This window comes from Hypomesus nipponensis, chromosome 2 (genome assembly GCF_054491055.1).
Source record: "Hypomesus nipponensis isolate SF chromosome 2, ASM5449105v1, whole genome shotgun sequence".
Classification (NCBI taxonomy): domain Eukaryota; kingdom Metazoa; phylum Chordata; class Actinopteri; order Osmeriformes; family Osmeridae; genus Hypomesus; species Hypomesus nipponensis.
In genome coordinates this window covers 15,664,152-15,735,272 of record NC_140362.1, presented here as the reverse complement: position 1 = coordinate 15,735,272, position 71,121 = coordinate 15,664,152, and the positions used below count along the sequence as shown (strand labels likewise).

General features: G+C 45.2%; 4 protein-coding genes across 5 annotated transcripts; 1 reads left to right on the top strand and 3 right to left on the bottom strand.

The window, feature by feature from the left end:
- Window positions 1–16,628: 16,628 nt before the first annotated feature.
- nrsn1 (neurensin 1) lies at window positions 16,629–17,366 on the top strand. Its single transcript, XM_084670207.1, has 2 exons — window positions 16,629–16,826; window positions 16,940–17,366. Exons 1-2 carry the CDS (start codon window positions 16,629–16,631, stop codon window positions 17,336–17,338), a joined length of 597 nt encoding a protein of 198 aa, XP_084526333.1. The 3' UTR covers window positions 17,339–17,366.
- A 2,850-nt stretch (window positions 17,367–20,216) lies between these two features.
- Window positions 20,217–33,406, bottom strand: LOC146300983 (doublecortin domain-containing protein 2-like). Its single transcript, XM_084708547.1, has 10 exons — window positions 33,086–33,406; window positions 32,543–32,597; window positions 30,887–30,963; window positions 30,504–30,638; window positions 30,250–30,399; window positions 30,074–30,128; window positions 29,720–29,885; window positions 22,064–22,140; window positions 21,403–21,717; window positions 20,217–21,225 (listed from the first exon to the last, which is right to left on the bottom strand). Exons 1-10 carry the CDS (start codon window positions 33,370–33,372, stop codon window positions 20,968–20,970), a joined length of 1,575 nt encoding a protein of 524 aa, XP_084564673.1. The 5' UTR covers window positions 33,373–33,406; the 3' UTR covers window positions 20,217–20,967.
- A 5,623-nt stretch (window positions 33,407–39,029) lies between these two features.
- slc6a3 (solute carrier family 6 member 3) lies at window positions 39,030–48,069 on the bottom strand. The gene is made up of 14 exons (XM_084708546.1): window positions 47,781–48,069; window positions 47,007–47,138; window positions 45,143–45,362; window positions 44,201–44,339; window positions 43,749–43,883; window positions 42,827–42,930; window positions 42,205–42,329; window positions 41,350–41,462; window positions 41,096–41,224; window positions 40,812–40,911; window positions 39,637–39,737; window positions 39,384–39,551; window positions 39,177–39,248; window positions 39,030–39,053 (listed from the first exon to the last, which is right to left on the bottom strand). The coding sequence occupies exons 1-14, from the start codon at window positions 48,067–48,069 to the stop codon at window positions 39,030–39,032; spliced, it is 1,851 nt and encodes a 616-aa protein (XP_084564672.1).
- A 3,404-nt stretch (window positions 48,070–51,473) lies between these two features.
- Window positions 51,474–69,487, bottom strand: LOC146300981 (lysophosphatidylcholine acyltransferase 1). 2 transcript variants are annotated; one of them, XM_084708545.1, is made up of 15 exons: window positions 69,464–69,487; window positions 69,144–69,311; window positions 65,973–66,112; window positions 64,780–64,994; window positions 61,864–61,976; window positions 61,099–61,159; window positions 60,605–60,663; window positions 59,250–59,284; window positions 58,530–58,584; window positions 58,235–58,317; window positions 57,822–57,947; window positions 57,334–57,487; window positions 56,763–56,861; window positions 56,296–56,437; window positions 51,474–56,122 (listed from the first exon to the last, which is right to left on the bottom strand). In XM_084708545.1, the coding sequence occupies exons 2-15, from the start codon at window positions 69,261–69,263 to the stop codon at window positions 55,929–55,931; spliced, it is 1,596 nt and encodes a 531-aa protein (XP_084564671.1). In that variant the 5' UTR covers window positions 69,264–69,311; window positions 69,464–69,487; the 3' UTR covers window positions 51,474–55,928. The 2 variants fall into 2 exon arrangements, with proteins under 2 accessions (XP_084564671.1, XP_084564670.1); XM_084708544.1 differs by lacking the exon at window positions 69,464–69,487 and having other exon boundaries at window positions 69,144–69,454.
- Window positions 69,488–71,121: the final 1,634 nt, after the last annotated feature.

Sequence of the window (71,121 nt, the reverse complement as noted above, 5' to 3'; positions counted from 1 at the left end):
AGGTGGTCTGAACCTCTTATTGTCGCATTGAGACGGAGACCTGTGGACAAGCCTCAGGACCTCCATAATGTCCTCTTGGTCCACTGATATTTGATTTGACATTCAGACTACTTGGATTGGTGCTTGGGCTACTTGACATTTGGCCAACGTGGAGCCGTTTTGGTCACACACGACATTCAACAGCAATTTCAACAAAAAAACAGAACATTATATCTTTCCATATTTAATTATCGGAGCACATCTAGGTCCAGTCCCTTAAGGGATCAAACTAACATCACATACATTATTGCATAGGTTGATTTAATACCCGCATCTTGTCATTTATTCCCGCTGTAATTATCATGCAGTCAAGATAATCAACACGCCCCCTCCGAGTGAGACTCAGAAGGTCACCCTTGCAGCTCGAGCCCATGACAAACGACACTGCTGGATCAGGAGGGTACCGCCCAGTCAAGCCTACAGTCACCTGACGCTCCAGCCATCACCATCACCACAATCATCATCATCGTGATGCACAGGTGGAGGTAGCAGATGCCAGGGCACTCTGAATGTTGCACTGAGGCCCAATGGGAACCCCCCCACACAGCGGGGGGCGGGGCCAGATGGGCTGCCGGGTCATCTCCACTGGTGTAGTCGAACACAGGCCTTCAGATGTTCATCATGGTGGGGGGTCTTCTGGTCTGGAACGCTGCCCCACCTGCTGCACAAGAAGTACCAAAGCTATTTTCTAAACAAAAAAGGTGCCATGTCCACAAAAACCATTTGTAACAGCAGATTAATCCACTCTAAAACAGGCTCTGAACTGTTAGAGGTTGTCAATGTGGCAACTGAATGATAAGAAATGTGAGGTGCGTAGTGTGATGTTACAAAATCTGTCTGACCATTCATACATGCGAACCATTCATAAAACACTACAAGTCAGTCTTGATCTATGAGATGTTGTGTTATTTTTGGCAGGCCGAATTGTTTTATCCTTTGATAGATGGAAGGGTTCTCCCACTTCTGTGTGTGCAAATGGAACAGGTTCTGACAAGTTCTCTTCGTATATGATACAGGAACAGATTCAATTTAGCACGCCGAGTGCTCGGTGAGATCAATATAATGCATTGGCCACAGAATACTGCACGTTCGGTGCATTTTGAATGATGTATTTTGAAGCTGAAATACGTTCACCAAAAGTGTGGGTTATAAATCAGAGGGTTTTGAAATGAAAAGTCATTTTGACAGTTATTTTTTAAATGAGCTCTTTTGACATAATGATTGAATGGCTCAAATGCTATGGTGATGTAGCTTACAGATGTCAGCAAAGTCTCATAACTAAAATGTACACAAGCTAAATAAGTCTGGTGCTATTGTAGACATTAACCATGACAAAAAAACACCATTGCTGGTTAGCCAATCCCTCTCGACCCACAATGACCATGACGAGGTGGGAACAACTGGTCATTACAAATACTGACCACTGAGTTCCATCTCTCTGACTTGTTATATTAGGTCAGAGGTCAGTGATCGAGACAGGGTTCTTACCAACCTCCATAAATTACCCAAAGCCAAAGCCATTAAAGAAGGGGAATTTGAAGTTCAGTTTTTGAGGCTCCAGTGTTACAGATCATAATGAAATCTATGGCTTGGGCAGTAATCAACCTGATCCGGTCACCGCTGTGACCCTGGTGACCTTTGAATAAGCCTAACGTGTGAGTGGAGGCACTTCCTGATGTGGTTAGCGTTGCTCTGCTGCCATGCCGTGAAGGCGAGGTGCGCTATCGACTCGGTTTCATAACCTCGGCTATAGGAAAAAAGTAGCTGCACTAAAGCTGATTGGATTTATCAGTTGTAATACTCAAACAAAGCGCCCCAAATCAATCCATAATTGCGGCATTACTTTCAAATGCACTTCTGCGGTCGCAAATACAATTATTGATGTCAGAGCAGATTTCACTGCATGTCAGAGCGTTGATGGAGGAATGGTGTGTGATGAAACTGGGTGTCTCACTGGTAACTCCTCACCTCACTACCGCCTGACCCACCCAGGAAAGCTAGTAAGATGGTGTGAATCCAATTTCCAACACCTCATACAAACCATTGCTACCATGGCTGGTTTAAAAACCCTGCAGCGAACAGTGACCATGAATGAATTTAAGTAGTCATAGCATAACTCCTTCTCCATACAAAACCATTCAACACACACCAGATCACAGCTATTGTGTCTTAAAAAAAAAAAGATAATACGATAATTTTTTTCAGGCTTTTTTTCTTGAACTTGCTAATGGCATTGCTGGGGAAGCTCTTTGTTATGCCTGGATGGTGCAGACAGTTGAATCCCATAGTAATTAACTACAAATGGTTGTAAAAAGAGAAATGTCTCCACTGGATCCCTAAGCACAAAAACACAGCTAATTAACAGAGCAGACTTCACACATGAGATCAGCTCAAAGGGGAGTGAATTGCAGGCAATTACTCATATAGTGAAGTATTATTTCTACTGCGGCTTGGTGTATGACATTTTCTTTGTTATATAAAAACTAGGAGTCAACAAAGTGTGTTCATTGAGTTTTAGGCTTTGGTTCTTGTAAAGGAAGGCAAAAGTGTCCAAATAGAAGTATATTATTGGATATCTTCCGAACATTCTGTTATATATACAAATATTTCTTTGATCAGACTTTCCAGGTTTATAAATCTTCATTCAAGTTTGTGCACTGTTTAAGACTGAGCATATTTGAAGTATAGCTTTGCACCATTGAACACATCTGATCATGGTGCTTTATCTTGGATAGTGCTTTGTCACTAGGCTTCTCTTTCCCCGAAGGGAAGTCCATCTCCTTTTTTTCTCTCTTATTCCTTCTTTTTTTCTTTCTTTCTTCACAAAACGTCATGATGAACGGTCAGCACACCAGAGAGTGGAGTTTGTCAACTCAGACCTCTCTCTCCACAGAATAGAAAAAGCAACATTATTCCAGGAGAGGAACAGGTGAGGGTTAAAGGCGACAAAGACAGAGTCTTCGAGGAATTAGACGGAAACAGCTCTGGAAGCAGGATAAAGAGGAGGCCTGTTTAAAATTCTGACACCTTCTTGCTATAAAGTAGGATTTCTGAGCCACTTGGGGCTCTGGAAAGACTTAAGCAGATGCTCTCAGTAAATGTGGGCTTTGTAATTTCTGACAAGCCTGCAGAATGGAAATGTCATCAGCTCGCTGTAAATATTCAAATGGTCTCCGAGAGATATTTAATGTTGTTTTGTCTTTAGGCACATGCATGATAATCCAGCTCTTTCACCAAGCACACATCTCTCAGACGTATATCAATAATTCACTGTGATAAGAAAGTCCTGGGTTTTCTTCTAAATGCAGAATTATTCACATCTACAATGTATGCATTTCTGAAGTATACTTTTTTTTACTTTGAAACCTATAGTTCTTTGGAAATGTTCTACAGAATAGTACATGTGAAAAAGGATAGGTTTTGCTATCAGGTGTTTGATCATATGTTCTCGAAGAATGTTGCATTTTTATCATCTCTGAGATATGATTTACTGTATGTATGTACGGTGTATTAATTCATCCTCTTCCTTACACAAAATCCTTTGTACCTGATAACTTCAACTTGCCTTTCTTAATCTTCATATCAACAACCCACTGTCACACTGGCTTTTGTAATTGCATACAAATACAGGTATTTATCAAATAGGTATACAACATGTATAAGACTAGATTGTAAAGTTAGATAACTATACAGTTCTATGAGATATTTATCCAGTTGGTTGGAAAGCAGAGTGTAGAAAGGACAATAACAACCAGCAGACAAGTCGAACTACAAGCATCTTCAAGGACAAATGGAGCACCACTGTAAGGCACAGTGAGCCGCAGGGCCACAGCAAAACCACTCCGACTAACATATATTTGTCATTGTGCCCCCGGCGCCTCTGTCCCACGGGACATTTTTAATGCCTCATCAAATGATGCGATGTTCCCTTTCATTGGGCTTCTGTTGTGTACCTAAAAGCTCAGAGCCACATTCATCTTTGAAATAACCCAATCCGTTTCTTCCCTTGTGGGCATGTGGGTGATGTGTTCTATTTTTCCTGTGCGTTGAGGCCCACAGACCTCTCTCTCTGGACTGAATCCACTGGACTTAAGTGTCGGCCATGAGATTATTATGTTTTTCTTTAGAAATATTTGTGAGGCATTTGATCTTTGTGGTTCAACTATTGCTCTTTTTTTAAATATGACTTCATGAAACCCTTACATGACTTTGATTTCTTCAGATGTCAGAAAAAAAAATCTGACAAAATAACATATATGTGTATGGTAAGAACCTGTTGTAAGGGGCCCCTAGCACAGCACCTATGTAGGTTTAAATGGAACAGTCCAGGCTGAAGCAGTAATCCACCGGAGATTAAAACTTTTGTCCTATTAGCTTTTATGATGAACCTAAATGAAGACCTATGACAGTAACGCTGAACCCTAACGACAGACTGACCGTAAACTTGTAGAAAATGAGTGCCACATGTTTTATTTCGGTATCACTTTTCACGCTCCCATTTTGCGAGGTAGTAATATTGATCTACGGCAGCACTGATTGGACATTTGCGATAAATGATGTGAGATGGAGGTATTCTCCTGAGGTCCATTTCCTGACACGTCTGCAGATTACGTTCTCCTGTGCAGCTCCATCATTGCGCCCAGCTCTGGCCTGAAACTCATAAGAGGACCAAAAAGAGGAAAAAAATGGGTGATTTTTTTCTATTTTTTTTAAACCTACTTGAAAAACTCCTCAATTATTTTAGACTGCCAGGCAGTTGGGGTCATTGGGGACCATTTGGACTTAGTACATTAAAGAATTCATGATTTGAAACCGCCCTGGCCCAGACATCCCAATATGACTTTCTGTGCCTGAAGCCCTTCCTCTTTCCAGAAGACTAGCTTTCATTCCTTTCTGCTGACATTGATCTATCCTTGAGTCTTTAGCTGCAGGACCCAAGCCCAAACTTTGGTCTCTGAACATTAAAAGAACAGCCACCACAGTGTATGAATCTTGCTGTAATGATTTTCATGTCTGCTCACATGTTGGACTGTAAATTGGGGGTAGGTCCAGCCTCCAACATGGCAGGCTACTGAAGGTAGATGGAATGTCTTAGCGTTAGGTGTGAAATCGATCGGTATGAAAGACAGGATCCACAGGGCTAAATAGACGAGGTGGACATTGGTATTGGTGTCGTAGCACTGTTTATCGATCGTCTGTCTCTCACTTCCAGGTAAATAAGAGAACAGGTGTTACTGAGTCGAGACATGTTCTAATGACGTGAAACATGATTTAAAAGCCAAATATGTTGAACATATTTTATTCCTATTTCAGCTCGTTACACGTTCTGTTTTATTGATTTGTCTTTTCTTGGAACTTCAGGGTGAATAATTGCATACACTAATACCTCCATGTCTTAGAGTCAGACATCACAGAGTCTGACCATTCTGAGAGCTGGGGATGAACTGATTTCAGAGGTTAGTGTTCCTGCGGGCTCATTGCTGTTAGCATTCCAGACGTTTCTGCGGTCCAATCTGTCAATCTTCAACATTCTCATTAGCTTGTGTATTCCATAGCCTGTGAACCATCTGGTAGGAGGAGATCTTTAACCTTAACACCTTACTCTCAACACTCCACAGGTTGAACCTGTTTGCACTCACATCCAGAAGAGACTTCCGCTCACATTCCCCAGAGAAGAACACACGGCAGACCAGAGGAAATCCTGGTGACCTCGTAGACATAATGTTATGCAAAGATTTGATTTTGTAGTGTTGTAGATTTTGAAGTGTTGATTGAAATCGATGTCGGCGGTATTAAACCTCTGTCATTTAAAAAATTTACTTTAAAATGACGAGGAAATTGTTTCGTGAAGATTCATGAAATGTATGTCTTTGACGCATACGGTACACAACACAATGCACTGGTGATAGAATTATAGAAATAATAGCTATTTGCTTTTCAATCACTCATTCATACACAGTAGTCATTCAGGTCATTGTGGCAGCTGGGTGTTTTTGAGAGACAGTCTACCCAAGACTCTCTGCTTGAAGGCTGAGTACTGTGCAAAACAGTGCTGGTGAGCTGGACAGCGTGGCATGGGATAACACTGCCATCTTGTGTGCACCTCTATAAAGCTGCTTTCTAGGGAAGTTCCCCTTGGTCACAGTAGTTCATCCACTTCTGAAGCAGGTGGAGAATGGCTGTTTGGGCCCACTAATAAAGCCCTCTCTGGGTGATGACTCTGATGTTCTACCTGGTGGGAGTCGGAGTGGGAAAGGTGCTGAATGTCCTTGCATGTCTTTTTTCATCGCCAGACATTCTTTAGAAAGAAACTGTCTAGCTGTGCACCTCAGTGCCCTGCTACACTGTAGGATACTGCTGTTCTCTGTGTGTGTTCCCTGCTGATTGTAATAGAGGACAAGGCAATTTATTGCAGTGGTTGGGGGATAGGCTCAGGACTACAATTAAGGAGAAAAACACCCTTGCGCTTGTAAAGTCCGGTAATGTGACTGGTTGGATGATGGATTCTGGGTAAATGAGTCTTGCGGGCCCGCGAGCCTCCTCATTATCTCGAGCAGGTTGAGAATCTATCATGGAAGTAAATTAGAGCAGAGCTACAGTAGGGCTCGCTTCAGGGATGCTGTCAGATACACAGGGCTGTATTGTATTTAATGCTGGCCACCCACTGGTTCAGGCTTCTAGGTTATTTATTAATGATTGGCAGTGTCTCTGAGGTGTGCAGTGCATGTCAAGCATGGTCTCTAATAATGCAGTCCTACCTGGACGATTGTGACACTGAGTTCTGGTGACAATCTTTCAGTTAAGACTTTATTTCTCACAGGCACCAGTGTTCGTCTTAGCACTGTATCCCATGTAGGCGTGGTGTCCTTCACAGTCCATGCAGAGAAATGTCAATGTAACCACACTGCTCCTGCTTCCACGTACAGAGTGGTTGTAAAATGAGCTATGGTCAAGCTTCAAGCAAGCTCCGGCACTAGTTGTGTTTTGTGTAAACCCAATGAGCTCATGACTGTACACACAGATCACGTCTGCCTGCGTGTCTGTACACTGCACAGGCAGCGGCGCCAAAGGATGAGGTCATCTGTGATCAGCAGTGACTTTTCTTGTTGCCATGGAACTGTACGTGTGACAACCGGTTGTTGTGAAGCGATCCAACTGAATTACCTTAGCGACTGTGCTCAGTAATACCCAAGGGGCCGTGTTCTAGTTGCTTACAGTAGCAAACACATCTCCATTACTCAGATAAGTGCCAGGGAAAGTAAATAAATAAGCATTAGCCTTCAGGCCTAGTGTCCTTTCTCAACGGACATCATTTGACGTACATAAATTCATTCCACTGCCTGCAAAATGCCAAGCAGCTGAATAATGTGCATCATTGGAATGGAAGCAACTTACTTAGATATGGAAATAGGTGGTTATTCCAATACTATAGAATAAGAGATGTGATTACGCATTCCCCGTTCTTGCATCAATGATTTAATTGTGGACGATTTGGAAATTTGGAAATATTCTTATGCAAATATATAACATATTAAAACAGTGACATTTTGAGTGGAAATCATTTTAGATTTTGTTTATGAAACTATGTTGAGATTGATAAATGTATAAACCTAGGAAAAGGAAATATTATCTGTATTTATGCATAAGAAATTTACTTCAGGTTAAACCACAGTAAATTCTACAATAATCTATATCCACGGTAAGGTGGAAGGTAACATATTCTGGTAACATTGAAAATATCCCTAAAAAATATAGAGCTAATCCTATTTAAAAAAAAATAATCATACGCTCTGTCAAAGATGCCATGTCCCCTCTATCATTTTTCATTCTCTTGGATTTATCTAGGTAATCCAGGTTTTAACATTGGCATAAATGTTACTGGGTTGTAAACATCACATGCACAAACTCGCCATGACGTTTCTTGAGACAACTTTTTCTAATTCCCCATGGCAAGATGTCCTTGATTTACAGTGATTGAAGACACCGGGACCAGTGGCATGTTGAGAAACAGTTAATCCCAGTGAGTTTGGTTGCTGGAAGCAAATACGATAAGAACATCATTATCGTATTGCAACGTTTTTATTGACATCATCCGCCAGGAGGTTGGGGAGGAGAGCGTAACTGACTGCCAAGCAAGCCGAAGGAGATGGGGATTCACGCGTCCATGACCGCCGTCATCCTTCTCGTTATCGCTGCACAGATATGCTAATCCAATACCGACAGGGATGAGTTAAACTGCCAGTTTGCCCTTTTCATCAGAAGCCCGGGTAACCAGGTCTACCGGTGGAGACTGACAGAATTATAATCGCATTGCCATGTTAAATAAGAAGGAAATACCTTTGAGGCGCCGAAGGTGTAGCATTGGCGTTGAGACCCAGAAAGTCCTAACAGGTTACTATTAATTACATAAGGTTTGACAGGCAGTGAATACATGCAGTGTATGTGCGTATGGTGTGTGTATGTGTGTGTTCGGGACGTGGTAAATGTGGTATGTGTGTAAATTGTGCATATCCTACAGAATAAAATGTGCTATATGGTTAAAGGTTTAGTGTACAATTGGCCCATACATTAGCACAGGTACAAGTGTGCACACCAAGGCAGCCATGATTGTGAATATATTAGTTTAATAACATAAATACACATGCCAGTAACATACACTGCATGGCAAGAATGTCCCTTCGTGAAAAGAACATGTTATTCAAACCAGACGTGACTGATTAATACAAATCACAATTCAATTTTTTTTTATTGTAAGTAATCAGAAATCTGGGGGGACAGGGGGGAAGGGGGACATTTGATAAGGTGACCAAGGCCCCGCCAGGCCTCCTCGTGGCTACTCTACTGCCCCAACATACATTTACCAGTCAACCACAAGTCAAATAGTTTGAAGATTCTCTTAAAGCTGTAGGGGTCTTTCAAATAAATTGGAGAGAAGAAACTCTAGACTGCCTGTTTCCTCATCTCCTCTGCAGCATCCAGCAGACAGACAGACAGCTGGGGGGGGGGGGGGTGCTGGCTCATTTATCTGAGCCAGCAAGGCCTGAAATAGGGTTTTTACTAGCCATGATTCAGGCAACACAGTGTTTAGACAACACTCCTTATCTGGGCTCCGAAGACCTCCACGTGTAGTATTCCCCAGTTCCGATTTTACACAGACATGCTCACAGACACACACAGATATAAAAAAAATAGACAGCTCGAATAATACTGTAAATTATGCTCTCGGTTCTTGTGTTACCATAGTTGACTAGATGCGCCGCATTAATCCCATCCATTCACAGAATCCCTTCCTGTATGAGAAACAGGAGGTCCCGCCGGCCCTCCAGGCCTGTCCCTGTAAAGACAGAGACAGGTGCAGGATTACACACTGGAAGAAAAGAGCTCAGATCCTCGTCTGGAGCTTGGCTGCGGCTGAAGAAGGCAGGGAAGCAGGTGCTCAGCGCTGCACCCCTTTCTACCCCCTCCCCCAATCCCTCTCCCTAAAAATCGTTGGCTTTGTTGTGATGGTGGTGGTGGGGAGGCACATTTCCCATCTATTCAGAGAGCTGAGCCCGTTGGCAGCGTCTGGTGCTGTAATTGGAGCACTCGGGCCAAAAACCCAGAGTGGATGTGTGTCACCCGGCGCCCCGCTACCAAGGTAACGGAGCAATGCACGGCCCCTACCAGCTCCTCCCGGATGCTTTTGTTGTCAAGGACTGTCCCCCCCCCTTCCCTCCCCAGGCTTGCCCTCCCAAGAGACTCTGCCTATCACGATTGGACCCAGGCTCTAAACCTCTCCAATCTAAGGCCCGCTCAAATAAATGAGAAATTACAGCCAGAAAATGAATGTGGAAAAAGAAAGAGAGAGAGAGAGAATATGTGTGTGTGTGTGTGTGGATGAGTCTGTTTTGAAGGGATTGAAACCCAAGACCTGTCTTACCCATCTACCCCCAGCAGATCTGTGGACCGTACCAGCCTCTTTTTCATGTTGACCAGGGCCTGTTTGTTAGTGAGACCCCAGCAGGATCTGAACTCAACCCAGGCTCAGAGCCAGGAGAGCAGGTTCACATCATCCAGAACTGAACCTGGAAACATACTCTGACACACTCAGCCACATCATAACCACAAGGGAAGTGGACAGGTCCTGCCAGGTAGGAAAACCGCATTGAGCCAATTCATTAATAGAAACTGAAAGAATACTTTCACCAGATCAGTGGGTGAATCGGATGTTAACTTGGGTCCAGTGTCTGCAAGGTTGACATTGTTCTTTGGCCAAGGCTGTGAAAGCTGAAGCTGAGGATCTCTGGATCGTTCTAAGCCTTTCAGTAGAATTGGAAGTTGTAGGCATTTAAGAGTCAGCCTAGCGTACAGACAACAAACAACTACAAGTGTTTAACTCATATTTCTCTATTGTTGGTGGCAATCATTTTCTGGCTTCAAGCATATAAAACAAGGACAACTTAATGATGGATGGGTTTGTGTCCTCGTAAGTAATGTTGTGCCTGGAGAGCCTATTAGGGATCAAGCCATATATATCACCTGACTTCTCTGACAGATGACCGCTCCCAAACATCATTAGAAATGTTCAAATTAAAATGGGGTTGCTTAAGGTGCTAACCTGATTATTCTTCATCCCGAAGCTTTTCTGTCTTTTATTAAATGATTACACGGCCATTAGTAAAGGTTCTCATAACCTGATTTGTGAAGGGCAAATAAAATAGATAGCCCCTGGCTGAAATCTTATTATGTCATTAGAGCGTGGAGGGATATGCTTACTTTACATACCAACCTAATGCAAATCAATCTACAGTAAAGGCCAAACCTGATCACAACAAGAGCTCCCCTCTATAACATGCAGTCGTCCAATACAAGTATGTGGATGCCAAGAAGTACGTTCACTGAAAACCAAATTCGATTACATCTTCAGTCCAGGTTTCAACAGAGCATCAACAGGAACGGAACATGAATCGTCGTGTTCCAGTTCCAGAACTGCTTGTCCAAACTGGGCTCAGTTGTTCTTGCAGGCTGGACATCCCACATGCCTGTCCTGGGAAGCAACACTTGCAGCTCGACTGGAGGACTGCCATAGGTGTGACATAAGAATCAATATGTTGAAGAATGGAGAAAAACACAAAAGTAAAGGTTATGTGATGGATAGCTAGCGAGTCATACTGACTCATCCATCACACTGCTGTTGTCAAAGAGTGGCACCAAGCTAGAAAAGGGCTTTCTGGCGAGAAGAAAAAAAACTGGTCATCCCACACCTTCTGCTCAGTAGAAAACATCCATCAAAAAGAAAACGTAAGAGAACAGGCCACAATGGATGTTACGGGGGTTTGAAATTCAGAAGCCAGGTCGCGATTAGACTGGCCATGCTTGACTCATTCAGTCTTGTGTTATCTATCTGCCCTTATTGGATGTAATTCAGAAACACCTTCCACCCTCCTGTTTGTGTGTGCGCGCTCTACAATGGAGGAAATATAGAAGAACAATGGTTGTTGTAGCACACTGTCAGCAGGTGTCAGCATTGTTAATAGAACGGCCCAAACACAGTAGTCATCATGAAGTCATGAAGACATGAAGACATGTTGCAGAATACAAGCCTGTCTCGTTCGGTTTCTTCCCCTTTATTATGCTTCACATATTACACATCCTCATAAATATTATTCAAAAGTATATGAACGCATAGTAATACTTGTTTAAAAGCTAAAGCATGGATTAGTCACATGTAAAGTTCTCCAGTAGCCTACTGTATGTACAGCTAAGATATTTTGCGTCACATTTACAACTCACCTGGATAATAGTGAAGGAAAAACTAAACCGTGTTTTCTACTGTCACTTGTTGGCGTTTCCCTGACAACGGACACATGTCAGAGAACATGAGGGCCAGCCTGGAAGCTGAAAGGCAGGGTTTAAATCAGCTCTTCACATCTGCGGCTTCCGACCTGACTGGAACTGCTCTATCACACGAGTGCCAGGTAAACTGTTAAATCATGGATATATACTCTGTTGGGTTCCAGTTTTCTTTGTCACTGTAATGTTTTCTGATCGACTGGCTTGTTGGGTGTCCTACACAATGTTATCAATCACCTGTACGTCTGGATTGCATGTTTTTGATTGTGCTCCATGCTGATATTGAATGGGTGACTAATGTATTCGGAGGTACAATCAGATGTCGTTGTTTTTCAACTAAATGACTTCCTGGATCATAGATCGAGCTTGCGCCAGCCTGCGCCGATCCCTCCCTGCCTCTAATGAGATCTGCCGTGATCAGCCATTACAGGAAGTTGATTATCCAAGTGGCATTCTGCACACGCTCACAGGGAACATCCTGAAGGTGACCTTTTCCCGTAACCATAGAAACCACTCTCGTTTCTGAGGAGCACAGCTTGTACAACTGACAGGCAGAGAGAGATAGAGCGGATAGAGCGAGCAAGAGAGAGAGAGAGAGAGAGAGAGAGAGAGAGAGAGAGAGAGAGAGAGAGAGAGAGAGAGAGAGAGAGAGAGAGAGAGAGAGAGAGAGAGAGAGAGAGAGAGAGAGAGAGAGAGAGAGAGAGAGAGAGAGAGAGAGAGAGAGAGAGAGAGAGAGAGAGAGAGAGAGAGAGAGAGAGAGAGAGAGAGAGAGAGAGAGAGAGAGAGAGAAAAAAAAAGAAAAAAAGAAAGAAAAAGAGAAAGAAAGACAGACAAAGAGGCTGAGAGAGGAAAATGGAGAGAAACTGAGGGAGAATGAGAAAATGATGAAAGAGCTTATCGCAAGGGCCATTATCTCCTAACAATGAAGCTTTGGCATGCCAGCCCATGAGGCCTCTTCCCTGGGTGGTGTGAGGTGAGACTGGCTCGAGACGTCAAAACAGCAATTCAAGAAAGAGCAAGACCAACCTTCATCTAAAAGGATGTATTGGTTGCTTGCTGTTAAAATAAGCCAAATGTTCCTGTTTCCTTGATTTTACAGTTAGTTTTATAACACCAAGACAAGATGATTGTATTAAGTGATTTTTTTTTTATGAATTGGTGTAATTACAAAAGAATACACCAAAGAATATTACAGTCTAGAACATCGAACCTAAGATCCACAAAGACCAAACCTTTACTCTGCAAATGCAGGTTATAAACAATAACCTTGTGATCAATCTCACCACGTACTCATCTACTGCCAGCTGCAACAGCACATCTCCAACCACAACACACAAGGTATGTTCTAAGGCTGCGTGTGTCCCAGTGGTTCCAACCATGGCTGTTGATTTGTGACGGATATTCAGGGCTGGCTGGGCCTGGGTCAGTGACTCACTGATGAGTTATGCTAGATTACATCTTCACAGGGCTACATACAATACTGTTCTCTTAAGATATGCTTTTCTGACCTGCAGTATTTTCCTAAACACTGGACAATGGGTTTCCTGAATGGTGAAGGACTGGTCAGCTGGTTGCCTTTCGTCAGTTCCTTTGTTCCTATGACATTCTGAGTCATCTACGGCATGAAGGCTGTGTATTTATTACACATCCTAGAGTTGACCTCTAAAGGTGTGTCAAATGATGGTTAGTCCAAGATACTAGTAGATAATATTTGATACCAAGGGAGGGGTATAGCTCAGTGGTACAGAGTTTGACTGCAGTTCAATTGGTCAAAGTCAAAATCCCCCACATTGCTTTGGACAGAAAAAAGCATCTGGTAAAATAGAAATGAAGGCCCGTCCAGTCTAAAAGGAATCCTGTTTGTTCCTAAATGTCTTTATTATTAATCTCAGAAGGCCTTCCTCCTCTCAGAGCAAGTAGCTATGGAGTGACTAAGCTTCACACTTCACGTCAATGGCAGCTCTAAAAATAGTCTGCCTCTGGAATGTGGCCTCAATTCAATCATTTAGTTTCTCTGAGAAACTGCTGGAGGGTGTTTGTGTGGGAATGTTCCATGAAATGTTCCATTATTTTTCTTTTTCTATCAGGCTTAATTGACCGTGACATTATCTGAGATGTTAAAAGATGGTAAAGCAATAGCATTCATTACAGCAGGTTGACTTTCGGAAATGAATAAAAGAGGCGGACTGTTTTTACAGGCCACATGTGGTTCTTTAGGTTCTATCTGTCTGAATTCCAACATGACTAACACCAGGTAACATAGTTAACCTTTTCCAAATTTACATAAATTCACGGATTTGCCTACTGTCTTTTCTCCCCACTTTTCGGTGTAATATCTCAAATCCATAGTCTGCTAAAGTGTTGCAATGACCTTCGAAATAATGGCCTCTTGGTTGCCAGTGTCTTGCCAGTCACAACCGCCTCCGCTTTATTGTACCGTAACAAGACAGCTAGATCATTGCGCGTGCGCAGTGTGCATTGTGAACATCTGAATCATCGATGTGCAGACCGAGAGGCGCGAGCTCTGGAGTGATGGGACCCAACTGAAGGAACAGGACCGAGTAACCACTCTCCAAACCTGGTTATGACAGGTAGTCTATTCTTTCATAAATTCGGTGTAATACTAAATGATCTGCAAATAAATGTATCACATTGCATTGTTATGTAGCGCAGTTAGGTAGAAGATGTTGTCTGAACGCACTTCAGATCTGGAGGTTAAAACGTTAGAGAATACCCTGACCTGTCATTTTAACCTTCACATTGTAATCCGTCGATTTGTACGGTATATATTTTCAATGAACTTGGCGAAAAGGTGTTAGTTTCACGATAAAACCCGAATGTAATGTATTATGTACTTGACTCAATCTAAAATATGTCCACCAAACGCGCTCATACATAGACATATTTTCCATGTCTGTATAACGTGATCGCTATAGTTAACTATCTGGAATCAATTTACGTTTAATCGACGTTAATTTACTATTATCAACAAATAATGAAAGTGGTGTTTATTTGCGTCTCAAGGGAACACGACGAACGTCTTCTCTTAGTATGGCGTCATGTATTGAGCCTGTGTCGAGAGCATAGATTCAGCACCATGGACAGCGTTTAGGGTAGCATTCTTCCGAGGAGAAATACCACTGTAAAACGAATTTATGGTAGTCACTTGTAAATCTGGATAGGTTTATACTTGACTTAGATATGGGCAATATATTTGTATTATTATTGTTATTATATCACAAGCTGGATCAGGTGTACCCATCTAGCATACACGTGACTGAATACATTCAAGTCATGGGTCTTTGTTGACGTGGAAAGGCATTTTCTTCCACTGTTGTGTGAGAGGATGTTTGATATGCAGTCCTTACAGTTATTTGCTTCTATCAAAACAGACATGTTATGTTGAACATCCAGTACTGTGTGTTCCTCACAAATGCCTCCGTAACATATTGAAAATAAGGTGGGCAAAGGCCTACAGTACACAACCATAAAAGTTCTCATATCCTGTAAAGTGCATTGAGCATAACACCGGTTTATAACAAATCTTGCACTCTCGTTTCATGCAGTACACACAAATAATTCAGCAGTGACGTAGGCTACAGGGCCATGGCCCACTGTTATGTTCTCGGGAGGAGGCTGACTCATCTGTCAGCTTCCCCCAGCAGCAGCTACACATTTAGCTGCAATGTAATTAACATGTTCTACAGGAAGCACAATGTCTCCTGTGATCCCGAGCTGAGAGGAGCTCAGACATGGAGAGGCTGTGACTCCAGTTCAGCTGGGATCACATTCATGATCTTCACGCGCCGATCGCGTCTACACAGCCCTCTCTCTAACCTCGGTCGGTGAAGGAAGAAACAACTGTCTTCACGAACCGCAACGCGACGTTAGGATTTGAAAGTAGCAATCCCGAAGAAGCGACACTGATCCGACGTGCGTGGATCCTTGCGATGATTCCCTGTCTGCCTTGTTCTCCTAGCGGGCAGGTTACATTCTGCCTCATCCCCTGACAGCCACCACTCGTGCTTGACTAGCCAGATCAAACAAATGGCAGGTGTTGGGCATGACTGGGCTCAGGACTCCTGCAGGCATGTTGTCATGTGTACCATAACGAGACGCACAGTATCAGTCGAGGTTTCTCCTCTGTAGGACTCGGACTCCCACCTACTCTTCAGCTGGTGTTGTGTCCACTGTCATTGCGAATGAGCACGAATCGAACCCAGTCGGTTTCACCGGAATGTCGCCGCTCTGTTGGTCAGAGACATCACAAGTCTTTATGTCCCACAAAACCTCGAGCGAGTTCGGTGGTATGGAAACTCTGGTTTAGCTCTCACGCTAACCGTGGAAAACAGACGAGAGCTAACTCTCTGGGGGAAGTGTGTCTCTGTGGCTGGATGACTAACAGCTAAGTGTACAGTGTGGGATGTGTTTATCCTGCTTTGGTCGATTTGCGCATTGGGTGTGAGCATTTGATTTTGCGCTTGATCATGCTGTAACTTTCAAATGATTCAGATGATAGGAAAAAATGCTACTCAAAATGTTCTATGGAGGCTTTTTTATTTGAACATTTTGTAACTGTGCTAATGAAACGGCATTACTACAACGGCAGACACTTGATCTTGAGAGTTGTTTGTAGGACTATGCACGTGTGTGTGCATGTTTATGCATTTTGTCAAAGACAACAGATGTTGTGACTAATTATATTTGTTTGTCTCTTGTGTGTGTGTGTGTGTGTGTGCATTTGTCAGATGTGAAGCATGACTACCTGCTCAGAGATCTGTGGGTCGGAGTATGCTGAGCACGGCCAGGGCGCGGTGAACAGCCAGTACCAACGCTACGGAGTCCGCTCGTACCTGCACCAGTTCTACGAGGAGTGCAGCGCCTCCATCTGGGAGCGCGATGAAGACTTTCAGATTCAGAGATCGCCGAGTAGGTGGAGCTCTGTCCTCTGGAAGGTGAGCGGGAGCCCAGCTTCATCACGACGCTCTCCGTTCGGAGTGTCGCGTGGTGCTGACCGGAAACATAACTTCCCATCTTTCTCCCCCCCCCCCTCCGCCCCTCCCCCCAGGTCTGTCTCGCTTTCGGAACCCTGATCCTGGTCGCGGGCCTCGTCATGCTCCTGATTGGCTACGTCACGCCCGCCAAGATCGAGGCGTTTGGCGAGGAGGAGCTGCTCTTCGTGGACAGCCACGCCGTGAGCTTCAACCGAGCTCTGGACGTCTGCAAGCTGACCGGCGCCGTGCTGTTCTGCGTGGGCGGCACTCTGATGGCGGCGGGGCTCCTCCTCTCCGCCTTCGCCAAGAGCTATTCCAAGGAGGAGCTGTACTTGCAGCAGAAGTTCAAGGAGAGGCTGGCTGATCTGCAGGCCACCGTGAGCCCCATCACCAGAGCCCCCACCCCTGGAGAGGGCAAGGTCCCCATCACCCTTTCCAAAGTCCAGAACGTCCAGCCCAGCTCGGAGACCTGACAGTCAACATGAAGATCTGACGTGCTCGTCGGTGTGCTTGAGTGCGTGTGTAATTGTGAGTGTGTGTGTGTGTTCCTCACAGTCTTCTTTTCTAAGGTCAGCTTACATGGTTACTCACCTGGCTCCGGTCTGTTGAAGTGTTTAAGTAGCAGTTCACCATGCCATGTTGTCTCAGATGTCAGGAAGGACAAAGCCACCATAGAGGTCCTAGTTGGAAGGTCTTGACACAGGACCGTCCTTCCTCATTTCTGTTGACAAATCAATCTGCAATCAGGCTGTAATGTAGACCTGTGATGAAAAAGCACATGCTTTCTACCATCCTGTCACATCAGATCAGATATTTCCTTCGTGGCAGTGAGGAAGGGTGAATGCATGTACAGATGTTTGGACGGGGGTATGAAATGTTAGCAGCCCTGAAATAATCTGTCTGTGTTTTTGGTGTCATGCTGTCTACCTGGAGCAAAAGCACACGCAAAGGCATTTCCAGGCTATCATTTCACCTCTCAGAAACCCATCTTTTAGTAGGTAACAGCCTTTACACTTATTTCCTCTCACCTAAGGTTTCGTTAGTGTGAATCAGATGCCTTTTCCATTATATGTGCTTAGATGTGCCATCCGAAAGTTGTCTTTGTAATAATACTCAAACTAGTCTATCGTTGCCACAGTTGGAAGGGAAATTGCTATAAATCAATCCCCCCAAAATACTGTTAACAGGCATAAGGTCCTATGTATAAAATAACAGATTCTCATAGTGAGGAAAAGCCTTCTACAAGAACCAGTTTTCTGTGGTGCACCGTACATACTCCATGTGATGGTGCACTGTCTTACACCTAAAGAGTCAGGGTAGATGTTCAAAGGTTTTGTTAACTTAAATAATATATTGATTCGTTCAGGAAAATGTACCTCAATCCACCTCTAATGGAAGTTAAGTTATCAAACGGAGGAAGGCTATCAGAAGAACAAATTGAGGGCTGGCGTCCTGTTTTCCGTTCTTCTGCTTCCAGGCTCCCGTCCAGGAAACCGCACGATACAATCGATAGGAACAAGACAGAATGAGAGAGCTGCTGTACTGTTCACTGTTATGGTGTTTGGATATAGCTGGCACCATGTCACCAAGTACTCTGCTGTTCTCCATACCTCACCTCAACACTCATTTTCTCACTGATTGAACACATGTCTACTGTTAGATAAAATATGTGTCTGTGGGACAGGAAGTCAATACGTGTAGATCATCTTTCATAATGATGATGATGTAAATGCGTGTACGTGTGTGTGTATGACTGCGACACAAAAAATCTAGGTACAAATCATCTGCTCCATGTCATGGTACAGTTAGCATGTAGAGGTATCATGTACCATTTCATTTGAAACCTTTGATTATCTTCTGAGTACAGTACTGTACAGTGAGCAGATCATTGTAGACGTGCACGTAGGTAGGCTGACCTTTCGCTGGATCAAATCCCCTTAAACTCTGCAGTTCCTTTCTCTTATATTTTTCTAGTTGTGAATACTATCATCCCAGGCTAAACGACAAATCCCCTCTTGAGAACAATACATAGGATCAGATGTGTAAACTATCAATAGCATCTTTATAGAAAAAATATAAATCGAGTCCTTCAAGCAGCCAAAAGTTTTAAAACATCAGGGTCATTATTGTCAGGATGATTATTTGTTCTATTTGTGATTGACATTCTAAAATGTCAGTCTAAAATTAATAATATTTTTGGGACAACCTTGGCAGTAACCTCTATACAGTATGAGTGATCAGTAGGTGGTTAAACTGTGCTAATACCGTGTAGTGTCCTGTTGTGAATACCTTTGATTTCCATGCAGTACTATTCTGTACGTTGACCCCCGTGTTTCAAATCATTTCTAAATGTGACAGGTGATCGTTTAGTGAACTCCAAGGGAAAATTCGATCGGTGGTTTCGAACTGTTGGGAGTGAAAAGAAAGACAAAAAAACAAAGATAAAAGAGATATATTAATGTCTAACGTATATGTCTATTTTTAAATTAAGATATTAAAATGATCTGCAGCCTATACTGTGTTGTTTCATCATTATAAATGACTTCCTTTTTTCAGTCCAAGCATTGGAGCTGTTCTGTCTGCAGAAACATTTAAACCACCTCTATCTTGCGTAAGAGCTGCTCACTAAGGGTGAAGTGTTGTGTTCCTGTGTGGAGCTCTGGGAGAGAGGTTGTTTCCAACCTGTTCAGGAGGCTGGTGGGGTGGGGGTTGCAGGATGCAGGATGCAGGATGGATGGCAGGGCTGGAAATAAACCTTGACAATATTCAGGCGTGCTCGACGATGACTCACAGGTGAACGCTTCTCCCCCTGCGCTCCGTGACTCACCCTCTGAGTTCCACCCTGGCTCACTGTAGCGAGGGTGGCGCGGCTATTGGGTTGTATCAAACGGTAAGCCACGCTGGGAGATTCATAGCGACATGGAGGGTTCAGTCACCTCTACCTGTAGAATCTCTGCGTCAAAGATATAAAGACACACTTCAAGACAGTTTTCACAAAGCGTTTCAGAGTAGAACAGATGATCTAGGATCTGTCAGTTTATGAGCAGTTAGAGGAGCTAGTCCCAGATCAACACGCCAAGGCTCCATGGAAACAGTATCATGAGTGTGATTCTCATCATGTATTTAACCATGAGAACGTGTTGTTCAACATAAAAGAACCAGCTGTTAACTCTGCTCCAATGGGATTTTACAACCCAATCAAAATTCTTCCGTGCAAAGTTCTGACCAATCAAATCATATCGAATCTGGTATTTTCCAAAGTAGAAATACTCCAATATGAAACAATAGTGATTGGTCAGTTTGAAAGAGACTGCATGTTATTTTCAATTTGATTTTATTTGTGACCTTTTACAAGAACATCCTGGTAGCACAGTCATGCACCTGAAGCACCATGTTGTGGAACAGGTTAGTTACGCAGAAATAGGAAGTCAATCTCCTCATGCATTGTACAACTACATTCAGTCAGATACAGAAGTTACACAACATAGCTTATTACCCTTACCGCTCTCCTACAGTACATACAAAGATCATCATGTATACTGACCCATCATTTAACACTCAACATCTCAGGCTCAATGACAGAACTACCAAAAAAGGTCATTTTGAAAACATTGAACGATTTAGCGTCAACATACCCGTTTGAAAACATACTGGAGATAGAGGAATGTATGAGCTAGTGTAACTACAGTACACAGAAACCTACATCTGTCGTTCAGAGTTGAGGTCCATTTAGTTTTTAAATCATTCTCAGTTCTTACATGCAAATGGGAGTTCTGCCTCGTACTCTATCCTTCATGTTGTTCATTCAGCAAAATTTCCATTCTAAAAACACAATAGGTCCCAAACAGAACTTAGTAACAGCTTAGCAATAATGTCAGTAAGGCTATGCTCCCCTACCTAATGATTGGTGGGGAAATGGGGTGTAGCTATGAACCCTAATAAAACGTGGAACTCATTATAATACCGTCTACTATAAAATATATCATATATATTATTTAATGCATTTGTCATATCTGTGACTGTGAATATATGTGTGCGTCTATTTGCTTTCATCTTGATCAGTTTCCCACCACACCTCTTGTGGAATGACTGACAATTGCCATCAGCTCTTCTCCTCCTCATTCTTCTCATTGGAGCCTGTTTCTACCTCTTTAGCCTGCTCCTCTCCGTTTGCTGCCTTCTCCTTTTCTCTTTCTCCATTCCCCTCTTCTGCCTCCTTCTGCTCCTCGGACTCGTCGCTTTTGGCATCTTTAGAACTAGCAGCGTGGTCTTTTCCCTCTCCCTCGTTCCCTTCTTTCTCTCTGCTCTCCTCCGTCTCTCCTCCGGCCCCTTCTTCTGTGGCCTTCTCCTCCTTCTCTTCCTTCTCCTCCTTCTCTTCCTTCTCCTCCTTCTCTTCCTTCTCTTCCTTCTCCTCCTTCTCTTCCTTCTCTTCCTTCTCCTCCTTCTCTTCCTTCTCTTCCTTCTCCTCCTTCTCTTCCTTCTCTTCCTTCTCCTCCTCTTCCTTCTCCTCCTTCTTTTCCTTCTCTTCCTTATCCACGTTCTCTTCCTTCTCTTCCTTCCCATCCTTCGTCCCTGCAGGGTGAGCGCTTTCTTGCTCTTCCTCTTTGTTCTTGTTCTCCTCGTCTCCCTCCGTCGTGGGAGGGGCCTCCTCCTCGGCCCCGGGGTCAGTGGGATCGGCTTCATTCTCCTCCTCCTGCCCTCCATCTGTAGTTTCCGGGACTTCCTCCCCTGCATCCGGGACTTTCTCTCCTGCCTCAGAGGCTTCTTCTGCGGTGTTCTCACCACCAGCAGCGTCTACTTCCTGCTCTGCAGTCTCCTCTGGACCCTCCTCTATGCTGCTCTCGGCTGGCTGCTGGCACACAGAAAGAACAGAATGGAAAGTGCTAGAATACAATACGATAGAATAATGTTACTCACAATATGTCCCTTATGAGGCTGATGTCTTTGATCCTTAGAATGAGATTCCAAGTATTCTAGGCCAAAGATTTCAACAACAAGAATTATACTGGGCACTCACAAGGGGAGAGGAACACATGACAATATGTGCAGCCATTCTCACTGGAAAATATGGGGAAAGCAAATGGCATTGGAGCATATGGAGTTTGACTGTGTGATTCATACACTGTCTGCTCTACGAGGATGTGGAGGTGAGGAGAAGGTGTGAAATCAGCGTCACTGAGTGAGTCTGCGGCTGTCACCTCCTCAGATGGGGGGTCTTGTGGAGTCTTGTTGCCAGGCTCCACGTCCCCCTCCTCAAGCCTCTGGTCTGCCTCATCTGAAACCCAGCCCAGGAGGAGACACACAGTCATCGCACAGCTCACCGTACATCACTCACACCATGATGACAAGACAAGTTCAATTGACATTCGGAGAGGCCTTCTTTGTCACCCTACTCATTCAAATCTCAATCTCCTCCTCAATTTATTCTAAAACTGAAATATGTGGAGCCTGTAGATAGTCCGATGTTAGAAAGGCCAGTTCCTCTTCATGTGACCGAGTGACTAAGATTCCTATATGTGCTTGCAATGTTTTTGTCGCTGCTCGAGCTATTCCACTCAAGCTGTGACGTTCTGCTCACAGACTTTCAGAAGCCCAGCACTGACACCCCCTGGTCAAAAGCAAGACCTTCTGCTCCATTACCTTGGAACAGACCTACAATCAGCCGTGTTACTCAACCGAGACTCTCAATAGCACATGAGTGTTACTGTATGCCTGGCTGCCCAGACAAGTTGATATCTATAGCACACTAGAAAGTGAAGAGCTCAGCTACATTCAGCTTCAGAATTCAGCTTCAACAGCCTTGGAATGATCCTCTACATTCTTGACATCTACAGCATGTCAATGTACTGTTTATTACATGTACATAGATCTTTAAATGTATCAGACAGGTATACTTACTGTAGTTAATGAACAAGGCTACAGTATCAGAATACCATGAGAAGATTACAACTGCCTTTAGCGTTTGTCATTTCCAAGTTCTTTGGATTTCAGTACATATGCAGTAGAATGTAATATTGCTTTATATGTTTATTTTAGAGGAAACAATCAAGACAGTAATGAGAGCATATTCAAGTGCAACATAGCACCAGGCCCTTTCACAAGTGTATGTAAATCAGAAGCTTTAAGCAATTAATGTACGATTCACAAGAGGAATATCACTGTATGGCCTGAGAAACAAAACAATTACACTCTGGTTTTAAATAGTTGATGAGTAAGAATTGTAAATGAAATAATAAATGAAAAAAATACTAAAACATTAATAAGTTTATTTGGAAGTTTCCCTTTCTCTAGTGCCAGTTTAGAAAATACTGCCTTCCAGAACAGTTTAAGGAGACATTAAATGCATTCCAAATGCAAAAACTGATTGAAGTTTAGCAGCAGAGATGAAACACCATGGTATAAAAGGGCTTCTCTGAATATTTTATGCAAATGCACATGCATCCATTAACGGTAGTCCTAACCATTGACTGTAAGTAGAGAAGATAATGTGACAATAAACATCTTAACGTGATTTAGCGAGAGGCCAGCCTCATGAAAATGCTAAATCTAATTAAATACAACATTTGAAATCCCCCTTCATTGAATTCAATAGATTTGACTGGGGAACGTTGGTGACTGGAGACTTTGGTGTCTATCTCCGTCTCTGAAACTCAGAATCATTAGTCTTCGGCTTAATTTATACCAGAGAGGTTTAAAAGGAAGGTTATGAGACACAGTGTTGCGACATACTATGTCACAGTATTCCTGAAACAATACAACATACAGGTCCAAACAACTTTGGCTCAGTGCAAAATGGATGGAATGAAACCTTCCTGTACAAACTATCTCAGACAGATCTCAATGCTCTCAAAGATGTGGAAGCGGCAATCAGTGAGACGCAGTCTAACATCTTGTAAACGTTAGACGTTTACAAGCTGTCTCCTGTAACTGGTCTTTTTCAAGCACTGTCTGAACAAGAATTTGGAACTGCATACAAAATATAATCATGTTTGGATAAAATCCGAGTTAATCTACGTTACATGTTTTGCATCTACACATACATTTTCTATTAACTTGGTTTTCTTGTCTGGCCTGCTTGTCATTCCACAGACAGCCGAGGAGAAGGACTCCTTGTTGTGTTGTAGCTTCTTGTAACTCCAGGTAACTTAGGTATTTATAGAACAGGGCCATGCCCTCCTGTGGCTCACTGGAGTCCAACAGAATTTCCATCTACATCTCACTGTCAACAAGAGCAGCGACTTCAGTTCAGTATGTGTAAATAACTCTTCTTCTTTTCTGCGCCGGGACAAGGAAACAATTCACAGCCTGCTGGGAAATGTTGTTTTTGACAGTTTGTTTCTGCAGCATGTCATTGTTGTGGAAAATAAGAGGCGTCGTTTTCTACTGCCTAGCGAAGGAAGCTAATGAATCTGCTGGGAGTAGCTCCAGACTCGGGATGTATCTCCCAGTTAAAGAGAAGCGATGGTGAAATGTGCCGTGTAAATATGGTAATGCGGTATGCAAATGAGGCCGTGTCTGTTAAAGTGTGCCACCTTTGATCAGAGTCACCGTGCAGGCCTCTGTTTTTCATGTTTGAAAGCGTAATCATAACTGCTATTACTGGTCAAAATGCATCTTGTTAACAAGACACACCTATCGTCACTCTCCGTGCATCGCTCATGTCGTCAACACAAATGGCTGCACGCTGGGACAACAGACCTGGATATGGGGTGTGTTTTTTGACACATTTTGGGCGATGAGCTTCATACATTGGATTGAACTCAGTCAAACCGGTAGGGCATGCAAAGCAGTGATAGAGGTTTGATACCACAGCAGTGATGTGGTACGTATGTCTCACAACAACATCAACGAAGCTGTTCCTTGATTCTGCATGTTTACACCATCCAGCCAGGGAGAATGCAACAGGGAGGAGGATCTGACAGCTCATAACTCTGGCTAGTAAATCCTAATTGTTGCCACTCAGCAGATATGTCCTGCAGGCTGACCAGGGTGCTATTAAACATTTGATGACCAACTGAGACCCAGACATTTTATGTTCCATATAGAGAAACATTAAGGTACATTTAAAGGTACCCCAGTCTTGGCCATGCCTCATAAATGCTTCCAAATGACCAAACCCTGGAAGGCAACACCGGTGTAATATATGCACCCTGAGGACATAGTGATGATTGGATGTCCAGATGTGACATGTCACCTTCAGCACTGGCACATGGCTACTCATTAAGCGGCTGTAGACCTGCCCGTAGACATGTCCATACTTGTCAGAGTAAACACAAGGAAGCTAGCATCTCACCGTTCCTCCACCAGAGTCACGTACAACGAGAACCGAATCACAGTGTGAAAACATGAAGGACACTCTCTTTTCGGTCTGACATCCTTCTACTACGCCACTCTAGATGGCAAACTTTGCAGCTTTGGCCTTGGCTTGCAATGCCTCAAACACAAAAGTGAAATAATGCGACAAGTAAGAGGAGACTTTATCATAGGAGACACTTATGGATAGCCAAAACACGAATTGTAAGCAGCACCGACTGCTAAATCCACCAAAGAGACAGATTGTGCATCTGTCCTCAGTCTGAACGCTTAGCTGATGTGAGACACATTTCCTGGAGACGCCACCACAAAACCCACTCAGAAACCGCGCCCGAGTGTAACTTTGAAATGATAGACAATTTCCTGCACAGTATGTCAAAAACAACACTTTGGTTAGCAGATTACCATGGGAGATGATCTGTTTTTCACTTTAATCCAGTAATCCAGCTTCAAAGGGTCATGAAAAAAAAAAGAAAACCTTTGCTTTCTGAAATGAAGGATGAAGGCGAGGCAAGGGTAAGTGTGCTGGATGTTGTGTGGAAGCTGTCTGGGCCCCTGACATGAAACAACACCTTCCGATCCCTCCCGTTCGGCATGTCCCGCTGGTGCATCCCCTCCCAGATAGGCCCCCGTGTCCTTTACATCCACCCAGGTTGTTTTTTACCCTGCGTCAACATCACCCAGGGCATTATGGGTATACACACTGATTGGCCTAATTCCCCGAGGCGGCGTCACCTTTTTACGACGTGAGAGGGAAACGTTTAATCTTGTTGTTTGCTTATAAAACTAGCTTTCACTTCGCTGATGGTTGTGTTAACGGGCGCCACATTAATCACTGGCTTTCTGCTATTCGACACAGCGTCCATAAAAACACATCATGTATCAAGAGGTTCATGACCAAACCACACATGTGGTTGCGTCTCCTCCGGAAAGCTCAACAATAAAAATTAATTATTTGATTTTCTAAAAGAAAGCTCGCAATTAGAGAAACATTTCAATTTTCATAGTGAATAAAATACTTGTGGAATCTTTTCATCAGGAATTCCAAAGCCACCACAGCACGGAAAGATTAAAAATGTAACTTCCATTTCTATGCCAGCCTCAACAAACCACTACATGCCATCCTTCTTTTAATTGATTGGTTATCTAAAATGATTCTTTCATGTTCCAAGCAGCCGAAATAGCTGATAAATAATGATAGACAGTGAATGTGAATCCTTCATATGTACACTGTAGCACAGAGGTGAATGGAGAAATGAACTGGCTTCCATTAACATTTCCCAAAGAAAAGAGGTCGTATTCACTTGCTTTAGGTTTTGTTCTGCACAAGGGCAAATGAGAATGAAAACATACACAGCTTAGTCCTTGGATCCCGGTGAAAGAAGCCATTTGCCAAACGCAGTTGTGGTTGCCTTGAAGTACACCATCTGCTCAGCTTTAATAAACACCAGGATACACAGTCGCTAAAGCCAGATTTACTGAATATGTGCTGTGAATATTTTAGATACAATGCATATTTGAACAATAAAGATCCGAACCACTGTTGTGATTGTCCATAATTATTCTTGGACCTCACTCTCTTTCTAGAATGCACTGAGACACATATTGCAGTACAATGGCTATGCCTCTACTAAATATATATGATCCTATTTATTCAGCATGAATAACCAAATTGATTTATACGTGTACTTTGCCTTCTACTAAACCAAAAGTTGTTTTTTTCTGTATTTTATTTACATAAACATCTCTTTACTGTACTTTACCTTACAAGCAGAACCAAACAAATGTTATGCATGTTGGGTTTAATGGAACCCACCAGAAAGCTTGTTAGCTTGGTCGGTTCTTCCTTTCTTAAGGTGCTTCTTTGACAGTTAATAACCGAGGTGGGGGCGAGGAGGGGGGATTTAAATACACATGCTGCCCCCCTACTCTGCGTGGCGTGGTTAATGCATGCGTAAGGGACAAGATAATCAGCCGGCACACTCTTCCTTCCCTCTTCCTAACCCAGCACGCTCTTTTGTTGATTTGTCTGAGCACCAATTTTGGCCTGGCGAGTGGCAGAGCCAAATAAAATGGTGTTTTGAAGGGGCCGCTGTGGAGTGATTATCCCTGGAAGGCAATTACCCCAAACTCACCCTCCCCTCCATCCAGCCTCCCACCCTCCTCCAACATCCACCATCAACCCCCGGAACCCCCCCCCCCTCTCACCCTGGGGAAGGTGTCTGTCAAGAAGACTTCAGTGTAAGCTTACAGTGTACAGCCAAGCAGCAAAACAGGTTTAAATAAAGATGATGAGAGAGGGAGACAGAAACTGTAAGAAAACAGGGAGAAGAGAGAGACACAGAGAGAGAGAGAGAGAGAGAGAGAGAGAGAGAGAGAGAGAGAGAGAGAGAGAGAGAGAGAGAGAGAGAGAGAGAGAGAGAGAGAGAGAGAGAGAATTAGAGTGAAAGAAAGAAAACATTTAAGAAGAAACAAAGACTCAAAAAGAGGGAGTACATTTAGAGAGAGAGAACGCGCAAGAAGGGCAGCAGGGGGTTTAAGTTAGAGAGAATACCGAACCTGACTCGGGTTACTAGTCCGGTTACTAGGTTACCAGTGATGAACAAGGCAGAGGGTAACGTTTCAGCTTATCGTCAGTGTCTTCTCCTCTGCCCCGCTCCAAGCTCTGACATCTCCTGAGAGATAGAGTCAGTGTTTCCCCTCCTCTCATTTCCTCCCTGTTGTATAAAGTATACGGGACACAACGGGATTGTAAGTAGGAGAGCTGTGCTTTTCAGCACCCTGGACAGCGACAAGACACCCGCGCCAGCAGGATCGCCACGTGTGACAAACGATCAGACAAGCAAACACGCCACGACGAGACAGGATTGAAACAATCCCGGCAACCTCACACAGAAACACCTCAGGAACGACTCGACTCGACACGACACCACATCGTGCACTCGACGCTCGTTTAGATCTACAGTCAAACTGTCCAATGACGTCGTCTCCGAGCCCCAGTTTGTGTGTGTGTGTGTGTGTGTGTGTGTGCGTGTGTGTCTGGAGGAAACAGAGTGGAGAGGCAGTACAGCTGGTCCACTGAACCCTGTAACCATGCTCTGACGGCTCCCATTGTCCTTCCTGTCCGTCATGCAGCCCGCTACACCCCCCACTGAGTTACAGGTCAACAGGTCCCCCAGAGCGCGCTCACCTGGCCAGAACAAGACGTGACATGATCTAATATACAGATGACATCTGAGGTGGAATTAGAGGTGGATGGGAGTCCTGTGGTAGATACTTAGTGGGCTTTGTGTGGCAGATGTGAGGATGTTTTTTAGGGGACACGCTCAGGCCTTACCAGAAGCTGTCATCCAGGTGCAGTACTAAACATCTTGAATATACTCCCTGTAGGTAAAGCCCTAAGCTATATTGTAGAAATAAAGCAACTAACCTACATTGTTAACCTCCTTTAGAGTCAATCCCTGAATGCAACTTCCACCTCGGAGGCCTTTAAACGGGGTATTTCAAAGTTTTCAACCGTGTCCTCACCAAGTTTAGCCAAACAAGTCTAAGACGCCCTTCGCCACAGTCTTTAGAGAGCTGCAGTTAGGTGAGCCAGGACCAGATGGGTACGAGACAGAATGACGTAATGTGTCTCAGGCTGTTTGTGTGTTCGTCTGCCGGTGATGCTCCAGCTCGTCTCCACTTTCCTAGATCACCAGCCCCCTCCAGTGGCCAGAAGAGAGAAGAGCATTATATAAGCTCCCGAGACATGACATCATCGATGTTAGAGATGAATGAATGAATGTTGGGCCCTGCCCACACACACGGTCACATGTTGGACTCGTAGAGTATCACTGAAATGCCCTGTTTGATACATACACACGCATACCTACACGCACACACAGACACACACAAACAAACACACACAGACTGAGATATACGACACGCTAAATAAAGGTTGGCTTTTAGGGGGGAAACGCTTCAATGGTTTGAATGGTCTATTGAGATGAATGAATGCTATAGTTTCCATGGTGTTATCCACAGTACCACAGTACATCTGGCTACTGTCGTTCACATACTGTACTGTCCGTTATGTCTTAGTGCTGATTCCAAGCTCAGAGCTGGACAGATGCAGATCCCAAACCGAGTGGAATCAGGTGGGTGGTATGTCGGCCATCTTGCCAGAGCCCATCCCCACCCTTTTGAGATCTGCGGGTCTGACCCGAGAGAAGAGAAGTGGAGACCTAGAGCCAGATTTAAAAGCAGAGCCACGGCTGCTCTAATGAACACCTAAACCCCAAATGACTTCCCTGCACAGTCGGGGAAGCATTCCGTATGCGTTGTCAAGGTGAGAGAGACCATCCTGATCCAGTAAGCTCAGTGGAATACCAGGCCTCCTGGGCTGTCGATGGAACCGTGCCATATCACTAACACCCAGCCCTTGTTTTGAGACTGCAGGGGAGAGGCTAGGAGCTGGTTTGGAATCCTTCCACAGTTGCTTTAATGAGAACAGAGAGCCTCAGAGGCCTCAGCGGGAGGGGGACGCATTCCATTCCTACCGTTGTCCTGGACGCCCAGAGACATGCTCAGTCCGCTCCTCTTCTTACGCAGGGAGATGAGACGTGCCTGGGAGATCTCCCTGACGATGGACGACAGGTGCTCTTTGTTCCCCGGGGGGGAGGTCTTGGAGTCGCCGCCGTCGCTACACGCAGCCATGGACTTGCTCTGGGGGATGGAGGGATGAATGGACGAGGGAAGAGTTGGTGGATGAATGGATGGATGTGTGGATGGATAGGTGTTTGGAGTGAGTAAGTGTGGGCCCAATTTGGGATTAGAAAACGTAATCTCTAATATGAAAGTGCATACAGCGAGTCTCTATTGTTATGAGGAAGTGTCTTAAAGTCAATGCTCACTGTTCCATTCTGCTTAGAAAACCTGTAAATGGGTGGCAGAGAAGCGGCTTTGGACCTGGGGAAACAAAACAACAAGTTCAAGCATTTGAGTTCTTGCAACTGGGATAACAATAGTTTCGATGCTTGAATCAAATCATTTTGGAATACTTCATTAGGATCGAATCCAAGGTCCTAACCCTAGAATCCTCCTCATTCCTCGTGGCTTAGTGAAGAGGAGGTCGCTGTAAGGCAGCCGTTTAAACCGCTCTCGCCCGACAGCGACATAGAACTGTCCGTTCTCCAGGTCCTTACCGTCACTGACTAGAGCTCCATCAAATGTGTACAGGCTGGAAAACACACAAACACAACACACATTGTCATAGGACTGAGTTAAGTTGAGATCTCCAACAATGCTCCAACAGCTCTTTCAGGACCAGAGGTCTCATCCTACCTTCGTACCCCACCCAGGAGCCTGTATCCCATCTTCTCCGTGATCATCTCCAGGACCCTCTCGTACTGCCCCTGCACCCTCTGGGGAATCAGGAGCCTCACCGCCGGGTTCAGCACGTCCCCGTTCGCCACCACACTGACGAGGCACAGAGAAACGAGCACAGAGAAATACGCGCAGAGAAATTAGCACAGAGAAATAAGCACAGAGAAATAAGCACAGAGAAATGAGCACAGAGAAATGAGCACAGAGAAACGACACACAGAGAAATAAGCACAGAGAAATAATCACAGAAAAACAAGCTCATACACTGGCGACGTCGATAACCCGGCTCACACACTCAGGGCATCATGATAACCTTGCTCGTGATAACTTGGACAACTTACAAGATTGTACATGGTTCTTTGATGGGCTTCAGGAACCTTGCTGACACTATGATTCGACTCTGGGGGACCGGTTTGAGCTGCAATGAAAGATAACACATTGGAGATGGAGTACTAATTCTGGCATTACGAATAGTAATATACATGCTATTTTAAGATTTCCAGAACATGAACCGATCAATCAGTTGTTTAGTTGCTTTGTAAAGTAAATATATTACATGGTACCATACTATAGCAATGACCTAGTGATTGTTCAGTCAAGAATCATGAATTATGCATCACTGTATGAGTCAAGCCTGTTTGTAATGCAAGAAAAAGCAACAGTGATATGTGTTGCTTCAAAACAACCTTCTTAACTTTCTAATCTCTTGCAGGGACAAAAAAGAAATATCAGAGGAAAGACAAACACAGATCCGTGCTCGTCTCTCCCCTGGGGATGATGGGCGAGTGCAGCCCAGTGGAATGTCCAGTGTCCTGGGCCGGACCTGACATGTCCCAGACGCCTATCCCGGGATCTTCACGGCTATGTCCAATATGAGTTCATTTTCCTGCACGCCACTTTGTGCTCCATGGCAACAATGCTGTGTGTTGAAGGATGGAGGACAGGGAGCTAAGCTACTTTTAGACCCCATTGGACACGAAGAATGGTTCCTTCCCCTTCTCTGACCCTCCACGCTGCATGGTAAGGCATATCAAGAGGTCACAGGTTCAGATCCCCACCTCCCCGGCCCCCTGTACGTGGCTTTGGATGAAAGCACCTGCTAACCGACTTCCCATAGAAAGGCCTGCAAGGAAGGTTTGTTTTAGGAGAACTTACAGAAGGTTCTAGACCAAAGGAGTCTGTGCTGCCATCTCCCTAGCAACACTGGTGTGTGTTGGTGTAGGAAGGGGAGTCTAGGCTGCAGGCCTGATGGGTCACAGCGAGAGCTCTAAGTGCTCCATCTACCACCAGGAGTGCTGCGTGGAGGACCTCTCTAATTGATGCAATCAGGGATCTCAAGAGAAGACAGAGAGGAGAGTGTGGCTCTCATAAATAGATTGGCTGTTTAATGTTTGCCCAGTACAATTATCTGAACACACAACCTACCTCCAATAAACTGCTTTTAGAGGGTAAATAAAACCCTTATGCTGAAGGGAAAAGAGTAGCTAATGTTGAGGAGCTTTTTATTCCACAGAGACTTAAACTAGGGTTGGTTGTTAGATAGAATTTAAAAAAAGGATCAAATAAAATCGTTGTTATTCCGTGCCAGGTTCTGAGTCAGACCTGAAAAGGTGTAATATTCCATTATGTAACATGAACAGGATAGAGGCCTTTGGTTTGGGCAGGATTTCAAATACCTCCTCATTTTGACAAGCAGAAGGATATGTCTCAAAGTCAGTGCCAAGTTGGCGTTGCAGACGTGCTCTTGATTAAAGATGCATTCAACATAGTCGGTTATGATTCTTATGAATCAATAATTCATGGTCACTGAGACGGGAACCGGGTGATTCGGCACCAGTAACAATGAGGTACAGGACTAAACCTTACACCTCGCTTTGCTGATCTTTCTCAAACTACCACACCGTGGAGGCCAGAGGTCTGGCAAGCTCTGCTGAGGTGCTAAAAGAGCTGATGTGACCTGAGGGACTACTGCAGTGTGATGTCAAGGCTCGTCTCACCTGTCCCACCACAGTCTGCAGCATGCGTCTCTTTCGGGGGCCGATCTGCTGGTAACTGCACCATAAACAGCAGAGTTATTGCCCTTCTCTCATAAATCAATCACAAAGTTATGTATACCAACATACACTTTTCAGTGGTTCATTTTCACTTGAAAAAAATCAAATATATATACGTATATATATTGAAGTGGGTGAGCCTAATTGATATACATTCACCTAAAAGATCTGCAGGTGTCTTTGAGAAAAGTGGGCCGAAAGGCACAATAACACCCTTACAAAGCTCTTTACCTGTAAAGCTGTCTATTATTAGAGCGATAACTGTGACTCAGGGCTGTGAAACTGTCACAGTATTTACAATGACTCAGTAAAAACATACAAGCCCAATTAGTTCATTAGCATATCTTGCATTAGCAACAATCAGATATCTACAGCTACCTTAGCAACTCATAATTCACATTTAATTCAAATGCAACTGTATATCATTTAATAACCAACGCTAAATAAGCTAAAGTCAACGTTTTCACTTTAACAAAAGTATCTTACTCCAGTTTCTTGAATTTTTCTTTGCCGGCAGCGACATATTGCTCTCCGCTCTGCAGGTGCTCCAACGAGTCCACCCGGTGTCCTGCTTTTGGAGTGTAGATATTCCGAACCGCCCCGAAAGGAGCCTGCACACCGCCAGTTACTTCCCTGAGAAAAGTCTCAAAATTAGACACCCTCTTCTCGTTAACCACCACACGACGTGCTTCGTAATAAGGGTCCCCGTTTCTGTACACAAAAATGTTTTTCACGACAGGTTGAGATAAAAAATTTGGTTTTTCAGAGTTCATGACTGTGCGTAATATACGATGATTTTAATACGCCAAATAAATGTATTTAAAATTAAGAAAGAAATTCTGAGTAATGAGAAAAGAAACTGCAGGACGGGACGGTCCTCATTATAAACACGCCATGAAAGGTAATTGTACGTCCGTTCTGTCCGACCGGTCAAAGTTGAATGGGCGTCCCGCACTTATCATAACCCTGATCACACAAACTGAAGCCTATGGTCGCTATAATTCTGGAATTGCAGAGCTCCGACTTGTCAGGAAAAGGCCCACAACATAAATGTATACGTAACAGATAACAGTTGAGAAGATTACAATACTGGGTAACTGTAGGCTATAGCGCTACTTAATTGGTGTACATTATGGTTGCGCGTACACCGCTATGCCCAGGTGACAATAGAGGTCTCGTGCCGCCCGCAGTTTCTCTATACAGTGTAAGCAGTATCATGGGAGCTCGTGTTGAGGTGTTTCTATAGAAACGCCGTGCAATCCTCGAACGAATTTGCCACAGTCGTTTTCGACATAATCAACAGGTAGACTATAATTTTTACGAAAATTGGGCATCGAAAAGACATTTAAATATATATGCACACCCGAACCGTCACAAAGCTATACGGAGTAATATATAATCGTTTAAAATGCACTCAATGGTAAAGCTCAATGTTCTCAAAACTCATATTTGGGTTAATGAGGCACCAAGGGACCAATTGTGAGCCAGAGAGGTATCCTGAAACTACCTTTGGCCGATTCGAAAAACATGTTTGTTTGGGGGGAGCAGTTGGGTTGCATGACAACAGTGCAGCTGCAGAACATTTATCAGCGTATTATCAAGTGGCTTGCCATTTTGATATCCACTGCAATTAAACATGTGTGGTGTGCCCTTCCCCTTCCCCCCGAAGAACTTGGGTGTGCAGCAGAAGTGAAGTCTAGGGAATCAAACTCTTGCTGCCCGAGCAGTCGGTTAGCAAGGAACGGGTTTTGAACCTACAAATAAATGCTTCTATTTGGATAAAGTAGTATATTTTACAATAAGTAGGTCTACTGCTTCAGGTCACTTTTAAAACTTTACATGTAGCCAGTAGGAATGTGGTTACATAAATGGCCCTAAAGCTGGTTTATTTTATTGTATTTTTTATAGATAAAACTGTTTTGTAGCAACTGTGGTATCCAAATTGGTCGTACGTTACCATGTCTTGAATTCCCCACAATCTGCCTACGTAGGCATATCTGCAAAACGATAAGGAATGGGATGTGTGTTTCATTAGCAACCACACGATGGCGCCACGCCACTGGATGGAATTTTTTTTGGCAAAACGTGGAGACAGCATATCGTTTTAGAGATTACCTAAAAATACATTCATCATGAAACCATAACATGATAGGGTATTCTCCAGTAGCATTCAAAATTACAACCAAACTAATGAAAGGTAGGCTAGTTTGTGACATTCTGTCCCAACAGAATAGTTAAGATTGCAATTTAAGATATTGCATATGCCTTGATATTTTCAATTACATTTCAAACAGAATGACAGAAAATTGCAAATTTCTGAAAATAGCATGAAATCCCTGCTAATGTTAATAACATTTTCAGAATTGTATGGAAAAATGTCAAATATATACCTGATTATTCTAAAAGTAAAGGGTGTGGAAGTAGGCCTGACATAATAAAATAATCTGGTGTCAATTTATTTTTTATTCACAATTTTGAAATAGTTAATAAGATTAGTGTGGATTTCATGCTATTTTCAGAGATTTACGATTTATTTGCTAAAAATAAAAACCTTTATTGAAGATTGAAATGCTGTGGAAGTAGGCCAGACTTTATTTGAATAATCCGGTGTATATTTTAGATTTTTTGACATAATTCTGAAAAATGTATTAATATTAGCGTGGATTTTATGCTATTTTCAGAGATTTGCGGTTTATTTGAATTTGGTTGAAACTTAATTCAAAATGTAATGGTTGTGGAAGTAGGCCAGACTTTATTAGAATAATTTGGTGTATATTTGAGATTTTTCAGTACAATTCTGAAAATGTTATTGAGATTAGCGAGGATTTCATGCTATTTTCAGAGATTAACAATTTATTGTCATTTTGTTTGGAACTTAATTGAAAAAGTAAAGAGTGTGGAAGTAGGCCAGACTTTATTAGACTATTCTGGTATACATTTGAGATTTTTTGACCCAAGTTTGAAACAATTATTAAGATTTGCGAGGATTCAACTATTTTCATAGATAAGTGATTTTCTATAATTTAGTTTGAAATGTAATTTTTTTTTATAAGTAAAGGCTGTAGAAGACTACCGGACATTGTTAGAATACTCTGGTTTCCGTTTGAGTTTTTATATTCATAAAAATATGATGAAGGTCATAATTTTTCTAAATTGTATGGGTAGTTTAAGAACGGTCCCTAGCCCGCCTCTGCAAATGAGCTTTTCCCGAATGTGAGACGACTGTCGAATATGAAACTAACTTCACCTCGCTAGTCCAGATTAGGATTAGGAATACTGTCTCCATAAGTAACTGACCTCGACAAATGAGAACAAGGTCAATGCATGATCATCTGGTGAAAAAGGAGGTGCCGCTGAACTAGACTCACCCTGGTTTTCACCTCCTCAGTATGCCTGCTTTCACTTTCCACTGCTGTTTGAAGACATGAAATTACACGTAATTGCAGTTGTTTATTGGATGTAGTAATGGCTGCTTTTAAACTGTATCCTTGTGTGCCCCTAAAGTGCTCCATAATTGGGCCGCTCTTAAAACAACGCTGGCTCTTCAGAGCAGAAATCTCCCTGCATCTGTCAACACAGACACATAAAATGATTTCAGGATAAACAATCGCTCAGTTGAATTTCTCGAGGATTCCCCATTTTTATAAAAATTTTAAACAAATTCTAAGCCACTATCACTCTGTCAGTGTTTTGGTTCATGCAAAACAACGTTTAACTAAATAACTTTTTCCAAATCAAATAATACAAATCTTGTCATTTACTACACATTCTTACAAGTTAAAATTGTGTTTCTTTACACATCTTTGTATCTTTTTGCTCTGTTGAAAGGATGTTTTTTTCCCATCAACCGTCAATATTTCCTAAATGTTCTCAGGTGGTGTTATTGACCTATTGTTCAGATGCTATATTGCAGATGATTTCTTTCTCCTGTAATGAACAAGGAAGATTCAAGGTCACGCCGGCCATCTTGTAAAAGCCAAACCAATTATGTCTTTACTCTGAGGTTGTGGTGGTCTTTCTGCCCTGATTAGATGGAAAGCATTGCCATGCTATTTGTGTTGTCATAGGAAACACAGCTGTTTTGCTAAGTAAAGAAGAATAAAATATGTATATGCAATGTGTGGAGTAATGTTTTTTTCTTTTTTCTACATAATAAAAAAAAAACTGCTCTGCCACATTGTTAGAGACAAACATGTCATCAATAACTTATGCTAGCAATTAACGTTAGCAGAGTTTGATAGCAGTTTTACTTTTGTTACAGCAGCTCCCGTTTACTTTAGTTGTTCAAACAATCCTCTCTTGTCATCTTGTTTACCCTCGCTCAATAAATGTACTGTTTATCCTTCGTAGTGACAACACCCAATCAATTAATAAGGAAAAAGGTTGGCTTCGGAGCTGCGATTAGTGTTTAACTCTACCAGGAGGATGAATGCCCCCAGAGATTAGCAGACGGTTTGCAGACTGTCAAAGCTTGTCCTGCCTGTGCCGCTTTATTGACTGAGATAGAATCTGAACCACAGTTATTGTTGTGTGTGTGTAGCTTTAAAAGACCATTAATAAAGGATCCTGCGGGATCCCATCATGGTCTTTGGATCCTTGTCCAGATGTTTGAGGTCTTTGTTCTGCTTGTTGTCGAGTTCTAATTCCAGGGAGAGCGTGGAGGGCCAAACGAGAGAGAGAGAGAGAGAGAGAGAGAGAGAGAGAGAGAGAGAGAGAGAGAGAGAGAGAGAGAGAGAAAGAGAGAGAGAGAGAGGGCAGGAGTGAGCAGTGAGGATAAGAGTTGTCTGTGTGGGGGTATAGGGACATAAGTATTCTCTCATGTACAAAAAGCCTTAAGCAAGAACATTTTTCAAAACCAAACTTTATTTCTTGGACTTTTACAGTACAAAAAAAGGCAAAGAAGCACAGCCCAGTGAACAACATGGTGGACCTGTAATTTTTTTGGCGAAACCTTTATATTGTTTTCTTTTGTTTCAAGCTGTTATCCAAATGATGTAGGAGCTGGGCTGGAGGAAGGTTCCCTATCAGTTCCTCTATACATGTGTCTGGCTCCAGGTTTGACATTCTACTGGATCCTCTGATCCAGACCTCCAGTATGTACTTATAGAATTATGGATCACTGCACATTGTAAGACAAGGACTGAATTACAAAAAGTACAAAGTCCATTTCATATATTAATACAAGATGCATTAGTTCCCATTCTGAAACACAGTTCTGCTTCACGACAGGAAACATAGTTAACTCGTAGAATGTCACACAGTGCAATACAAAGCAAGCCCCTCTAAATAGTACAAGTAATAATTACACACATATACAATATATACTTCATTGATTACATTACAAACACTTCAATCAAATTGATATAAGCAGCTTTAAAACAGTCTTGAATTACTGAATCACTTTTTCTGTAAACCAGTATAAAGCTTTGTGTTATCTTGTGAGATTAAAGATGCAGTCAAAGCTTTTTACATGTCAAGTCAGAGTGGATAATTATGTTTTATTTTTTATCACAATGTCAACAACATTCTACAATGTTAGTGAACATTGCAATTAAGTAATTGCTGAACTTGTTGCTGACTGCACCTTTAAATGATGGTGATGTTTGTGGTCAAATAATGACATTGGTAAATATGACATAATATAGAACACATAATCATAAATAAATGAAACGTGTGTGAAGAAATTATAGATAGTAATATAAATAGGAGTAAACTTTGATCTTTGGTCAATTTGATTATACAAATACAGTATTGCACTATTTTGTTTTAGATAGTGATCTGTCTATGAACTGAATATCAACATTAAGGAAACAGCAAAGTATGATGGACTATCATCAGCAGGAAGCAAAAATGCAATCACTGTGATCTATTCCCAGGGATCATTAGAAATGACTATAGTTGAGCTGATGAACAATTCATGTTCAGATAATAAAAACAATTGTGAAAGTTCAATGCTCTCATGCAAAAGTAATGTCATACACTTAACAATCTTTAAAAACATAAGTTAAAATATTTATGATTCAAATCCATTGCTGGACTTGCTGTTTAGGTTTTGGTTGTGATGCAATTATTCAGAAACAAACTAAGTTTTCTCTGATTTCATTTGAATATTTTTCAAACATTTCACAACAATCAAATAGGCTCAGCTTTATCACAACGTAAACAAAAAAAACTGACATAAACCATGGTGGACAAAAGTAGTAGCCATCATAACAGTCTATATTGTAAATATAGTTTAAGATTAACACTGACCAAGTGCCAACAACATTGTCATCAAGGTCACTGCACAGTCACACGTCCATTGACTAAATTAAAGACCACTACAATTTTGAACGGTTGGGTTGGCACTTGCACTGCCATCTTGTCAACAGGTTTTACCTGTGCCAGGCTTCTTCCTGCATGAGAACAGTCCTCCATCTCACTGCAGAACTCAAATCACCAGCCAGTGATGCAGCTGCAGCAGTCGGTGGAGTACCGGAGAATAAGAATACTTTTTAGAGCAACACCAAGCTACCGTACAGGCTGTCAATGGGTTTGTTTAGAGTGCTAATTCAGATCAAATGAAAACAACGTTTACCGAGAACTGCCGAACTTCACCGTTGTCCACTAGATGATGCTCGGTCTCAGGGGTGATGGCGTACGCAAGCCTCTGGGATATCCAAGAGACATTTCAAAAACACTCATTCCTTTTCGATGTTAGTAGCGATGCAGTGTATAAGAACGATTTGCTACATTGAATGGAATCGTTATTGCTATGATGTAGGATGTGGATGTTGATACTTACATCACAGAACTTCCCAGGTATGGTGCAGAGCTTGTAGATGGCATACAGAGGCACCATTGACATTGAGGATATGGCAAGGCACCAGCCAATCATGTTGGCCCACACAGGGAAGGTGTACGGCCCATAGGTCGGAGGGTTGAATGTGGCGAAACTGACAACCACCATAAACTAAGAAAAAGAGGAAAGACACGGAAGGAAGGACGTATTTTTCTTGCCACTAGAACAAGGTTGTACCTAATTCATGCTTCCTTACCAGGAGGAAGCAAGGACTAACAAACTTCCAGCACAGTCTCCAGTAGAGGCCTGGTCTCTGTCCAATCATCTCTTCGATGTCATCACTGAAGCGGTCCACTCCTGAAATAGACACCATCTTTGAGTTCAAACCTTTTTCCATAAGGCACATTTGAAAATGAAGAAATATATCTGCCCCCCTCCCATGCAAACTCTCCCTCACCCCTCTCTATCACACACACACGAAACCTCTCCACATTTCAAAAAACAATTAAAATATGTGGCGAGAATCATTTTGCTAATATTCATCGTGGCGTTCCTGCATCGGAACCCAGATTATCGTGAGATGATCCTCAGTCAACCTCCATTTCTTCCTCCTGTTTGTTTCCCCCACAGCCGGAGGACTCGTCTCCAACAGCAGGCAGAGATCCTCTACGACTGCCAGCACAAACAGTCCTGAGAGCTCTCTGTGGAGGGCAGAGGCCCAGCAGTGCCTGTCAACACTGATAGGGCCACGGAAAAGGCCAGCAAAGCCTGGGGCTTGAGTTGTCTTGCCTGCCCAGGTTAACACCCACTGGGCCAGAGCAGCACACTGACCCCAGAGCCTGAGGACCTGTTAGCATTTACCCCGGGATGGAGCTCCCCCCACAGATCAGAGTCCAGCTCTGAGACGAACACAAGGAGTTCAGCCTTTCAACCCACATCCTCATGGTGCCCCGAGGTTTCTCCACAAGACGCCAGCTGCCCGCACGCAACATTTACCGATTTATTCAAAAATCTATCTACACCGCCAAGTGGGAGAATTGATTAAATGCTAAAAGTGTTCCCTAAAATTTCTTGACGGATGTTGGAAAGAAAGGAAGTCCGATAAAAAGAGAATATCTCAAAGGCAAACCAATCGACAGCTGCATCACTCAACAACACACAACCAAGCACAATATCACCAATGTCCACTTTTACATACCAACAATTGGCTTTTAAGGCTCTAAGTGGCAAAGCAATCGAGAGACACAAACCTTTTAAGTTTGTTTTCCACCTAATGAAATTTGACACCACAGAGGCACACCGTGGCCCCCACCCATTCTCTCAGCCCATCACAGGCCTAATTCTCCATCAGCTTTGCTAGCCATGAAAGCAGGGCCTCTCTCCCCTCTCCTTCCAACCCACCAGCCCATCCCTCCATCAACCCCTCCTCACCATAGAACCAGGCAATACCGATGGCCTCAATAAGCACTCCAAAAAGAATCGATGTTCCAGCAGCAAAGTGGTCCAGCAGGGTAAACACATAGATTCCTCCCTGGAAGAGAGAAGGGAGGAGAGGGACAGGGTTCGCATGGGGTGTAGAGGGAGATTGGAGGGGGAGATTGGACATGACCATACACCTTGCTATTATCAGGATCAGCCCCTAAGATAAGTTCAACTAGTACTCAGTCAACGAGTTGGGGAGACCCTGACTTTGATGGCAGTGTCCTTCTACTCACGTTGGTGACACAGAAGAGGGAGATGAGGAAGGTGGACACGACGATGAACAGGGTGAAGAGCTCCCGATGCTTGTGGAGACACTTGAACTCGTCTACCAGTCCAGTGATCACTGACTCCATCCCTCCCATCTGGAAACAAAGGAAACACAACCTACGGGTGAGCTTCACACACACACACACACTCACACACACACACACACACACACACACACACACACACACAGCTGCGATTCACTGAGATGTCGTGTACTTACAGCACTGTCTATTCCTAGTGTCAGCAGCATGATGAAGAAAATGACAGCCCAGACCGATGACCCGGGTAAGGTAGCAATAGCTTCTGGGTAAATGATGAACACCAATCCAGGCCCTGAATGTCCACGCAACACAACCTTGATAAGACAGCTGCAACTACAGGCTATGGATTACTTCCATAACAACAAATGCATACACAGTATATACAGTATATCATATACATACTGTATTTTGCAGATGTAAAGGATATACTGACAAATACTTAACAGATACACAAGCAATACTTTATGAATAAAGTTTGGGGCACATCCCTGGTTTAATATGCTGTAACAATGGTGCTTGTCTATAAATGACCCAACATGTCAAAACGCTAACAAGTACCTCGTGGGTTTGCCAGACCTCAAACAAATTGATCTGTGGTCAGTTCTTATTGACATTAAGTCCTTTCAGAATAGACCCTGCAGTGTTAAATGTAAACCCACACTGCATGGAAGCACACACTAGAATAAATAGATGGATTTCAATGTTCATGTCGAGAGTCAATTCTGTTTTGATGAGCAAACTTTTCCTTGGGAAGCATCATATGAACAGTTTGTGCCATTGTTCATTTGAGACTATACATGTACATTACATTTAGTAGACACTCTTATCCAGAGCGACTTACAGTAAGTACAGGGACATTCTCCTCGAGGTAAGTAGGGTGAAGTGACACAACTTCGTGTGCACCAGCCAGGAATCGAACTGGTAACCTTCAGATTACTAGCCCAATGCTCTACCCACATAGCCACCTGACTCCCTATAGACCCGTGCAGATCAGACTGTTGTGTAGGTTGATGTTTGGTGGACGTTTGGCTTACCATCCTGGGCCACCTTGTCCAGTGCCACGTTATGTTTCTGGGCCATGTAGCCCAGGAAGGAGAAGATGACAAAGCCAGAGAAGAAGCTGGTCAGAGAGTTGATGGAGGTTGTGATGATGGCATCCCTGTGGTGGACAATATGTGGGCATAGCGTTTTGAGGGGTTGAAGAAACACTAAGTGCTTGAGATTAGGAACATTTTAAAATCATGGTTTGGATAAAGATGTAGATAATGGCATTTTAGTTTCCTTTCATATGTTTTCTGGTGTAGGGTTAGGCTGAAGAGGAAGCAATATCACTATTGATGTTCAATTCAGATATGTGTCTAATACAGGGGTGGAAAGAACAGTCAAAACTAATAATAGGTATTGAAAAGCTATCAACACTCTTTCTCTCTGATGTTTTTTACTTTCTCTCTCTCTCTCTCTCTCTCTCTCTCTCTCTCTCTCTCTCTCTCTCTCTCTCTCTCTCTCTCTCTCCCTCCCTCCCTCCCTCCCTCCCTCCCTCCCTCCCTCCCTCCCTCCCTCCCTCCCTCCCTCCCTCCCTCCCTCCCTCCCTCCTCTCTCTCTCTCTCTCTCTCTCTCTCTCTCTCTCTGTCTGTGTGTGTGTGTGTGTGAGCTCACCTATAGCAGTTGTTGCTGAATTTGTTATAGCTAGAGAAGGCTATTAGCACACCAAACCCCACGCCCAGGGAGAAACAGATCTGCGTGGCTGCCTCGATCCAGACCTGCGACACAAACAAACGGCCGCGCGACCGGCACAAAAGACACAGGAAAAAAGCTGTTATTAGGGCTAATTGCAGGAAACTCATTCAACAGAAAGATGAAAGACACTTGTGAATACAGGGGTAATTTTGCAAATTGCTGCATGCATGTTTCTAATCTAATTCTCAAATTGCCGCTCTCAGACCTTACGTTCAGAGGACCTGGCCAGCTGATTCGTCTTACTACTTACTTATTTAGGCAAATGGGAAATTTTACAGACTTCGGGCAAAAGGGTTTCATTGCTAAAATATTGAACACATTACAGTCTACTTTCATAAACTAAAGGGCGCTGATACCTTTGAAAGCAACTGATTTAAGCATTCAATAATGTTTTTGCCTGAAGGGACTCTCTCTCTCCTACACATTGAAACAGAATCCCCCCTCCACACACAAACACACACGCACACACACATACGCACGCACACACAGACAAAATACGTGAAAAGGGCATTCTGTGTTTCATTACTCAGCAAAAGGCCTTTATTTTGTACCCAGCTTCAATGTGTTCAGTGTATTTGTGTCTAAGTGATGTCACAGTTGGTTGAGGGAGCCCCCCCCCATCCTGGGCCTCGGTGACAGCCCCACACAGCCAGCTCAAGGGTTTCTGTGAAGCTCATCACAACCACTTTATTCCCTGTGTCGTTCACACGGTGTGTTTGTGTGAAAGCGCGTGAGCTTGTGCGCACGTTCAAATGGTTCTGTTCTCCCGTGTGTCATCATGCGTGCACCCCTTTGCCTCTCTGTCTCTCCCCCCCCCCCCCCAACCCCCTGAGAGTCCTACCTTGGCTTCACAGAGTTTGATGAGGTCAACGCTGAGGTAGGCCTTAATGCCATCCATGGCTCCAGGCAGGGTCACGCCGCGCAGCAGCAGCACAGTCAGCACCAGGTAGGGCATGGTGGCCGTGATCCACACCACCTGGCACACACACACACGCAGACATGCACACACACACATGCACACACAGACACACACAGACACATGTACACACAGAGGCAGACACACACGTACACAAACACAAACACACACAGACAAACACATGTGTAGACATGCACACACACACATACATAAACACATACACACACACATAGACAAGCACACACGTACAGAGGGGTGAGAAACAAAATATAGGAGTGAACCATATCGGGGCTGTAATGCACCTCGTCTTCTTCAATATTAGAAACTTGCAGTCTCTCCACAATGTTGATCTGCGTCATTTCCTGTAGTTTTCCTACCTTCCCTGATGTCTTGACACCTTTCCATAGGCTGAAGTAGAGAACTACAATGACCACTGCCAAGCAGGAGGTCAGCTGCCAACGCGGCAGGCCCAGATCATCGATACCTTCACTGTCCTGCAGGTGAAGCACTCCTCGTCTGAAAACACATCACAGGGATGAGGCAATTTACCCGATCAGTGATCCTCAATGCCAAAAACATATTTGGATTCATAGCTATTGGAAAAGATCCTGGACGAAGAGGAAATAGATGAAATACCATCTATGGATACCATGGAAAGTGTCATTCTGGATATCCAAGTTACATATCCATCACAATATAGCCGTGTCTGTTCATACTCTACATTATGTCCGGTGCAACACATATTGTGCTGCATAGGTCCTTGTGCCATCTCTGTGTGTCAAATACAAATGTTGGTTGAAATAAGTGCTTGTGTCGTCCTACTGCACTGCTTTTCTGTCAGAGGCAGTGAAATTGTTCCCAGGTGGAGATGGAAATAGCCAGCCACCCATCTATGTCGAGCCAGGACTGTCAAAACAAACACACCTTCTGCAGAGAATACCAGACACCTGTTCATCCTCACAGACAACAGGCTTTCTCCATGTGTAGCGGGGGTGGTTTGGAGACCAGGTGATGTTACCTGACTAAGAGCAATCGCTTTTCTTCCACTTCCTCTTACTCGTGTCTAGATTTCACCTCGACATGGTTCAGTGAGAGCCAGAAGGGAATTGAACCCGGGGCCACCCCCAGGAAGTACAGGATAGAACTGACACATGCTGAATGATCCCCAACTGAGGTAGTAACTGGAGGGAACACGAGTCTAACCTCACACACCCCTGGTTTCCCAACCACCCAACCCCCCCCCCCCCCCCCCCCTCCCACCCCCCCCAACCCCCCCACCACACACGCGAATACCCGTTTGCCGCCGTCGTCCGACTCACTCAAAGTACTCCTCAGCCGGGGTGGACTTCTGGGTGTCGTTGAGGGTGGTGTTGAAGGACCACACGTCGGAGCAGTTGGGGCTGTTCCAGGTGTTGTTACAGTGGACCCAGGGCAGGTCGCCGGTGAAGGAGGAGAAGAGGTAGAACAGAGCCCAGGCGATGATCACGTTGTAGTAGAAGCCCACGTAGAGGGAGATGAGGATCACGGTGAAGCCCACTCCTGCGGGGGGGGGGGGAGGGAGATACATTCATCGGTCTAATGTCTGCGGCACGACAAAGGGCCTTCCTGGATAATACGAGTTGCGTGTGGGTAAAGAGCCCTGTAATGGGGGTCGTATGTTTTCTGGTTGTATAAAAAGCCTGTCTTTTTGGGTGGGATGTTCTTTTAACGTGTACGCCGTTATGGCACGCTCCATGTCAAATGGAAAAGGGGGACAAACTCTTCAGAAGTGCTAAACATTGGAAAGGTTTGCATGCCCACGCTTCACTTATCAAAACCATCTAGCCTTTCTCTGCATTAGAGACCGTGTCCATCGCCCAAGCGGCTCACTTTCATCCCTAACCTTTCCTCACAGGCTTGCGGGTCCCCGACACTTTCATTCCTACGCATGTCGCCACTCTTTTGTCATCCTGAAGTGATATTTGCTCAGGCAGAATTTGCCTATTAGCACCACATGCTTGATCTCCGCAGTCCTTTTCGAAAGCATTGATCCCAAGGAAACAAACAGGCTGATGGCAGTAATTACAGTTCTCCCCCCCTGGAGTGGCAGCTAGCTACAGAGGCAGCCGTGTGATTAAAACGTCCGATTCCTCACCGGGTCTCCTGGAGAGCACAGCTTCAGTACAATCCAGGACTTCCAGAGGACACATGAGTACAAACAGATGAAGCACTCTCTCTCACTCTCACACACACACACGCGCAGAGGACACACACTGAGCACACTCACTAGCACGCACACAGGACACGGACGGGGTTTCGAATGGTTTGGGACATCTAATGGGGTCACAGCCTGGCCTTCTGGCCATTCAATGTGCTGCTCTGTCTGTGCATCAACTGGATGGGGATGCATGACATCGTGTCAGTGAGATTGCATGCTTGATTTCTCTCTTTACATTTGGTGTACATTCATTTCAGCTTCAGTCCAAATCATCAGTAACAAGGTAACAGTCATTGTGAAGACAGACACACAACGACAGACAGACAGACGGACAGACGGACAGACAAAGACAGACTGGCACGCAGACAGGCAGAGTTCAATCCGCCCAGGCAAACACCTACTGCCATCTGTAGAAGGGGGCGTCGGTTCACTGTGACAGCGAAGGTCGTCGCCGTCCCCAACAACACCCTCCAGCATGGTGGCTGCACCCCGCCACCCCACCCCGCCTCCCCCACAGACCCATCTCTGCCCACCTCAGTGTCCGTCCGCCCCAGAGGAGACGTCTTGTTTAGCGATGTGTTGAAAAGGAGAGGAGGAGTGTCAGAAACAGGGTGATCCGCCAGCGGCAGATGGACAGATAGAGAGGGAGAGAGGGACGGATGGAGAAGGGACGCTTTTTAAAAGCCAATTTTCCATGTTCCTTCCGAGCGCAGCCGCCTGACGATAAACGATGCCTGTCGTCACACAACAGACAGACAGGCCCGGCCTGTCTCCTACGTACAGATGTCTCCACGGCACCGTTTATATGCAACACTCGAATTTGATTTTGAACCGAGACAACAATCATTAATGTCATAGTGTACTTAGTGGACTACTCATCTCATTCAATACTGCGTGTGTGTCGTGTGAAGGTGTCCATGTGTTTGTGTGTACGTGTGTGTGAAGGTGTGTGTGTGTGTGTGAAGGTGTGTGTGTCTGTCCAATACCTTTGAATATGGGGCAGATCTTCCAGACTCCAGCGGCCCCCTCTCTGTTGTACTGGCCCAAAGCCAGCTCCATGTAAAACAAGGGCATGCCTGCGATCACCATGAAGAACAGGTAGGGCACCAGGAACGCTCCTGGAGATCACATGACAGGAAAAGGAAACCAGCGAGGCGTGAACACGGTTTCATCCTGCTAGCGAGGATGAGTACTGCATTTGGTTTGTGGTTCTTGGGTGCCCGTTAGCACGGCATGCTAGCTCATCTCTCTCGTTACATCAAGTGCATGTTTAGGGTTCAAGGGCAACATTTGGCCTTGTATGTCAGGCGATCCTACCTTGGGTTTCCGAACCACTTCCCCTGAGCAGGCTGCGCTGAAAGGGGTGTCGCCCTTGGCAACGTGTGTAAATTCAAACAACCAAAGAATCGAATCTCAACCTGTGCTCTTTCATCAGCACCCTCAAACTCAATGAGGTATCTATGTTAAACAGACATAATTGGGCTTCTTGATTGTTGGGGATAATCTACGTTTGAACAGCTGTGGGGAGCTGTCTTTTGTCCACGGCACACACAATTGTACGCACACACACACACATACATACACACACTCACACAGGCTCACCAACACTCTCAGTCCACACACACACACACACACAGACACACTCCAACCCCCCACCAATCTGCTCAAACAGATAAGCCTCTAGCTCTCTCCTTCTCATCTTTCGCTCATATCTCTCTCATCTCTCTCTCTCCCTGTCTCCCTCTCTCTCTCCCTCTCACCTCCTCCGTTCTTATAGCACAGGTAGGGGAACCTCCACACATTGGCCAGGTCCACCGCAAAGCCGATCACCGACAGCAGGAAGTCTATCTTCTTGCCCCAGGTCTCCCGTTCCTCCTCAGGGGGGTGTGTCTGAGCGGGGTTGACCAGGGTGGAGGAGGTGAACTGCACCCCGTTCTGCTCCTTCACCAGGGTCAGCTCCACATCCTTGGGGCCCATGGTGTTGGTGCCAGGTTGGGCCGGGGCTACGACGGAACACATCTGACCAGCCGGCACTCGGGCTCTGAGCATGGGGGGGGGGGGGGGCACTGAGGCCTGGAGGTGGTGGTGCCTGGGGGAGAGGGGGCGTGGGGGATGGACGGGTGACAGCTGGGGGAGAGCGGGTGTAGGGAAGGATTTGATCAAGCGAGGGCCAGGTGGTGAGAGACGCAGCACAAATGCAGTTCTGAAAGAGAGACAGAGATGGGGGTCGGGGAGGCGTTGGAGAGAAGCAGAGAGAGAAAGAAGAGGAAAAGAAAAGAGGAAAAGTCACATTAACTTAGTTTAACATGTCCTTCAAATTGATTGTTTGGCTTGTGGAAATCAATTTGCCTTCATTGGAAGGTTGTCTCAATACCACATATAAAAAAAGAAAAAGAAAAGCAAAGCTAGATCCATTTGTTGCAGACAGTCCATCACTACTGCGCCATCAGTAATCTTTTAGACACCAATTGTAATTTGAATGAAATAGAACACATAATTTGAAACAGAAATTATTGTAATCACATTTTCAGAATTTGATTGCCATTCAAGCAATTTAAGTTCAGTGATAAGCTATGAAAATGTTTAACTAGTTGGAATTTATATAGCAAAATTAAGAACATGGAAAAGAAAACCCACAAAAAGATATACTTGGATGAAAAGCAACTTGTTGATCTTAGTGGGAACCCACTGTAAAAAACAACGTTATTCCTCAAATCAGACCAAAAAATGTAGTCAAGGTAAAATTCTTACCTTTGTAAATGACAAAGCTTTTTCAGCGCTCCAAACAGTTTTAATTCCAACTGTGTTGATGCTTGTCTTCACAGCAGACTACGTAGCTCATCATATTTGTAGACCACCGTTTTGTGTTATTTGGACCCGGATTGAGCAGTGACAAAGAGAGAGGAGAGAGAGAGAGCTAGGGGAAAAAGAGAGAGAAATAGAGAGGGAGAGATAGATAGGGATGGAGAGGGAGAGAGAGGAGGCAAATTTAGAAAGAGAGAGAGAGAAAGGGGTTATATCTTTGGTGGGTTGGAGGTTTGTGGACCTCTGGTTGGAGCATCTGTCCGTTAGGCACCAGTGTGTCTGGTAGTCTGAGAAGCCACACTCTGGGACATCTCTGGAAATATGAACCATACCAACCCCCTCCTCATTCTCTCTGTGTCTCTCCAGACGTACTACTCCTCCCTACCATCCTCCCTCTCTTTTCTCCCCTCCTATCTTGGTCTTGAGGATGTCTGACATTGAAACACACTGCATCCTGTTTATGTGGTATAGCAATGCCAATATACAGCATTTAGGATTATTTCCACACACATACACACACCAACCTCTGAACTTTATGGAGGTTTCAGAAAGTGATTCAGAAAAAAAGTCATCAATTGCATTCTTGTGTTGTGATGTTAACATGTACATTTAAAATGCTATATATATATATATATATATATATACATATATATATATATATATATATATATATATATATATATATATATATATAATTTGTTTTACATAATAAAGCCTGCTTGAACTAAATTGTGTAATTTGTACTTGGACATTTTAGGAAGGGAGGGAAGGGAGCGAGAGGAAGGTAGGGAGCGAGGGAAGGAAGGATGTGTGTAGTTTGGTCCTACCTGCCATTAGGCAGAAATCGTATTACTTCAAATGTGCAACTGACCCTAATATAATCAATGGCAACACTGAGGTCGTCCATTTCAACACCAGGGCAGGGCATCAGATAACTTAATCAGCCCCAGTGAAAAGACATGACGTTTGAGTGTTTTGTTATGACCGCCGTTGTTGTGACAGCAGCATGAATTCCAGTGTTAATCAAAAGGACACAATTGTTCCCTTAGAATCCCATCATCCATCGAAACACAAAACTTAAACCACAAATTGTTGGCTATCGAACTGTCTGAAAGATGGACTTGGCTGAATGTGTGTGGGGGTAACGTTGCAAAATACAGTGTCTGGTTTTAATAACACAACACCTGGGACCAAAAGAGGAGGGTGGGGGGGGGGGATGGGGAACCAATCTAACTTAATCCAAGGCTCGGGTGTACTCATAATGTCACATCCTGTCAGTCAATCACTCATCACTCAGCGGTCTCTGAGCAACACAAGCAAAGACAGCAGAACAACAGGTAGAGGAACACCCCTCTCTCCATTGAGTCACAAGTCCTCTCACTGTACTGGCCATGTTGATTCAGAAGGGGGGGGGGGGGGTCTATTGTAGATCTCAATTCATAGGTATCTGAATATATCCCGTGAAACACACGTGCGCATTTTGTGGAGCCACAGTGGCTTGCACAAAACTTCTGTGAATGTGTGTGTCCCTCACCCCTCTCCCTCTCACTTTGAAAGACAGTGCAGTACCAGTTCCCCGTCGTAAATGTGGGCTGTTCTTGTTTTAACACATGTTCCGGCAGGCTCATCATTTCCCCAGTGAGCTCATGAGTCCAAATGTGCTCTCATCCAATCAGCCATGAGAGACGAGGCCTGCCATCGTGCTGCTGCTCCACGATCCCGCTGAACTAGGATGACTGGCGTCAGAGTTAGAAGAAGGTAGAGAGAGAGAAAGAGTGCTGTCAGAGATGGAGGGCGGCCAAGAGGGAAGGAGAGAAGCGGACACAGAGGACAGGTATAGAAAGGATGAGAACACGAGAGACAGAGGGTTAGGTGGGAAGGACCTGACAGACATGCATGACTTGACAGCGGGTAAGAGGGAGAGAATGAGCTGGTAGCCGCTCGTCCATCCGTCTAACAGGGCTCCTGACTGAAGTCGAATCCTGAATAACTAAATGTCACTGACACCCGGTCAAAAGAAGGAACACACAGGTCAGTAAAGTGGCATGTGCTAACCTCCACTTATATCTACAACCCCTGTAAAGCCAAGGTCTGATCAATAATACATGGTTAATAAGAGCAAGTTCCCTGTTCCCTCAGTCTAAAGAATCCCTTGCAAAAAGGTTAATGGCACTATAAAGAGTACAACACTGGTGTTGAACCCATGACCTATCCTTTCTAAGGCCATCACTTGTTACTTAACTGACGTTATCACGTATAACGTGTTAGAAGGTGGACATAACGACAGTGACAGGGCACTATTCTGGGGATGGAGGATAGGGAGCGTATCCAACCTCAAGAGGGAGGCAGATCTCCTTTTAGATGCATGCTGTGATGGGTGTTCTGGGTTTGTCCTGACGTCGTCAGTAGGGGCAATCCCATGATTGCTTGGCCAGAGGACGCTGCATGATCAAATTTTTCTGAAACGGTTCCTGACATTGCACCTTCCCTGGGGTAATCTAGTCATGTGGACAGGTCTGTGGTAATGGGTCGGTCCTTCACAGCTAATCTGGCACACGGGTTTGCCAGATAAAACGCAGTAAGGCCCCTTGTCAGAGCGCTGAAAGAATTGAACAGCAAAGGCACCCAATCACAAGACAGAGACAATGTTAAATCCTCATGTTTTATTTTGAAAAGAGTCACATTGACAAGTTATATCTTCATACAGCAGTCTCCAACAGACAAAGTTCAAAAGTAGCTTGCAGAAATGACTCCTCGTATATATTAAAAGGAAAGCGTCGACTTTTACGTCAAATAAAAACCAAAGATACGGAGCAAAAGGATGTTCAGCGACACGGCGTGCACAGTGGACCATCGGAAAGACAAGGTATCACTCGAAGGCGGATCGAGATCACTCGGGCAGTCTTTCGTCTTCAGTTCACTGCGGGACACTGTCCAGGTAGTAGGCAGCTTGAGGATACACAGCGTTAGCTCTCACAGGTTGTGTTTGGAACAATAATAATATAAAAGTGAATGATTCCGTGTTTGAGGTATTTGAAAAACTAAAGACCGACACCATGAGCGAGCAAAATATGAAAAGGATGGACCCAATTCTGTTTTCCCTCAGTAAACTCCCCAACTTCCAGGCAACCCAAGACAAATCTAAACTATTTCACAGCTTTCTTGACAATCCAGCCATATTTCGGGTTATTTAACAGCCTTGGACGGTCTTTGAGCTCACAAGCATTTAGCATTCGAAGAACTTGACATGGTAGCCAAGGTTTGTCAATTACAATACGAGTTCATGTACTGTACAAGGGCTGGGGCCAATCCTGTACTCATTCCATTAGTTCAGACTGTAAATAAATGAGAGGGTTAACTCTTCTTCCAGTCTTCAAAGTCAAGTTACAGCATTGTCACTATCCTGAGATGACACTGCTGTACACAGTCGGATCTGTATCTCCCTATTCTGTAACATTTATAGAACAGATTTGAACACAAGCACTACCCTAACAGACTGTGGAGCTATGGGGGAGCCCCGCTGCGACATGCAGACAGCATTCTCAGTCACATTTCATAGAAAAGATAACAGAAAAAGAAAGCGATGAAAAGCTCTAAAGTGCAAACACAAATACATAGAAACGGTCCCGAATGTATTCATGGGGAGTGTGGATAAAATACGATTTTGATCTAATCTGATTCTACCTTGTGACCGGCTGGTGTGGGGCGGTAGGCCTGTCATACGTGTTAGTAACAGCACGTCAAGGCTTGACACCCAACCCTCACCTCTTCATTCAACCTGTAGCTTAAACTAAGGATGGTATGAAGCTCAAAGGAGCAAGATACAAAACCTACAGTATGGAAAAGATGAGTTTTAGTACATTGTTACTGTACACCAGCGCGCGCGCACACATATACGTATTTATATATATATATAAAATATGTATATGTGTGCGCGCATTGTGTATATATATATATATATATATATATATATATATATATATATATAAATATATATATATATATATATATATATATATATAAATATATATGAGAGAGAGAGTAGTTTCTGATTGTGACAGATTGTCTATACATTCTCATTCAATCATAAAAATCATATAGATTCAAGGCTATCGGTTTCCATATGAAATCTGCATTTTAGTATCTAAGCAGTCAACTTAGCAATAATAATAATAATAACATTGACAGCAATACACTTTCAAATAGGTTTCAGGAATACAACACAAAACAATCATCATACAAAGGAATAGGAGGAGAACGAGGCTTAATTAGATCGTTGATACAGTCCATACAGGCTTGGAGATCGCACATCATCATGGCAGTGAACAAAAAATTATTCATATACGTATATCAAAAATTCCCTAAATGCCCTGCATTTGGAATATTCAAAATACATATCGGAACTCTTTTAAAAGGAAATCTGGAAAAAGGTAAGGATGTTCAATATTGCTCCACTGAAAATCCATGTTGGGCTTTGATGGTTATGAATCTCACAGATGCTACAGTGGCAAACCCCAAAGCATACAAAATGTGGAACTAAACTTTTTTTTGTGATATTCTAATTGTAGATACACAGATCCATGTATGCGCGTTACAAATATACTAATTCACTTCAGACGGCAGGGTTCCTTCAGCAGAAACGGAATGTTGTCCATTGCTCCCTTCTATCTCTACTTTGGGTTCCTTCAAAGCCATATAAAACTGTGCTGAACAAGGACAATGTGGCAGAACAACAATGTTACAGTTTACATCTCACCAGCACGAGGGGAGATCAGAGAGGCTCCGCCCCTCTCACTGGGAGACTGCTCCCCGAGGTGGGCCCTCGTCCACACCCCTTCACACACAGGGCACCACCGGGTGGGCGGGGCGCCAGCGGGTGGGCGGGGAACCACCGGGTGGGCGGGGCAAAGCTTTATGAAGGTGAGCGAGTGTGAAGGAGGTTCTTCCTCATGGTGCTACCCCCTGTGACCCAGGTGGCCACTTGGCCCACCACAGAAGAAGAAAAGGGTTGGCGTGTGGATACCTCAGGTTTGGGGAGGGGAAACCAGGCTAGAATGACATTTCTTAAATTGTCCACCAATGATTGAAATAAGCAACATTTTGTGTGCGTCACAACGACACAGGAGCAGAGCTCCTCTACGTGAGCTTTAAAACAGTTCTAAATCTCAAAACTACTTTGAATCATTTGTAACAATTGTTATTTAAAATATTGTCAGCAAAGAGTTAAAATACATACAACACCTGGTCATGTTTGTCAAATGGCAAAAATAGGCAATGCTATAAGACGTTCTAAAAAACGTGTTTATATGTACAGTAATTAACTGCACACCCATACATAAAACCAAACATAAAATGGCATGCTATAGATGTATACGTAAGGTAAGGACAATAAGTATGTGGCTATGTGCATTACAAAACTTGGCCGAAATCTAATGACTAAGGAATATTTTACCCAGTAAAGTTATGGGCACATTGGCAATATCATGCCAATCATAAAATAATCCCACCCCCCCCCAATATGAATTCCTTGGGCCTAAACTAGATGTGACGGTGCATTTCAAAGGTGCAGGCAGCAGATGTTAACAAATGCCTCTTCTAGAACGCGATCGTTTCACTCCATGGTAGGATGCCTCCTCAGCTCCACTGTCCTTCATTTCTACAAAAACCAGGAAGACATCAAAGTCACAACCGCGATGGAGAGAGAAAACGAATACTTTAGGGCGACAAATCTATAAGATGGAATAAAAAAATTACAAAAACAAATTCCGAGATGTTCATTTCAAATGTTTTGGCTTCTCCACTCATGAGCAGTTGAGACATAGTGAGTACTGTTTGGAGGGAGTGTGTGAGAGTGAGAACGTGGGCTGGTTACTAGTGTCTCACATGCAGTGTACAGTCAGGCAGGAGGAAGGTTGTGTTAGCTGAAAGGAGCTGTTGTTGAGAGAAAAGTCTGGGACCTCGGTGATCACCAAACCATGAAAACGACAACAATGCACCACGAGGTACACAGTATGATAAACAATGTCTTCCCTTTAAAGCCATACACCACTGGTTCAATATGACAACACCGCCAACTGAAGTTAACCTCACATTCACCCGCCACTTTGAACATTTTATTTTTGGTCCATACCAGTATATCATTTTTTTTTTTTTTCATCCTTTTTTTTTGTTTGTTGAAAAATAAGCTCTGCATATCTGACTGAAAAAATAGAGTTTGGGAGCAGACGGTTTGTGTGAAGAGAATAGGATGTGCTCTAAAGAGCGCTTGAACGCCCAGCGGGAAGATAACATGCTCAGAATACGAGGAAAAACCATACTTGTCATGTGATGACATCTTACAAGTTACATTTTTTGTTACTGAACCCTGAGCTAAAGAAAAAAAATATATATATGTATTTGTGTATAATATATAACAGGCTCATTTTGAATCAACCAGTTCCTTTGTGGTCTCTCGCCCTATCGCACCTCAAATCTGAGAAGTTTGAATCCTTGCCGAGGATTGGTCATAAAATTGTCACTGGTGCTCTGAAGGCCCTTAAGTTCCCCAACCACTGCTGCTCGGGTTTCATAAAAAAAGGCAGCTACCATTAGAAAGAATAAGAAGGATAACAAACAAACAATCACTGAGTTCACAAAAAAAAAAAGTTTACTTCACTAACTAGGGCCTTTTTGTTGTTGTTGCTTCCCTCGTTTGTATATATCTGAAACAAACATGCACCGTCAGGACCAGTCTAAGAAAAAAAACCCTGGATTAGAAGGAAAGGAAAAAAGTTATCACCCTTCAAGTATTTAAGCATTGTATCTAGAGTGCCTCCCGTTTGGCTTTTTGAAATGTTCCTTTCCAAGAACAAAATCAAACTTTTACAAAATGTAAAAAAAAACAACAAAAAAAACAACAAAAACAAAGAAAAGTAACTAAATGTTTCGATCACCACGCAAAAAAATGAACAGTATAACATTTTCTAATACTGGTAGAAACAATAAGGGGTAAACTTTATACTGGTGGTTCTGACTAGGTACAACCCACAGCTCAGGCCCTTGAAACTATTTGCCACCACCACACTCTCTCCAGGAGAGGTGGCTTCTGGGTAAAACCTGTTGGCTCAGTTGTGTTTCTTCAGCTTGCTGGCGCTCGTGTGGTCGTCGTGGTGGTCGGCGGGGCTGAAGTCGGGGCAGATCCCATTGGCTAAGGGGCTTGGCCTGGCGTGGTGGCCGCAGCTGTGGAGGCTTGTATTGTCCCTGTACAGATACTCCTCGGCAAAGTCCGGGTGCAGCGCCACAAAGCTCCGGAACTTGTCTGCCACGAGGGGGCGCCAAACACAAAGACAAACGTTACCGAGGGGGCATGGTCAGACCAAGCCGCCAGGACTCGTGCTCGACGTCAACAGGAACACGGCAACAAGGGCGTGTCCCCATCGAGGTGAGCTGCATTGTGGGATTGGAAGGGTGGGAGAGGGAGGGGTTTCTTACCGAAGGTGAGTTTGCCCGTGTCGTCGACGTCGATGGCGCTGAAGAGGCGTGTCACGCGGAGCTGAGCCACTCCCAGGGCCGTTCTCAGGATGCAGGCCAGCTCGCACTCCGTCAGCGCCCCGTCCTCCTCCGCCTCAAACATCTCGGATCACACACACACACACGCGCGTACACCGTCACTGTCTGACCTCGAGGATAGCACTCGCATGGACGACCCCCACCTTCTATGACACACTGGGTGTAATATTACCCATCCTGCAAAGCCCATCTCTATGAACACATTTGAGATGTGCTTCTAATCGGCCCCGCAGAGAGTAGGACCCGAAGGGCTGTTTCAGGACAGTCAGAGGACAGAAGTTGCCATTTCAAAATAGAAAATGTCACATTATATTACAAGATATATCTTTTTTAAGTCATCCCAGCCCCCGCACCCACTTGGTGAGGATACACCCTCGAGCAGAACATACCTTGAAGGCCAATTTCATCGTTTCCAGAGTTCTTGCCGGTCTGCACACGACCGATAAGGCGATGACATATTCTCTGATGTCCATGGAGTTATCGTCATGCTGGAGATTGGATTAGAAAAGCATTCTGAACACAACGAGACGGGAACTCCAATCACCTCCAAACAAAGCAGTGTAAGACAACGAGCCCGCTAACAAGCGAGTCCTCACGTGACCTAAAAACCACTGACATTAACACTGCGCTGCGCTTCCCATAGTCTCCCAGCCTCCAGGCCACATTTTGATGTCTTTTAATATGTCAGACAACGAAGCCCTTCCACGGTCTGAATTAACAGCATTAAGATAACACTGCCCGCGCCACGTCTTTCAGCCAACTAAAAGTCACCCGTTGAAGACTGCCTCTTCGCACACGATGGCTGCCAACAGAAAGTGTCCAACGGAAAAACGAGAGGCGCTTCGAGCAGAGTGGCATGCAAGTCCAACTGCTGCAAACCAGGCGTGACATTGGTTTTCGTTGCCCCAGATCGATCCAAACGCCTCCCCCCCCCCCCCCCAGCCCGCCGGGCGTCCTCACCTCGTCGAAGAGGGCGAACATGTCCCTCAGCATGTCGGACACGGGGACGTCCAGGTACTGGGAGAAGCCCTCCAGCCCCAGCTTCTCTCCGTCCAACTTCCGGGCCCGGTTCCCGTGCTCCTGCAGGACCTTCTCCACGTTCCGGGGCTTGAGCCTGACGGCGCACCACACAGCTGGTCAAGACTAGCAGCTCACAACCCCCCCCCCCCCCCTCTCTCCGGCCCCTCCTTTGGGGTTCCTACTAATCACACTGCTGGACGAGACGGGGGCCCAAGATCTTTTCTAATCCATTCCAGACCGCACACAGCTCTGCCGCTGAGGGAGCGTATTTAGCTAAGCTGCTGAATCCTTCTGGACGGTCACAAACTCTCCCTGGCGTCTTGTGCAGATGGCATACATTCCGCCGCATCGCATGACACGGCCGGAGCGCGAGTGACAGATGTCCGTGTTATCTAGATCGGGACCTGCCCAGGCGGAGCGACACTCACCCCAATCTCCTGACCAGCTTGGCGAACTCCAGCAGGCACGTGTCCACGGGCAGCCTGAGCTGGCCCTCTGCCATGGCCAGCTGGCAGTCCTCAAACGAGTAGTCCGTGATGGGCACTGCCAGGGCCCTGCAACGACAGGAGACAGACACTGAACCAGGTGGCACTGAGGAGGGGTGCGATGTAGACCCTGGAGCCTCACGTCCGCGCGAGGGCGGGGGGGGGGGGGGGGGGGGGGGGGGTGAGAGAGCGAAAGAAAGTCAGGCGTGGAGATAAGGAGAGATATAGAGACCAAAAGCTAGCTAGCGAGCGAAAGAGAGAGATACACCACACACAGAAATATATATATATACACACACACACACACACATCATGCATTGTACTGTATATAAACACGAGAGTTGAGGAGGACCTACTGGGCCATGAGCCGTCTGACGTTGTTAGCAAACAGAGCTGGGTTCCTCTTCTCCTCCTCAGAAGGGGTGTAGATGGGGAGGAACTGGACGGAGAGGAAGACCACAAGTAAACAAGCACACACAGGAAGAGCATGACCCACTTTACAGGAAAGGCTCTGGACAGGACTTTATGATGTGTTTGTTTTGAGCTCGGCCCATCGGGAAGTCATTTTGACACTGTGACGGAATATTAGCTAAAAGAAGGGACGGGCTAAAACATGATCATCATCATCATTATCATAATCATCCCACTTACCTCAATCTCAAACTCGTTGTGCAACTGGCACAGTGTTAGCCACAGGATTTTAAACCTAGATAAAGGAAAATGTGAGGTGAAACAATGATGACCAGGCAAGACGAGGGAATGTGAAACAGGGCCAAGAAAGTGTACGCAACCAGTCTGTGTCTGAGCTTCAGTCAACCAGTGTGTGTCTGAGCTTTAGTCAACCAGTGTGTGTCTGAACTTCAGTCAACCAGTGTGTGTCTGAGCTTTAGTCAACCAGTCTGTGTCTGAGCTTTAGTCAACCAGTGTGTGTCTGAGCTTCAGTCAACCAGTGTGTGTCTGAGCTTCAGTCAACCAGTGTGTGTCAGAGCTTCAGTCAACCACCGCTCTGCGTCTAACCTTCATCCAACCCGCATTCTCACTACTTAGAATATTGTTTTGATTGATTTTATGTAAAGCACTTTGAGCTGCAATTCTTGTACCAAATGTGCTATATAAATAAAGAATTATTATTCCCTGGTACACAGAACTAGACACAAGCCTTCAGGCCTCCAGGAAGACAGGACTAGACTGATCAGGGCTCTGTGGCTTCTCCCTAGGTTTCTGATGGTGGAGCTTCCCAGTGTGTGCTTAGGTAGTCTGGGCTTGCTGTTTGATCAGTGCTGAGTTTCACTGAGCTTGCTTGGTTATTCTTATTTTCCTGCTGGATTAGATGATCAGTGTGTTTTTTTTTCTCCGTGCGAGGATACTCACGCTCCGGGTCCCTGCCAAGTCCACGTGATGCTGTCCTGAGGAGAGGAGAGAGGAGGAAATGAGAGGAGTGGAGAGAGGAGGAGCGGAGAGTAATTGAGAGGAGTGGAGAAAGGAGGAGAGTAATTGAGAGGAGTGGAGAGAGAGGAGAGGATGAGCACAGGGAGCTTTAAGAACTTTCAACAAAACAGGTCAAACCTACACCACAGACATAACGAACCAGACAGCCCATGGCTGCTTCAATGAGAACCCACTTTCACTGACATAATGTGGGCCTCTACCTCCCCCCCCCCCCCATTAGTAAAAGTCTGGCCTGATTGGGGTTCCTACAGTGTGTCACATCCATGTACCGAGTCTGACAAAAAGAGATGGTTTCCTGCCATACCAGCTCAGACCAGACTAGACTAGTCACACCAGACTAGTGTAACTGCAGCAGATATCAGAGACATGAAGCAGGAAGACAGTCATTGTTCTAGTCAACAACGTGCCTGGCTGTCGTCGCTAATGCTAACAAGACCTGCTTCCATGCTAGCCTGTTATTTCTCCTTTATTCCTGCAGAAGGTAGACACTGAGGCCTAATGTCTCACATACAGGGAGGGAATAAAAATGAAGAAAATGAAGAAAAAAAAAAGCGTGTTTAGCAACAGTAGCTCAACAACGCCCAAAACACAGGAACACACAAAACTCCACAAACAAACACTCCTCTGTTGAAACAGTCTCTCGTCAGTGTCCAACAATAGCCGGATCACACTCGGGAGCCTAATTGCCCGCTCTGGATTGAACAGAAACCGAAATGTATTCAGCTGGAGTCAGTTGTCCCATTAAAGAGGGCCCCAGAGGCACGGCTCCACTGCCAACAGACATCCCACTAGCAGACAGGAAGCATCCGAGAACACTTGCATGCTGATGCCCAGACACCCCAGTGAGACCACGACCAATCAATGTTTCCTAAGAAATCCTCCCCTCAAAAAACAGCCAGAGATGCCCGGCCCCCCACTGTGGGATGCGGGCGGGCTGGGTGTGTCTGTGGGGGGGGGGGGGTCCAGGCAAACAGTAGGGGTGCTTGAGGAAAAATAAAACCGCCAGTACAAGATGTCCTAAATATGACAAAACAGCCACCAACTACAAAACTTGTACGAGCGAGCTCTCCAGTCTGTATGGTGAGGGTAGGGAGGGTGTTTGTTTTGACAACTTCAACATGCCACAAGATGCCTTTCATATGTAGACACTGCTTTCATTTAGCAAGTCAAGGGCACCTCGTGTATATGAACATGGGACCTTATCCAGAAGGCCAGAACAATGGAGGACAGTGATTGGAGGAGGTGTGGTATTTCGGGGTAAGTGGTTGGTTTCTCACCATTGGGTTTGGGTAGCGAATCACCACAGGCTGCACTGGCACAGCAGGAATGAAGGCTCCTGCAGAGCAGGAAGAAGGAACAGCCGGCACCAAATTAAATACATACTAAAACAGATTACATTATTATTAGTAGTACTATTATAGCTTGTAGAGACTTGACGAGTACATGTTTACAGATTCCCAGACACAGAACAGGCATACTGTGAGACCATTGAGAGAGGAAGAAAAATATATTAATGGAAAAGATTAAGTATTATTATTTAAAGAGCAGTCGGAACGATCTGCAGCCGTTCAGAGTGACTGGAGTCGGTGTGACATAAGAGAAGCACGACAATTCTCAAACCCAGCCGGCAGTTTTGAAATGCCGAGGTCTCCTTGTCATGGTGACTAATAATGAACAACAAGCATCATGAGGGCATGTGGAGAGGAACAGGGAAGGGGGAATGTGTGTATTCACGCATGAGTGTGCGCACACCCGTGGAAATAAACCATACCTGGCTTGAATGTGATTAAGCAGGATCTGTTGGTGCATGTTCCCTCTGGGAAAATCATGATCTGTAAAATGCAACAAAAAAAAAACTAATCAGACACATATTGCATGTTGGTGTTAAACCAGCACATGAACGTCATCACACACGAAGAAGAGCAACCCTCGTCTACTGCGTTACTATGGTAACAGTCCCCCCCCCCCCCCCCCCCCTCCGAATGATGGTCTGTCTCTACCAATCACTCCGCCCCCTCCTGACACACAACACTTCTGACCAACACTGGTTCCTCTCTATCTCTCTCCCTCTCCCCCTCCCCCTCCTCTCTCTCTCCCTCTCTCCTCAGTCTGGACCTTCTGGCCTCGACTACCTTCCGAAAGGTTCTCTTCCAGCCTCACGCTTGCTACAGTACTACAACTGCCAGTGTGTGTGTGTGTTCTCCCTGTGTGCTGGCCGGCCACTTACCAGCCCCTCCAGTAACCATGTTCGTCTCCACCCAGCAGGATGGAGAGGAACATTTACTCAATTGGGGAGGTGGTGTGATACTTGTTTGTGAGTGCTGGCCGTGCGTGTGTGTGTGTGTATTGTAATTGCTCTCGGGTGTGCTGTGCAATACTTGTTTGGAGTGCTCGGCATGTGTATACTTGTTTTGGGGTGTGCTGTGTGATATGGGTGCTCTGTGCGGGTATGACGCATGTACACGCATTGATGTGTGTTTTTGTTATGTGTGTGTGTGTGTGTGTGTGTGTGTGTGTGTGAGAGAGCTCCTGGTACCTGAGGCCACTCCCCCCCGGAGTGTGCCCTGCGCTTGATCTCCTCCACCGTCTTCTTCCTGGAGTCCTGGTCGGAGCGCGACACGAACACAGGCCTGATGTACTTAATCAACGCTGGGTGGGAGGAAGGGGGGGGGGGGGGGGGGAACACAGACAGACAATAAACTCTCTGAGTGCAAAGACGAGTTGGAAAGTTTCCATGTGAGCATGATGCTTGCGCATCGTAAACAGAGGATCGTTCGCAGACGCTTCCTGCCGCGGCGAACGAATGTCGCTCGCGCTACTTTCACTTCCTGGAGAGGTGGTTCAGGGGTCACATTTCTAAAAGCTGTGCATTGGCGGGGACGAGGTCGAAGCCGTACTGTTGGGAGAGTACATGAGAATAGGGGAGGAGAGACACGATATGCAGACTGGGCAGACGGAGGAGAAAAAGGGGGAGGGAGGGTGAGACGAGGGTAGGGAGTGGGGAGGAGGGGTGGAGTGCGGAGAGAAAGGGGCGAGGAGGAGGAGGAGGAAGGAGTCTGTGCGCTGCTATTACAGGAAGGATTAGTGACGGAGAGAGTCTCCGCGTCAGCCAGGCTGATCAGGGATTTAAGATTTTGTCTGGAGTTCCCTGCTCTGGCTGGCTGGCTGGCTGGCAGTTTGAGGGGGAAGTCTAAAGAGTCTCACACCTTGGCCTTTCAAGCCCTGCAGCTAAGGACTCAGACAAGACAGTTCGACCAGGCTGTCCTCCCTACATCCAGTCACCACCAGGCTGTCCTCCCTACATCCAGTCACCACCAGGCTGTCCTCCCTACATCCAGTCACCACCAGGCTGCCCTCCCTACATCCTCTCACCACCAGGCTGCCCTCCCTACATCCTCTCACTACCAGGCTGCCCTCCCTACATCCTCTCACTACCAGCTGCCCTCCCTACATCCTCTCACTACCAGGCTGCCCTCCCTACATCCTCTCACCACCAGGCTGTCCTCCCTACATCCAGTCACCACCAGGCTGCCCTCCCTACATCCTCTCACCACCAGGCTGTCCTCCCTACATCCTCTCACTACCAGGCTGCCCTCCCTACATCCTCTCACCACCAGGCTGCCCTCCCTACATCCAGTCACCACCAGGCTGCCCTCCCTACATCCTCTCACCACCAGGCTGCCCTCCCTACATCCAGTCACTACCAGGCTGCCCTCCCTACATCCTCTCACCACCAGGCTGCCCTCCCTACATCCAGTCACTACCAGGCTGCCCTCCCTACATCCTCTCACCACCAGGCTGCCCTCCCTACATCCAGTCACTACCAGGCTGCCCTCCCTACATCCTCTCACCACCAGGCTGCCCTCCAGGGCCAGGTATGAGAGCTTACATGGAGGATACTAGTCACAGGCTGGAGGGGTGACCAGCCTGAGGTTGGAGGCCTGGCCCCGAGCTGAAGGCTGGATCCGTCCCCCTTGCGTGTCTGAGGGTATCAGGGCGTGCGAGGGTTCAGCCGCACCCCCCGAGAGGACAGCACTAACAGGATTACGGCCTGCGGCCGTGATGTACGACGACTGATGTCATCCATCAATCTCTCCCCCCTGAATTAGAGCTTGATTTATCTAGCCCGGCCCGGGAGTTCCAGGGAGGTGGGGCTCGCTCTCACGGGTGAGTGTGTGTGTGTGTGTGTGTGGGGGCGGGGGGGTTGGTGATGCAATTAGAGACAGGCTTGCTGACAAGCATTGATTTACAATCCCTCAGCCACGTCTGAAGCCTACACTGCTTGCGGTTGCGGCCCAGCTGAGACGCCTGGCCATCACAGACCTCTCTCACAGCTGGACAAACCTCTCGCACAACACGGCAGACCCATCTCACAGCAGGCCAGGCTGAGAACAGACAGGAAACAGACAGGAAACAGACAGCAAACAGACAGCAAACAGACAGGAAACAGACAGGAAACAGTACGAGCAGGACTGACAGCAGGTCCTGTATGCAGACAGGTACATGCATGAATACATAGGCTGCATATCAAATGCATGTCGTCCGATGGGGCACATAGTGATTCTCCCTAACGGCTACAGCATACCGTGTCCGCCCCACAGACCACACTACTCAGTGGTGAGAAAGGCTAACTCTCTCTCTCAGCAGCCCCGCAAGGAAACATCGACTTAAGGTAGCTAATCTTTATATACTAGCTAATCTTTATACACTACGAGCAGCTGGCAGCGATCCTCGTCTCTCTCTCTCTCTCTCTCTCTCTCTCTCTCTCTCTCTCTCTCTCTCTCTCTCTCTCTCTCTCTCTCTCTCTCTCTCTCTCTCTCTCTCTCTCTCTCTCTCTCTCTCTCTCTCTCTCTCTCTCTCTCTCTCTCTCTCTCTCTCTCTCTCTCTCTCTCTCTCTCTCTCTCTCTCTCTCTCTCTCTCTCTCTCTCTCTCTCTCTCTCTCTCTCTCTCTCTCTCTCTCTCTCTCTCTCTCTCTCTCTCTCTCTCTCTGTCTCTCTCTGTCTCTCTCTCTGTCTCTCTCTCCCATCTCTGAAGCAGCCGAGCAGGCGGGGGGGCTGGTACGACCCTCTCGGGACCCGTTCGGGGACGTGGATGGAGCCCTGGAGGCGGGTGCTTCCTCCTCTGCTGGCGCTGACCTCGTGAAAACGAGCCAGTGATTCATGCTCTGCGGTTTGGGGCCGAGGCGGCGACGACAAACCGGCAACGGGAGGCAGCCAGTGAGGCGCTCCGGTCAAATGAACGAGAGGAGGTTGGATCAAGCAAAACAAAGTGGCGCGGTGAGAGAAATAAGAAAGGAGAACAAAGAGAGAGGGGGGGGGGGGGGGGGGGGGTGCAGAGGAGTAAGAATATTAACGCCCCCCCCCCAAACAAAACAAAAAGTGTGAGAGAGGTAAAGAGGAGGACAGTCAAAGAGATAGGGATAGTGTGGAGGTTGTGTGCGTGCGTCACTCACTGCCCCACAGAGGGATGTCCTTGCTCTCAGCCTTCATCACGATGGACGCCATGGACATGGTGACGGGAATGGCGTCAAAGTAGGAGGAGTGGGGGGCGAGGGTGAGGATGGGCGCCTCCGCCGGCAACGCCTGGCGGCCCTTCACGGACATCCAGTGGAAGCCTCCGGTAAACCACATGACCCGCATGATGGTCTTCAGAGCTACATCCACCAGTCTGCAGACAGACAGAGAGAGATAGATAGAGAGAGAGACAGAGAGAGAGAGACAGAGAGAGAGATTATTCCAATTCCTCCCTCCTTATAAATGAAAGAATCCCCACAGAGAGAAGAGCCCAGGAGCTGGAGGGGAACTCTGCTGATGATCACACCACACAGAACACAACAGAGGAGCCAGGCAAAGAAAGAGCCCCAGAGATGGATGAACTACACACACACACACACACACACAACTACTGATCTATCAGCTGGCTGGGGCTCAGCTGAAGCTAGCTAATAGGCCAGGGCTTTGTGGCTTCTAAATGAAATATTGTGATGGTGACCAGCATTGGCAGTGGATGGTTTGTTTGGATTTCACTCCCATTTATTTCCTCAGGAATGCATAACCATGTATATCTCGTGTGTGTGTGTGTGAGCAAGGCGAAACACACACGGGCACAACACACACACACACACACACACTGCAGTCCATACATCCTGAGGGCCACTCTGAAGTCCTGAACACGTTTATTAGACTCCTGGTGGTTTTGTATTCATCTTCAACACCCACACAAGCTCAGATCCAGCCTTGGTCTCTGGGGGCCAGAGGATGACTGCGCCACCTCCGCATGATCGCATCGTAATCAAACACGTCGAAAATAGACGTCTTAGTCATTCGTTAGCCTTGCAGATATCATGTCCGCAGGTCTGGCTGTTTAATAAACACATTTTTTCCACAACACCAAAAGATTGTACATGTGGCTGGAGGATACAATGTTTTTTTTTTTGCTGTTGTTGATGGGGGTTAAGGGAAGGTTGAATTCTAAATTGAGGATGTGGCTATACCACACACTAAAAGTGGCCGGTAAGCAAAGCTAAACGGATTTCTAATTCGAACAGACCGTTGGTGATTAGCGATGCAACCCATATAGGCTCTCTGACACAGGACTGCGGCGGCATTGCAAGGAGGCTTGGCGAGGTGCATTGTGGGAGCTCACCTCCTCCACAGACACTGGGGCTCCACGGCGGTCTCAGAGCGTCCCATGGAGGCCACAAAGGCGAAGGGCCACGCTAGCAGCATCATGAACGCAGCCAGGAACAGACGGACAGGGAACAGGGTCACTGTCATCAGGGCGATCTGCCGGAGGAGAGGAGGGGAGGAGAGGAGGGGGGAGGGGAGATGGGGAGGAGGGGAGGAGGGGAGGGGAGATGGGGAGGAGGGGAGGGGAGATGGGGAGGAGGGGAGGAGAGGATAGGAGAGGATAGGAGAGGATAGGAGAGGGGAGGAGAGGGGAGGAGAGGGGAGGAAAGGAGGGGAGGGGAGGGGAGGGGAGGGGAGAAGAGAGGGGAGGGGAGAAGAGAGGGGAGGAGGGGAGATGGGGAGGAGAGGGGAAGGGAGGAGAGATGGGGAGGGGAGGGGAGGGGGAAGGAGGGGAGAGGAGAGGAGGGGAGAAGAGAGGGGAGGAGAGGAGAGGGGAGGAGAATGTTAACTATTCCTATCAGTTTAAACTGAGAACTGTGAAATGTATGTTACTATTGTGTCCTTGGCCTGCTTTCATTTTGGCCTGCTTTGATTGTTCTAGCGGATGTGAAACTCTCCTCAATCAAGCGAGACAGCCATGTGAAGCATAGTGTATCTGGGTCAAAGCAATAGTTCTTCCGGAATCCTTTTATGATCGCTGGCTTAGCTTATGCCAACATTTATCTTTCTGTCATCTTAGCTGTCGCCACTGTGGGACGCATGCTTGCTCTCTTTCAACACCCTGTACGCCACACCACACTGCAGACGAGCCACCAAAACCCTGAGAACAGAGGAATTGATGGCCATGTCTTTTTTGTTCAATCATTTGCAACTCATGGTCTATTGCCAGCAAGAAGACTGATAGGTCTGCCATAGCCCTAACATCCTAAACACATTTATTTTATTTATTTTTCAGACAAGGCCAAAGTACACCAAACCCCCTTTTCCCAAAAGATGTATTTTCCCTAAGACAAGCCTGTTTTCTGAGAGGAACAGTGGCAGCTATTGGGCCCAATCCTCAAGGTTCACAGGCGTCGACAGCATTATTAGCAGACTTCTCTCACCATCACAAAGACAAACTGAGTCACTATCCCCACAGTTGCCCCCAGAAATCCTAAAAGGCTAACGCTAAGGTCTATTCCCATCACACCATCACAAGTAACTTGATGCCATGGACTACATTATCTAGCTCTCATTATCTATCTGAGAGCATTATCTTGTCGTCACTGTATTGTTGACATTATCAATAAGATGACACCGTCTATTCATGCATGCTGCAGCCCTAAGGGAGAGGTGTGGTGTGTACACACATGTCTACACAGACTGAGAAAGAGGAGTAAGAACCGCCCCAGGACACCATGAACCCTGGGAACAGGATACTCTGTCACACCTCAGCCTGGCCAGGCACTGCACCGCTCCCAGAAGACACACAGCCCTGAGCACAGACTGACAGCCCTGAGCGCGGACTGACAGCCCTGAGCGCGGACTGACAGCCCTGAGCGCGGACTGACAGCCCTCAACGCGGACTGACAGCCCTCAACGCGGACTGACAGCCCTGAGCGCGGACTGACAGCCCTGAGCGCAGACTGACAGCCCTGAGCGCAGACTGACAGCCCTGAGCGCGGACTGACAGCCCTGAGTGCGGACTGACAGCCCTGAGCGCGGACTGACAGCCCTGAGCGCGGACTGACAGCCCTGAACGCGGACTGACAGCCCTGAGCGCGGACTGACAGCCCTGAGCACGGACTGACAGCCCTGAGCACGGACTGACAGCCCTGAGCACAGACTGACAGCCCTCAACACGGACTGACAGCCCTCAACACGGACTGACAGCCCTCAACACGGACTGACAGCCCTCAACACGGACTGACAGCCCTGAGCACAGACTGACAGCCCTGAGCACGGACTGACAGCCCTGAGCACGGACTGACAGCCCTCAACACTGACACTTCTTCCGTCACTGAATCCAAAACACTTCTAACACTGAACACGTCCATAAGAGAAGCTATCAGGCTTCTGATGCTTCCACTTAGGTACTTGTGTAGTTTTAAAGGTCATTTCAGTAGGAACTAGTATAAATGGCTGTATCATTGGAGTGGTGCCCAGTATCGGCCAAGCCACAAGAGGAAGTAGGCTACTCAGTACTCAGACAGGTAGAGTGCACCCATAGTAAAATAAACAAGACAAAGAGGAATTTTAATCTATGATTATTGATGGATATAGAATAGCTCATTTAATTGTCGTCTTCAGTCAAATGGCTGTCAGAGCAGGAGACGTTGTGCACCTGTTAAGCCAAGGCAAGACCTAAAATGCATAAAAAGTGTCCTCACTAGCAATCTGATATAATGGTTGATGCAACGTTGATAGTTGCATCTACTGAAGTTCTCAGTTTGGACCAGCGAGCTAAGTTCGTTATCGGTACTTGCCCTCACTGGTTGTCAAGCTCCCACTGATCTTGAACTGACAATGACGGCAGTACAGTATGTATGGCCTGCCGCCTCCACACATCAAATTGATGATCGAAGATATTAGGTGATGTTGGCCAGTGTGAAGGCTAGACAGGTGTATGGAAGGTATTTAAAGGTTGCTAGTTAACACTGTGGTAGGTTTGTACACGAGCCAAGGGACACAAAAGGTGTTGACCCTCATCCTATACAAGTGATAAGGCTAGCTAGGCCTTTAAATCATGTTTTCAGTCACGAATTTATGAGCTAGGTAGCTAACTTGTCAGTTAATGCTACAATTCTTGGCCAGCTAAGCTTGCAATGAAGCGCCTTTGATTGATTAGTTGCTAACTAAGCTAACAATATAAACTAACCAACGTCAGCACTACTGGCCAAACACTTTATAGGCGAGCTGTCTTTGCTAGAGTCATTATGCTATCAAACTATAACCTCTGGCTCCGTGATGCTGATGATGCTGATCTGAAATTATTCATGGCGTGTCAAGACAGTTGCTAGCTAAGTAGCTTGCCAACGCTAACGCCACCAGGCTTGCAAGATGAGCAACATGTAGCTTGCTGCTGCACTAGCCACGATTAGCAGGCAAGACAACGCATTGCTAGCCTAACGTGAGAGCCAATTATGTTGACTCTAATTGAGCATCAAATTTGGCAGCCTTCATAAGCGTCTTGGTCATCTTATCTTACCTTTGCCTTCTCCAGGGGGGTGAATCTCAAATCGTGCACAAAAGGGTTCCTAAATGGAGGAGCCTGCTCCTTCTTCCCATCTCCTTCCATAGGACACTGCCTTCTGGTTGGCAGCCTCATCCTCTGCGAAGGGAAGGATGGAATTCTATCGAAAAGCGACAGGAAAATCTGTCGGAGAAAAAACGCAGCGCTGTTTCTTGAGTGTGTCTATTTCAGATGTACGGGTTATTGTGTTCTTTTCCAAGGGGCTGTAAAGGGCTAAAGGATTAGCCAGGGATATTTGAAGTCGTTGATAGCTTTCTTAGTACGCAGTAGCCTACCTAGCCAGTAGTCCCGCTAGGGAGGGATGGAGGATTAGGGTTGCCAGGTTCACTGTACTATCCCCCTTTTGTTCTTCATGGAAATAATTTGAAAAGGATGGTAATAATTTACATCCACACTATATATATATATATATATATATATATATATATAATGTCTTACTTTTTGAATGGATGCAATGATGAAAGATGTATTGAAAGATTTATGATGTATATTTGTATTCAAATGGTCTAGTCTAGTGGATCTGAAGTTCCTTACTGTAGAACTAGGGCAGTTCAATGTACTCTAGGAACAATACAACGTTTCACACACCCTGACCTATTGTAATTTGTAAATGTATCTGCCATATTTTCCAGTCAACCATTTATTCATTGTTTCATTCATTCATAATTGCATTACTTGGTTGGACACCTGAAAAATAGACTGTCCTAATTCCCACCCAGATTAGCTCACATTGATCCAAGCCCACAGCTTTGTGTAGGATAGGAAGGAGAGGACATCACGGCTTGTGAATGGCATTAACACCTGTGCTACAGTGTCTGCTGGTGAATGAAAGCAGCAAAGTAAGGTCAAACCATCCCAGAAATCCTACTCAGATCTCCCCTTTCAATGATACAAACTAGCTCATCACTGAAACGTCATAACTCACAACTAGTTTCATTTTACTGAGATTATTTTATAGAAATGCAGAATCATCGGAATTTTGAGTCTGATCAAATTGAAGCATCATGACTGATGTCTCAATCATAAAAATAAAAAAAGTGTAAACAACATTTATTAGAACAAAAACTGATGAATAACTTAACCTAACCCAACGACTCTGAAATGCAAATACAAATTAAATAAATAAACAAATGTAAACAAGAAAATAAAGATGTGGGGGGTAGGACGAGAATTTTCTTTGCTGCCATAGCAACTGCTGACTATCAGCAGCACTTGACCTTTCGCTAGTGTAACAAGCTGCAGCACTGTGTTTTGCACACTTTAATGATCCTAGGATGTGGGCCATATGTTTACATTGATTAATGTCCTACAAGTGAAGAGTAGGCTATAAAATGCCTTTGTCCAGTAAAAAAAGAAAACATGGGTGTATTGTTAGTGAATAAATATGTAGTTTTGCTTAGGAACAGTCGGAATAAAACAGTTGTTGAATTGTATTTTTGTATCCAAGAGATCAATAACGTATTTGTGTAGGTGTGTAGATACCGGTCTTCAAACCTACACCGTCTGAGTGTGTGTGGGTGGGTGTGTGTGTGTGTGCGTGTGTGTGTGTGTGCTTGCGTGTGTGTAGGCGGTATGTGTGTGTGTGGGTGGAGGGAGTTTGCTGAGTTTAGACACTGCTGCAGCTGTTGCATACAAAGAAGGATGTGTATTCAGGTCTGTGAATTGACAGTCATTACAGTCCATTTTAGGCTATTTTTGGCAAGCAAGAGGGATGCATACATATTTTAAGGGATGTGTCCATATCACTTATTTTTTGGGATGTAGTAGTTGGTTTCAAAACATTGCCATTACTTTCTTTGGCAAATATGTCACGTCTATTTTTATACAGAACCAGCCTTACTCCTCTTGCATTTAGTCATGATTGTCCATGTGTTTTTGCACATTAAATTAATGAAATCATTTGACTTGATTTGAACAAAAACTGTTATTTCGA

Coding starts and splice junctions, on each gene's coding strand:
- nrsn1 (XM_084670207.1), top strand. CDS start 16,629: ATGACTACCTGCTCAGAGATCTGTGGGTCGGAGTATGCTGAGCACGGC. Junction 16,827..16,939: donor GGAGCTCTGTCCTCTGGAAG/GTGAGCGGGAGC, acceptor CCCTCCCCCCAG/GTCTGTCTCGCTTTCGGAAC.
- LOC146300981 (XM_084708545.1), bottom strand. CDS start 69,263: ATGAGGCTGCCAACCAGAAGGCAGTGTCCTATGGAAGGAGATGGGAAG. Junction 58,318..58,529: donor ACAACGAGTTTGAGATTGAG/GTAAGTGGGATG, acceptor CTCTCCGTCCAG/TTCCTCCCCATCTACACCCC. Junction 56,123..56,295: donor CACGGGCAAACTCACCTTCG/GTAAGAAACCCC, acceptor CCCTCGTGGCAG/ACAAGTTCCGGAGCTTTGTG.
- LOC146300983 (XM_084708547.1), bottom strand. CDS start 33,372: ATGAACTCTGAAAAACCAAATTTTTTATCTCAACCTGTCGTGAAAAAC. Junction 32,598..33,085: donor GAAAAATTCAAGAAACTGGA/GTAAGATACTTT, acceptor TTTATGGTGCAG/TTACCAGCAGATCGGCCCCC. Junction 30,639..30,886: donor AAAGAACCATGTACAATCTT/GTAAGTTGTCCA, acceptor GTGCCTCGTCAG/TGTGGTGGCGAACGGGGACG.
- slc6a3 (XM_084708546.1), bottom strand. CDS start 48,069: ATGCTCAGAGCCCGAGTGCCGGCTGGTCAGATGTGTTCCGTCGTAGCC. Junction 45,363..47,006: donor GATCTGCCCCATATTCAAAG/GTATTGGACAGA, acceptor CCCCCCCCGCAG/GAGTGGGCTTCACCGTGATC. Junction 39,054..39,176: donor GTGAAGTTCGGCAGTTCTCG/GTAAACGTTGTT, acceptor CGACTGCTGCAG/CTGCATCACTGGCTGGTGAT.